Here is a 72,089-nt window from a genome sequence, read left to right as displayed (position 1 = left end):
AACAGTCTTGGTTATAGTCTGAAGAAACAGCGGATTTCAAAACATATGCAACGTTCAGAGATTATTTCACAGGAGTTATGGTTTAATCACTAACTCAGCATTTTTAACCATAAGTACTAAAGCAAATACCCAATCATTATCATCATTTTTGCACAAAAAACCAACAAGCAGCCCAAATGGGAGAAACAATGTTGTAAACGGTGGAGCAATTTTTAAAATGTTGCTCTTCTGTTAAAAAACTGTATTGCGTTGGAGGGTCTTTAACTTCTAATGTAAAGTGCCTTGAGGTGACTGTTGTGATCTTGGTGGCATATAAATAAAATTAAACATGAAATTGAACTGCAAATATTTAACAGAAAACATGGCATCTTTGTCACATAAACCAAAATGGAAGCTATACAGTTTGAAATAAGTTGGGTTTAAACCTCAGTGGAAAAGTTACCTGCTACCTACTAGCTACAGGTTTTTTCAGCACAAAAGCAAAAGAGTCTTAAAAGTAGCCACAATGTTGAAACCTGTACTAAGGTGCCAAATAATTGAGGCAAAAGTCACAATGTTATTTGTGATTGGAGAACCCATAACACGCAGTGTTGCAAAGTGAAATCGTGTATTCACAAAGGTTCTTTTTCATTCCTGAAAAAAGATCGTGTGAGTACCGCCATCATCTGGCCCAGCAGCTGGCTTGCTGTGTGGGCTGCAGGTCAGCTTTCCAGATGTTACATCTGCTCCTTGACACACACAGCTCCAGATTTCAGCTTCCCTGATGTACAGAGGGCTCAGCCATCCTTCCAGCTTCCTGTCACTGCCCTCTGAACTCACCACACTATCCCTTCTCTTCAGCCGACATTATTCTGTGTGTGGTGTCGAAGCCTCACAGAGCAACAGTCCTCATTACTTGTTCATTGTCCAAAACAGACAGTTTAACAGCCATGTGTCAACTATTTATACTGTGACCTTTGTGTCTGAAATCAGCAAAGAAAAAGAAAACAGAACAACAAGGATTTAAAACAACTTTTGTTAGGAGCACAAATGCACAAGAGCCTTCAATTGCTTCACTTGGATCACTGCTGGTGTCTTTCCTCCTTGCACTGTGTTAGACTTTATTAAGACTTTATTAATCCCACACTGGAAAAATTCATGTGTTAGAGAACAAGGGTCAAGAAGAAAAAGTGAAGGAGACGTATATTAGAAATAGTATAGTAAAAGTAGTATAAACCTGTACTAAGGTCCCTTAACAGCTCTGACTTTTGTCAGTCTGACTACAGTGGTGAAGGAAAACCTGTAGGGTTGTTCTTATGTTCTTTCTGTTCAGTGATGAATACCAACATGTTCTAGCTTTATGGAGCACTTTTTTAAAACTATTTTTTCAGGCTAAATGATTATGATCTAAATTAGTGAGATGACATTTCCTCCAGCATAACTCCAGCGAGTTATCTGCTTTAAATTGCATGTGTGAGAGGGAGTCAAGTAATTCTGATTTGAGGCTTGCTTTTCAGAGGAGCTACAGTATCCAGAGTCATACAGTGTGAACTTCACACCTTCTGCATGGAACTGTGGAGACTCGGGCAGTTTCTTCAGTGGTAGATTGTGTCAATTGTCAGGGACCACAACCCCTTTACAACATCGGCGGGAGCGGGGGTGGCTTACTGGGCTTAAGCCCGGTCATTTTTCAGAAGCCTTTTGGTCTTTTGGAGTGTAGTTTGTTTCATAGTTAGATGCCTGACTGACAACTGTGTAAAACAAAACTACACACAATATTCGAAGCACATAAGCGCACAGTCGTAAATTCCCCTAATTTTGGTATGATCCGAGCTCAGGCACGAGGCGACTGAGCACAGCACTTACACGTGTGTGAGGGGGAAGCTGCTGCCTGCGAGTTTGCTGTGGGAGAAGTGCAGCCAGGCAGACAGAGGAGAGCTTAAGTTTGACCAGGTACCAAAGCAAATCATTCGTACTGTACAAATAATATAAATATGACGGTGTATCACAAAAGACTGATATCAAACTGATCACTTGACCCACATTACGTTACTTGCTCTTGAGTGAATCAACAAATGGTGAAATGAAAAGCCGAACAACAACAATGCTGATTTTTAGAGTCTTAGCTTACATGTGTGTTTATTTCATATATTCAGTTGTACTTAGTTATACTTGGAGTACCTCCAAGGCTAAACAAAGCACTCTAAATCAGTTTCAGTTATGTACTGATGAACACAGCAATGGACATATGAGGCTTCTTTCAAAGAAAAAACTCTGGTAGATGTTATTTTATATATTATGCTTTGTATGTTTTTCAGTATATTTCTATGCAAAACAAGAGGAATTTCAATACACAGCAGTATATTCACAGTTTAAACCAGATATTTACATACACTTTATTTTTTTACTGTTAAACATCAATTTAGAGTAATTTTTTTAGTTTTAGATAAATAAATATTTAAATATCTTTTGAATTAGTTAAATGTCAGAATAAAAAGAGAGAGCTGTGTATTTTTTTTTAATCACATTCATCAAATTTAGGAGTACATACACACTAAGTTTATTGTGTCTTTAATTAATAAGAAAACTCCAGACGATTCCATTCTGAGCTGAAGAAGCTTCTGATAGGTTAGTAGAGACCATGTGAGTAAATTGGTGGCACACCTGTGGTGCATATAAGGCAAAACACAGAGCCTGTTTCTTTGACATGGGAAAATCAAGAGATATCAACCAAAACACCAGGAAAAGAACTGTGGAGCTCCATAAGTGTGGCTGAATTTTGAATACAACTTTCAGTACCATTGATATTCATTTAGACTCTTTTTCTCCAATTGATCTTTCTGAGTTAACTTCAATAATTACTTCCTCCAAACCATCAACGTGTCTTTTAGACCCCATTCCTACAAAACTGCTCAAAGAAGTCCTGCCATCAATTAATGCTTCAATCTTAAATATGATCAACCTGTCTCTGATAATCTGCTATGTACCACAGGCCTTCAAACTGGCTGTAGTTAAACCTTTACTTACCCAGCAGTCTTTGCTAATTATAGGCCAATCTCCAACCTTCCTTTCATATCAAAAATCCTTGAAAGAGTAGTTGTCAAACAGCTAACAGGTCATCTGCAGAGGAATGGCTTATCTGAAGAGTTTCAGTCAGGTTTCAGAGCTCATCACAGCACAGAAACAGCTTTAGTGAAGGTTACAAATGATCTTCTTATGGCCTCTGTTCCCAGAGTATTTAAAAAGTACCACATAGGTTTAACATTTTGTTAAACCGAGGTCACAGAACACCGAAATTAATATTTAGACTTAAGCAATGTTGTCATTTGTAGCTGTTGAGATTGATTGGTCTGCAAATGTCTATCCCTATACTTATTCCCGGATTCTCCGGTAAAGATTTTTCAGTAGCTCATGTCAATATTTGTAGCCTTAAATATAAGATTCAGGAAATTCAGTCACTGTTGTCAACAAACAGGATAAATGTGCTGGCTATTTCGAGACTCATTTAGATGCTGCCTTTGAGAATAATGAATTGAAATAAAGGTTATAAATTGTATAGGAAAGACAGAAACAGATTTGGAGGGGGCGTAGCCCTATACATTAATGATAATATGGCAAGCAAACTACTTATAATAATAATAATAATAATAATAATAATAATAACAATAATAATAATAATAATAATAATAATAATAATGGATTGCATTTATATAGCGCTTTTCGAAGCCCTCAAAGCGCTTTACAATTCCACTATTCATTCACTCTCACATTCACACACTGGTGGAGGCAAGCTACAGTTGTAGCCACAGCAGGACTTAATGCTTGATGATCTGGAAATTGTGTGGGTTCAGTTACACCCGCTCTATGGCAGGCCTGTATTAGTAGGTTGCTGCTATAGACCCCCAAGTAGTAATATGTTGTATGTAGAACAAATCTGTGAAATGCTGGAAAGAGTAACTGAGGAAAACAAAGACATGTTCTTATTAGGAGACTTTAATATCAATTGGTCAGCTCCTTCTTGTCCTTTAAGGAAAAAGATAAGTTCATCAGCGTCGGCTTGTTGCCTGTCTCAGATGATCACCATTCCCACCCGGGTCAAGGTCAACGCAGGAGGTCATAGGTCATCATCACGTATTGATCACATATATACAAATGTTCCTGAGCATTGCTCTAATATTGTTTCTGTTCCAGTTGGTTATAGTGACCATAATCTTGTAGGCTTAACCAAGAAAATGAAACCACTGAGAACTGCACAAAGATTATTTTTCATAGATCATACAAAATTTCAATGCAGACAAGTATATTAATGACGTAAAGGAAATTCATTGGATTGACGTCTGCCTCGAGCGTGACCCTGATATGGCATTATCTATGTTTATTGAAAACTTTTGCTACCTGGCTGACAAACATGCCCCCTTAAAAAGATTTACCGTTAAAAAGAACCACGCACCTTGGCTAGATAACGAACTTAAGGCTGCTATGTCAGAAAGGGATATAGCAAAAGTAAAAGCACATAAGTCTGTCAGTCCACAAGAGTGGGCAAGATATCGCGAATTAAGAAATCAAGTAACTAAATGGATGGAAAGTTATTTGTCTGGAAGAAGGCAAAAGCTTTATTATAATGGTTACTTCTCTGAGGGCTGTGAAATGAACTGTGGTCTACCCCAAGGCAGCTGCCTCAGTCCACTTCTCTATTCAGTCTTCACGAATGATTTGCCGTACGTCCTGGATAAATCTCATCTTGTAATGTATGCTGATGACTCCACCATGTTTTATTCATTATTACTCTGAATTGACAAGTGCATTACAACAAGATTTGCTGAACGTGTTTTGATAGGTTTGTAGCTTAAACCTATTCGCTGGAACGTTCAAGACAATTCAACTACACAGCAAAAAGCATTGAACACCAAGCAGAGCTCTTTATGATTCTCGTATACGAGGGAGACCAACTGGACAAACGCCGTTCCTTCGCTTGACCCCAGTTGCTCTCGTCCGCTCCCCCGTAACACTGATCTTTTATTGAGGTTACATGAATATACATAGGTTCATTGCTTGTGCGTTGTGTGTGTGTGTGATCTCTTTGCGCCTGAGATCTGTGGACTCAGTGGTTTCATTGGAAAAAAAAAAAAAAAAAAAAAAAAAACAGCTAAAAACCCATCTTTTTAAACTTGCTTTGGTTGATTTCTGTTTTTATGTTTTAGCTTTTCTGTGAAGCACTTTGTTATTTTTGTCTTGAAAGGTGCTATACAAATAAAATTTTACTTACTTTCTTAAACTCATTACTGGATGTGCAAATAGATGACATCACTGGTGAAATTCTGAAGAAGTTGGCACAACACACATTAAAACTGAAAGTAAAGTTTCACAAGAATTGTTGCTAAATCTCTGACACAACTTTCTTTGGTAAATGAGGAAAACTACTATGGAACCGTCTTATATGTCCAAGCATCTCACTGAGGTCACAGAAGTCAAAGGCCAAGTCAGCACACTCAACTGATGATGGAAAAGGTTACTCTGAAAGCCATGGGGAAGGAACCTGACAGGCAATTTTCAAAATGAGACAGTATCAGATGGAGGGTGGTGACTATAAACATTTATAGAAAAGCAATGTTTAAAACCAGTAGGATCTTCCTAAAGCACAAATCATGAAAACCCTAAACAATAAAGAAAGGCAATTGAAACACTGTTTACTTAGCATGGTTAACTATGCTGATCTGGAGCCCAAACGGCACTCTCTACCTGCCAGTGACTGGAGCTGATGTCCCACCTCCCTTGACTGATCTACAGAATATTTATTTAGTTTGGGATATTTTAATTAAATCTAATATTTATTTCAATGGTGGCTGTAGCTCGGGTGGCAGAGCAGGTCAGCCACTAATCAGAAGGTCGGTGGGCAGCTGTGGCTACGATGTAGCTTGCCATTGCCAGTGTGTGAATGTGTGTGTGAATGGGTGAATGACTGAATGTAGTGTAAAGCGCTTTGGGGTCCTTAGGGACTGAGTAAAGCGCTATACAAATGCAGGCCATTTACCATTCAATTCAGATATTTTCTTTTTACAGTGCCAACTTCTAAAAAGTAATCTCAACTTCCTTTGTATTAGATGATCCTACATTATTGGAGAGAAACCACAATCAAACAATAATGTAATGTTGTTTCATAACAGCATTTAGTCTTGGACTAAAAACAATGTAGATAAACTGCAAGAAGGATTCAATTCAGTGTATTTGTAGGATTAAACTATTTATAACTGCAGATAATTGGGAACACCATTCATTCATTCTCTTCTGCTTATCCAATTGAGGGTCGTGGGGAAGAACCTATCACAGATCATATAGGGTGGGAGGCAGGTCATCCATCTATAGCAGAGAGACGGACAGTGGCTGTGTCCCAATTCAATTCGATTTTATTTTATATAGCGACAAATCACAACAACAGTCGCCTCAAGGCGCGTGCGGTCAATCCAGCGACAGCATGCTTCATACTGTGCATTTGTAGACCGATTATGTCACTGCGACGCAACGAGGGGTGTCCCAAATCGAAGTGTACTTCAAATGCGGTCAACAAATGCGCCCTTCATTTCCCCAAATTTGAAGTGTGGTCCGTGTAGACTTTGTGGTCCCATATATCCCACAATTCATAGCGCGCGGTGGTGGGTGTCGATAATTTTGCTGGGAAAAAAAGCGTATGCCTGAAGCGGAGCGGCGAAGAGTGAACTTTCAAAAGTAAGTACTGAATATGATGTCACTTATTTATGTGCGAATGTTTAATAACGAAGAACATTAAAACATTACTGTTGGCCACATGTCGGCAAAGTTATGTGACATTAGCGATGTTTGTACTTTCAGCTGTAACTTGGTTTTAAAGCCTTTACTTCTAAATATATATATAGTTGACCTTAATCTCACAGAGAATGTGATGATTTTATGGATAATTAAAGTCAGTCATATATCCACAAACACAACAAGCTGAAAGTCAGTGATGCTGCTCGGTTTGCAGTCCTGAATATCACGGCACAAGCAGGATTCACTGCACTGTTAATGTTAGCTATGTTATATTGCTGCCTCTGTTCGATGGTGTCGAGCCAAACGGACTTTAACGTGTGTTTGAACGAGCTGACGGTTCACTCGTTAAGCTGAAAGAAAGATGCTTTAATCACAGGAGTCACAGATGTGTCCACTGTACCATCTGGAACTCTTCTTGTTTAGCACTCGTAATAACACAAACACTAAATCCTCCTTCTCTTGTGCTGTTTTGTAGCAGTGTATACACCTGAGACTGTCACCTGTCTGTCTGTCCTGCACTCTCTCTCTTTTTCTTTCTCTCTGATTGTGGAATAAAAGTATGAACATGTATTTATAAGTTACACTTGTGTTTGAATCCTGCAGCTTATCACACATTTGATTTCCATGTGTGACAACTGCAAGTGTCCAGAGTGAGGACAGACTGAGGGACCCACTGCTGCACATCATCTGTGAGGCTTTGCACCCTGATGATCCACCAGGACAAACTCAGCAGTGTGTGAGGAAGAGGAGGAGGAAGAGCCAGCAGCAGCTGACAGATGGAGAGAATAGACAGACTGTTCCCTGTTTGTGAAGGACTGCTAGGAAAGTTTAACATAACTAATTGTCTGTCCTGAATCAGTCTTATTAGGTAATGTTCAGATAATTTGATAATTCCAGTGTTTTCAGTGTGGGAGAAAGTACTCAGGGCCTTCAAGTTACACACTATGAAAGGCAGCAACAAGTTTAATATTCAGAAACCTAAAGTATGTATCAGCAGCAGAATGGAGCTAAAAAATAAATGTTTGTTTCAGTTCTATGAAGCTTTGAGTATTTTGGATTAGTAGCACTGCTGTGTTTGTTGCATCATATTGCTGTAATTGTTTATATGCTTTATATATTCTGAGGTAAGTTGATCTATAGTGTTACATCATATTCTATAAGGATGTTATGTGTTTGTAGACTTTCTGCCCAGTTTGACCCATTTAGCAGAAGTCAGCCTGTTTAAGGCTCTGATATATGTTCTGTATGACTTACAGCAGTTATGACATGCTCTGATTTTCTCACCCAATAAAGGAATATTTCATATATCAGTCTACTCTTCATTCTATCAGAAACAGTTATCACAGCTCGTACATTTTTTTTTTTACACATATATTTAAGCATTGAGCCAAATTTAGTAATGCCAACATATTAAACGAACAATATTTGTCTCTTATATATGATACATCTGTATCAAGGGCGTAGATTTGGTTTTGGCATTGGTGGGGACGGATGATTCAACCACTGAACTCTGCCCTGTTTCTGTTTTTTTCCTTTTGTCTTTGCTTCTTGAAAAAAAAAAAAAAAGGAGAAATATACTTGCCTACATATGCTATTCTGCATGCTTTTAAACCATTTAAAATTACAATTCATAGTTTTATATGTGAATTATATAATGTTAAATTACTATTAAACAAATGATTAAGTATTTTAGGCTTTAGTTTACTTCAGCCATATTCCATATAAATCAGGTATCATACAAAAATAAAAATAGTTTGAAATACAGTCATGACAATAAAAGAATATGACTTTAACAACATTACTTCAGTTATAGTGCACCAACATCTCTGATACATTAGCACTAAGGGAACACTGAATGACCTGCTGGTTTATGTCCATAAAACTACTCATCTAAGATTACCACAAAGTAAAAGATCTCTCAGCAAAATGATGCAACATTTTAGGCACTGTTGCCCCGATCAAATCAGTGAGCTGAGATTTTTTATTCTAAACATGAACTACTGTTACAGCAACACACACTACTGGTGCCCCACACAACAACTCAATGTCCACTATGTGAAGGAGCCAAACACATGCCTGCTCCTCTCGTTAACTGAGATAAACTGCTGGCATATTTGTTTTACATCCATACTGTCCAGTCTCTCCTGGTGGACATACAGCAGCATTGTTTAATCTCAGAGTCATTGTTAACCTTAGCCATCTTTTTAGTCTTCTGAGAGCACTGAAGCTTCTTTCAGCCTCAGTACATGCGTTTTATCCTCAGATTAAAATTATTATCATGTGCTTGATGTGCCTCACCTTTGGCCCTGGCTCTTCCCCTCTGACTGCACTAGGACATATTGCCACCTGATAAAATAACACATTGATTTGTGCCATATAAAAGTGAGACATGTCAATTCAGATACTTTGTCAAATATACACTAATGAATCAATTTATATCAGCAGCCTGACAATTGTCATAATAAATACTAGTTAATCTATAGCACCAAATCATCAGTCAGTCACCTGTGACCTCGCCTTTTCACATCTGTCTGAGCTACAACATGGCAGAGCTGCCTCTGTCACCTGATAAATAACAGTGAGACATTCCAAATACATGCAGTCACACATGTGCTTCAAATACAGTAATGAACCAACAAGTCATCATCCAATTTCACCTGTGATCTTGTGTCACCATTGCTCTCTGAGCTTTGTGTTGGTTCTTCTGTCACCTGACAAATAGGACATACATGACAATAAGAATAAAATGTGTAGCTGCTTCAGTGCTTCTGTCAATTTGTGCAGATCTTGACTCATCAGTAATGTTTGTAGGGTGAGTGCATTTTAAAACAATTTGTGCAAACTGCACTACAAGGTGGAATATTTGCAAAATCATGACTACCTCATGATATTTTGTCTCAAAAATTAACCCTATGAATATGTCAGTACCATTAGGATGAAATTATTGTGTCGCCAACATTTTAACGTTAGACATTTAATTTTAACAGCCTCTGTAAACTAATATCCTGGCTTACTCGAGGCTCCGCTTCTCTGACAGTTTCAATCAAAATTAGAAATGCTACTCTGAGACTGAGATAAGTAATAGTGCTGCCTGCTGTGCAGATAGTTTCCAAAACACGTTATTCATGGTTACATACAATTTTAGACTGATGTGGGCCAAAGCCTAGCATAGCCTGTAACGTTATTATGACGGACGCATTTTATGAGTTAACTTGTCTTTAAGTGACTTACAGGTTTCTTTGAAAATACTTTCTTATATCCAGGTTCTTCCTTTTTTGCTGCCATCCTCCTCTCCTCCTTGCAGGTCCTCGCAGCGCAGGCTTGCCGCTGCTAAAACTAAACAGAGCTCCCTGAAAAGCACAGCCAATCACATTGGCCATATTTGTCACATGACGTAGGACTTCAGTAGAGAGCGTAATTTAACTCTTTCTGCACCGCTGGGTGAATGAGACGCTGACAGATCGTTTTTTTGTTTCTATCGGGTTTGTTTTTCTATACTCGAAGAGATCAAATTATTGGTGGGGACAATTCAATAATCGCTGGATATTGGTGGGGACATGTCCTTCCGTCCATGCCAAATCTATGCCCTTGATCTACATATACACTGTCAAAGATACTTGTCTTTGAGTGAAGATTTAAGGTGATAGGAAATTTAAATAACTGCAACTTGAATCTTTACTGAAGCTCAGTATTTGACACAGAGTTCAAGCTCACTGCTGTAATAAATCATAATCGAATAATAACTTTAATATTGCCCATATTATGTTTACATTACCACAGTGAGATGACTTTAGTCTCATGAACAAAATTACCTAATTGTTATTTACTAGCTAATCTTAAAATGACTGTTCAGTACAGTACTTCTCGTACTTCATAGTACCCGATGTACATAGTCCGCAAACTGCGCGTACTATGAAGCGTGCAGTCGATGGATTGGGACACAGCCAGTCATTCACACTCCAATTCACACCAATGGGCAAAGAATCATCAGTTTTCATGGCCATGGTATTTTGTTTTTTCCTTCTATTGTCACAAAACAGCTGTGCAGGCAGGAAAAGGACCCAAACACAAAACTTACCGAGACAAACGTGAACTCAAAAACATTGCTTTACTGCAGGCGCGGAGGTGAAACAAAGAACAAAACTAAACTGGAAAACTAATAATAACAAACTCATGGAAGACACAGGGAGAATGCAACACTGACAAAGAGAAACACAAGGCTTAAATACACTGAGGGACAACGAGGGAAATGAGAAACAGCTGGTAGAAATCAGACTTAACGAGACCGGGAAGCGAAACTAGACACACTGGCCCTTTCTCAATTCTCAAGTGCGAGAGTCCGTACTCGCGTTCTCGGCGAGTCCGGACATGCCGATAACGCGAGCACGGACTCTCGATTTGTACAATTGGAACACCAGCGTATTTGATGATGTCACAGGTCCGGAGTTTTACTGCCGTCCCTCTTAATTTAACTGTGTTATGAAGCTTAACTTTAATCTCATCCAAACCGGTTTACTCAGGAACAAATAAAACACTGAAATAAACCAAACATTAACATTTAGAAGTGATCTAAGTGACTTACATATCATGTTCAACCTCAGTAGTGAAATCTCTTTTAATAAAAATAGTGTACATGTGAGTACAGGTGAGATGTTAAAACGCTTTTATTTTTATTTTAGTGAACACTCAAAAATTACAATAGACAGCTGCTGGGGTTTGGAAGAGAACTGAACAAATATTTAAAATAGAATCTGATCATTTTGAAGCAGCCTTCAGAATCTCCACGTGTTAACATGCTGTTTTTGTTCCCGGTGAAAATGTTTCCCCTGAATTGAACCATATCTCAGCCAAACCGATTTACTCAGGAACAAATAAAACACTGAAATAAACCAAACATTAACATTTCGAAGTTAACTAAGAGACTTATATATCATGTTTAACCTGAGTAGCGAAAGACCGGGGTTGAAAACGATGTGACGGAGTCCGCTTTTTCTGGCCAGGCTCTCCTCGACCTCTCGGTCTGCTATCGAGCTGGTGGGTAACAGATGTTTCCAAAAGCGTCGGAGCACATTTGCGAATATGTGATGTCTTGATAAACCGAGCAGATATTTGAAGTTTACACAGCTACATTCTCGCTTGAAAATAACTTAAAGGTGTATTTTGTGACCCAGGAAGATTAGTATTTAAAGGTTTTTATCCGCGCTCCTCCGCCATTGCCGTGATTGGGTTTTGGACGTGATATATATCACGAGTACACGACAACGCAAGTACGAACAAGCACGCATATTGAGGCTACGTCCACACGCACCTGGGTATTTTTGAAAACACAGATTTTTCTATGCGTTTGCACCTTTCGTCCACATGTAAACGGTGTTTTCTGTCACTGAAAACGGAGATTTTAAAAACGCCTGCCAGGGTGGATATTTTCGAAAACTCAGTTTTGCATTTACGTGTGGATGAGGAAAACGCAGCGTCAAAGGTGTGCGCAATTTTGACGTCACATTGTGCGCCACGTTATTGTTTCGGTGAAATGAATTCCTACAATACTGTTACTGTTAATTTTACTCTCTGAAGTTTATTAAATGCTTACATATATACACACGGTTACTGTCCCTCCACACAGGACTCCTTTCTGCTTCTATGCGCCATTTTTGTTTACTCTTTCCCACCCTTGCTTCTAGACTTCTGATTGGCCAACATTTCTACACGGTTAGGAATATATCGCCACCTGTTGCTTTGGCATGTTCCTAGCAGCGTTTTCCTTCATTTTTATAAGCATGTGTGGGCCGGATTTTTTAAAAACAAAACGGAAAATCTCTGTTTTCAAAAATACCCGTGTACGTGTGGACGTAGCCTGAGACCCACTGACCAGAGACACAGACCTTAAAAGTAAAACAGGAAACACACCAAGTGAACTCTAGACATGTAAACTTAACAGACACTGGGGAGACAGAACATAGAGGCCTGAAACACAGGACAGAAAGGCACAAAGAAAGCACAACATGGAACACAGGAAGCCATATAACACAACCTAAGAACTAAAACCATAACAGCCATAACCGAACCTAGGGTAATAATAACTATAATGATCAAAACAGCACAACAAAGTATTCAGAACATAAGCGATAATATAAAATACAAAAGACTCAGAAATGCTGGGTCACAAGGACCCAGAACCGTGGCATCTATGGTTCTTTTTATGGAGGACCACAAGAGCCACCTGCATCAAAATAAATAATTCTGTGCTTAAATAATGAATTGTAGAATAAATTCTGCATTTGTAAATTCATTTTCGAATTCCACATTTAAAAAAACTCTTTTTAAAATGTTCTTTAAAAACCTCATTTCAAAAACTATTTTTGAATTTTTTCGAAAAAACCATTTTCTAATTCCAATTTAAAAACTCTTTTTCAACAGGCCTCTTGACCTGTGAAGTCCTCTCAGGCAAACAGGTCAGGTCCTCTTCCTGAAAACACAATTTAAATGTATACATTTGTATTAAAATATTTGGGTGAAGCTAATAGGTTTTAATCAGAATTCTGTTATCTCTGAAAAGAGGTTAGTTTAAGTTATAACTCCAAATTATTAACAACTGTTTCTGTAAATCTCATGAAGCAAATAAAACAAGTCTATCCCAGTTCAGGTAACACTTGAATAGATAAATCTGCCTAAATTCAAATGTGTAACGAACACTAACTAGTGTAGCAGCTAAAAGACAAAGCCGCTAAAATGACCTGAGTCTTTAGCAACGCTAGTAAACCTCTTCTGTAAATATCATGGGAGGAAAGAATTGGTGAATTGTTGTCTGATACTTCTATTAACTATATGCAATATAATTGGTCATAGCCTAGGGAGCTTAGAAAGAAAAAGCGCCTGGGCGTTTCACCTCTCATCCAAGAAGCTTCTTCAGTTCTCAGGTCAAATGGTGGAGAGTCCCAGATTTAAGCTCTATGGGAGTTTCCATAGGGGACATGGACCCCTATTGATCCGCTACCTAATCACACGAGCTGAGATGTAAAAACGGGTGTGGGTCACAATCAGCCACAGTTTTGGGTGAACTCACTGTGGGCATGTGGGCATCCTAGCCTCTTGACCTCAGGAAATCACATGATACGCCCACTAACATCCAGGAAACCACAGAAGAAGTTGTGCTTTTTGCTGATTTTGCAACCATGTACATGCAGTGTACATGAGTATATAAACACTGGTGTCAGAGCTGTTCATAACCTGCACACTGGAAGACTGAAGCTACTGGCTGACACTGAAAAGAGAGAAAGACCTTCTATAAAAAGGTTTGGTACAGACTCTTTAATTATCTTCTCTCCTTTCTTTAAAGAATTGACAGTACTTAGGAAGTTTTGTTTTACACAGAGACACCATGAAGCTGCTGGTTGTGTCTGCACTTCTTTGTGGATTGATGGTTCTGACCACTGCTGCTCGTGAGTATAACATTATATATTTTATACTTGTCATGGGATGGGTCTGTGACCCAGCGTTTTGAGTTCATGATATATTGTTTATTTCTTTTATTAGTATAGGGAAATGTTAAGTTCTTGTTTTGTATTATTAGTTAGAACTTGAGGCTTCATGTTTTGTCATTTATCGTTTGGGTTTAGCTCATCTAGCTCCCGTAAAACCCCTAAGTGGTTCAGCCTTAGTTCTGTTATTGGATCCCCTCATTTCTCCTTTCCCTGGGGTTTGGTCCCACCTGCCCTTTGTGTTTCATGTCTCATGTGTCAAGCCCATGTTGTTTGGTCTGCCTCATCATGTTTCCTGTGTTATTTTGTAAGAGTCCAGTCCAGTCCAGTTCTTTATTCATTGTATTTAGTTTCCCTTCCCCTGCACTGTTATTAGGTTCATGTGTGTCAGTGGTGTTCCCATGTGTTAATGTTCTCATTGTTGTTTATTGTGTCTTATGTGTCATGTTTCTGGTTAATGCTGTCATGCCTGTGTCTTGTCATGTTTTCCTGTTTATTTTGAAAGTCCAGTTTTCATGTCATTGTGTTTGAGATTACATTTCCTGTGCATCGTTATGTTCATCCTTGTCAGCTGTTTCCTCATGTGTCTCGACTTCCCCTGATCACCTCATGTGTGTATTTAAGTCCTCTGTTTTTCTATGTTTCGTTGTCAGGTCATCTGTTTGCATCCCCATAGTGTTTCGTCATAGTTTACTCAGTGTTCATAGGTTTGTCATAGTATTTTCCCTGAGTTTCTTAGTCCTTTAGTTTTCTGAGTGTTCACAGTTTTCTTAGTTTTCATAGCTTCATGTTTTTTCATGTGCCAACATCCAAATAAAGGATCGTCTTCGGTTCAGCCAGCAACTAAGCCTTTCAGTGTCTGCTTCTGGGTCCTGTAAACTAAACTTATCGATATATATATATTTTACACATTCCTGCACCTGAACACTGTGAGTCACTTAACAAATGTTTTACTGTCTACTTGCATGACTTGTCAGTGATTGTTTATATCATGATTATAAAATACAAAAGGTGTCAACCAGAGACACATGTACAACTATTCATTTGCACCCAGCCAACAGTCACCTGGTCAAGAGGTCCACTGATTGTCCTCCTGGTTGGACTCGCATCAGTGATCGCTGCTTTTACTACGTTCCAACAGTCATGAGTTGGGCTAGAGCTGAGGTGAGTTTCTTTTTCTTTTCTGATTAAACCACATCGTTTTAGCTGTTACTAATTACTTTGAAAACTTCTGCTCTCTGTCACTCTCCACTGAAGAGAAATTGCTTGTCCATGGGGGCAAACCTTGCATCAGTGCACAGCTTAAGTGAGTACCAGACAATTCAGAGTCTGACTGCCCATTATGGCTACCCCCGAACTTGGATTGGAGGGACTGATGCACCCCAGGTATTTTGTTTATTATTACACAGTATTTGTTAGGTGTCTAAACTACTAGTAGGCTAAAGTAGCTTAAATAGCATGCCCAATGTGAGAATTTCCAGTTTGTTACATAGAAGGTTGTGTCCTTAAAGTCAGATGATCTGCTAGGACTGTGGCTATGCTTAACCTATTGGCCGCCCTGAACTAATGTGTTCAATTTCTCTCTTCTAGGAAGGTATTTGGTTGTGGAGTGATGGGACAAGTTTTCACTATTCACACTGGTGCCCAGGAGAGCCCAATAATGTTTCTCACAATCAGCATTGTATTCAGATAAATCATGGAGGTAATTTAGAACACAATAATTAACATGATTGCTTAATGTGTTTGAAAGGTTTAAGTGATCTAAGATACAAGCCATAAAGGCTGGTTAACTAGAGTTTAGGTTTTTGACTTGTTTAACATTTTACTGATTTCCACTTGTGAACCTTTCAGATTCCAAGTGCTGGGATGATTTGGGGTGTGATCGTCATCTGCCATCTGTCTGCGCCAAGAAAGTCTAATGTTTCTTGGACTTGCACTGATGTATGAAATTCCCATAAAACACACGCTGATGTACGATGGTGTTTGTGTTTCGCTAGCTCTTACTTTATTTTGCAGCATTATATTTTTTCTCTCTATAGCACCCAAAGAAAATGAACAATCAACACAAGTTGGGCTGTCTTTAAGGCCTTGTGACTTTAGTGGGAGCAGACTTGTTACCAAAGGATTGATTTTATATTTTTCTTCTGCAGAGAAAACTGTTCTCTTCTTTCTTTAACATTAAAGCATCAAAACAACATTAACGCATTAAACAAGCATATCTCTGTGTTGTTTTTTTGATTTGAGGTGTATATACATTAGAGATGGCACGATACCACTTTTTATGTCCGATACCGATATCATAAATTTGGATATCCGCCGATATGAATCCGATATTTTTCCACAATAACGAAATAGATTCAACATCTTTCTTCAACAGAATTGCAGACTGCACAGTTGGTACCTTCCCAAAGGAAAAAGTACTATTGATTACTAGGGTATATATTAGACTTAATAGTTACTATATACAGTAATGGACTTCTATACATTTTACTTCAGATTAAAAGTCTGGATGTAAGATTCAGATAATTATTTATTATTAGACATTTTAAATGAGAATAAGAAAGAAAAGTATTTCTTTGTGCCCCCTTTTCCCTGTTCATGCCCTATCGGCCCCCCTGGCTAAACTTTGCTAGATCCGCCCCTGCACAGTTACCAGCCTCAGCTACATAGAAAAGGATCCTGGTGTAGAAAGTAATATTAAATAAATTCTAACAACAGCTTATCAAGCTTAAACGTGCTGCTGTTGTTCAGCCGCTGGTTTCCTCTTTCTGGTGCAAAGTGGGCCAAAAACAAACAAGAGAGACGGACTCGCGACAGAAAAGCCGATCAGCTGATCATTGATCAGTTGATGATTGAAGTAGCAGCAGGAGAGGGAGGGAGGGAGAAGAGGCAGTCGCTCCATATATCGGTTGCTAAGCTTAACGTGGGAATGCTTTACAAACATTCAGAGATGAACTTACACACTTGCTTTACTTCTCTCTGGGATAACTACGGTGGCCCTGAAGTGCAAACCACAAAACAAATCACAAAACGCACAACAAATTGAAAAGCGCAAAAACAAATTCACTAAACGCAAAAAAACAAATTGAAAAGCGCAAAACAAATTCACTAAACGCAAAAACAAATTGAAAAGCGCAAAAACAAATCACAAAACGCACAACAAATTGAAAAGCGCAACAACAAATTGAAAAGCGCAAAAACAAATTGAAAAGCGCAAAAACAAATTCACTAAACGCAAAAACAAATTGAAAAGCGCAAAAACAAATTCACTAAGCGCAAAAACAAATTGAAAAACGCAAAACAAATTGAAAAGCGCAAAACAAATTGAAAAGCGCAACAACAAATTGAAAAGCGCAAAAACAAATTGAAAAGCGCAAAAACAAATTGAAAAGCGCAAAAACAATTCACTAAACGCAAAAACAAATTGAAAAGCGCAAAAACAAATTCACTAAACGCAAAAACAAATTGAAAAGCGCAAAACAAATTGAAAAGCGCAAAAACAAATTCACTAAACGCAACAACAAATTGAAAAGCGCAAAAACAAAAGAAGAATCACAAAAACAAATTGAGAAGCACAATTACATTAAGAAAACCGGAAAGGGTAGGTACCAGTCGGCAACAGGAGACATCACTGATTGGATGTCCGCGCTGTTCGTCTTTGGAACCGGAAGTTACTCTGCCTGTAGCGCATTTCGTTTGAAAAACGGCGGAATGTTTTGTCCTAGCTATGGGAAAAAAGCTGGTTGAGGAGTCACCAAACTTTTGCAGCGGCTGTGGCGAGAGGCTTTATCACGCATCTTGCATCGGAGACACTTCACTCCCATTGAGTAAGTTAATAAGCATAATAAAATGTTTGTTATTTATTGATTTATTAGCCTAGCGTTAGCTGTTTCCAGACCATAGCAGACCAGAGGGCTGTTCCACTAAGTGAGCTCAGAAAATCGAGGCTCATTTGAAAATGCACGCAGCTGTCAAAATGACTGCTCAAGACCTTTCTAGTAGTGAAGGTTTGAGGGCTGTTCTAGTGTTAACAAACCTCGCAGCTAGGGTGCCACGGACCAGACTTGTCCACAAGCATATTGCATAATGAATGAGCAGAAAGACTGCAGGTTAGCCTCGTTCCTGGAACCGAATTTGGGGCAATCGAGCCTGGATTTTCAGAGTGAGCCTGGCTTTTGGGATTAGCTTGCTTCGTGGAACAGTCCTCTGAGCATTTCCACAACTGAAACGATAATAAATTAGTTCATTTATTATGTTTGGTTAACTTTAGGAACTAACACTATTATGTGTCTATACATTAAAACTTACTGGTGTAGAATTGTATTGGTCAATAGTATCAGTTACATTGTCATTCCTTGGTAGAAATTTTCTAGTGAGATTATTCAGTGTTGTCCTTATTTGCGTGTTGTGTGGACAATGGAATGTCACATGAATGAATGTCTTTAATGTGTGACATTGTAGTACATTTTTCCTTTGTTTCCCTTTAGCATCACAGACTACCTCAAACTGCCCAACTCCAACCTTCAGCACCTTCTTAGAATACAGAAAAAAAAAAAAATGAAGAGAGGCAAAAGTTTTCTGAAGGGAGGAAGGGCTTAAAGAAAAAGGAAAAAAAAAGAAAGGTTCAGGTAGTTTGGCTAGCTCTGTCTGAAAACAAGTTGAGGTTAATTTTCTAATGACATTCTTTTGTTATTCCTTAGGGAGTTGTGTAAAAATGTTCAGTGTAGTAAAGCTATCCAGAATAAGAACAATTGTTTATGAGTAATTGTACATTTAGGTTGTCAGGAAGATCCCTCTTTTGCAGTTAATAAATATTCAAGTTTGAATAGATCTGCTTAGAGTCATATTAGTATCTACTTGGCCCATTGTTCATGTCTTTTTCCTTACAGATAAATGTCGGCTTGATGACCATTAAAAGGGTGGTTTGAAGCCATACCGTGGAAAAACTATTTTCCTAACAACAGACCCTGACGCTACTGCCACAAAGTCTGCTCAATCAAGCTGTTAAAAAAATGAAGGACTTTAACAAAGATCTAAAAGATGGACCTTTCCTTCTTCTGTATCCGGATGGCACTGAGGTCATTACTGTCCCTGGAACACAAAGACCATTTACACTTGAGGCTTATAAGGCTGAAGTTGGCAAGCCTTATCAAAGAATCAATGTTTTCATCTGCTTGAAGAGTGACTTTGAAGATGGTAAGCTGCTAATGTTTGTTTGGATTTTGACACACATTCCCTTAGTTTCAACAAATGCTAATTTTGAAATTGTGAAATGATAACATTACGCATAAAGCACCCAAGTCAATAGCATACCTACATTAAAATGGTGAATGGCCTGTATTTGATATAGCACCTTCTAGGGTTCTAACCCCCAAGACACTTCACAACAAAACCAGTCATTCACCCACACACATTCACACACTGCTGGTGATTAGCTACAATGTGGACACAACTGTCCTGGGACTCACTGATTGAAGCAAGGCTGCTGTACACAGATGCCACCTATCCTCCCACTACCACCACCTGGCATGGAGGGTGAAGTGTCTTGCCCAAGACACAACGACTGTGACAGACTGAGCAGGGCTCAAACCTTCAACCTTTTGATTACAGGGCGGGCTTTTAACTCCTCTGCCACCATTGCTCCCTAAATTAGCTTGTATATGTTATGTTTCTTCCTGGAAACATGAAATTCAGCCATTTTTGGATCTACTGAGTCATGAGTTTTAAATGCTAACTTTATGCCTTTCGTATTAATCTATTATTGATGATCAAATAAAGTTTCATACATTAGTACGAATTTAGTTAGCTTAGCTTAATTTGTTTTCATGTTTTGTAGTTGGAGAAAACTCAGACTTGTCTGACTCTGACCCAGAGATTGTTATTAAAAGGCCCTCTGAGTTTGATCTTGCTGATACATTGGTAAGTACAATTTAAAATTTTTAATAGAGTTTTCTTGTTGTTTAGCCACCACCATTTGCCTCAGTTCAGTAAAACAGTTAATAGTTATATGTGAAATACATTTTGTGTGTGTGTCTGCGTCCTCGAGTGCGTGTGTTTGTTTGTTTGTTTCAGCCATGGGAACTTCAACATGAAAGCAGTCCTTTACAGAAAGCAGCAGAATATGAGTAAGTGATATTTGAAGAACATGTAATCTTTTACTGTTTTTTGCCTACACTTTGTATTAATGAGATATACACTTTTGTCATTCATTCTGTATATGGTTTTGGAACATGGACTACATAATACTTGTATTGCTTGTTTGTTAATCAAGATGCTTAAATATTTTCAAAGTGTCAATTAATATTTTCACAGTACACAACAAAAATGCTTTTCTTTGTTCTCTAAGGAAGGGTGCTGGGGATCTTGTGCTTGCTAATGAAGTACAACAGGTAGAAAACTATTTTATTAGTAAAACAGTGCAGCAGACAATCTCCACCGCCTTTACTTTGCAATTAGATAACGATTCACTGTTTGCTGAGCCCCAGAAGAACCTGTGTTAGTAATTTAAACATTTGAATCCAATTAACCGCCATCTTGTTTTATACAAGACATCATGCAATCATGAGAGAAGTATATATACCTTTAAAAAAAAAAAAAAAAAAAAAAGTTTCCCTTTTTTTAGAGACACCAATTTGCAGGCACATGGAATTATTGCAAATTTGGCACTGGAACTTGACCACAAGAAGGTCAGCAGGTTCAATATATCAAGGTCAGCTGTATGGGATGGAGCTGTTAGAGGATTTCGACGCAGCACATACTCTGACAACTACGACATGTTCATCAAGTTTAATGATGATGCTGGCAGCTTTGAAGAAGGTTTGGATACAGGTGGCCCGGCGCGTGAATTCCTCACACTTCTTATGGGCAGTCTCATGAAATCGCCCCATCTTTGATGGACCTCCAGAGAGCCGTTATCTTGTATATAATTCAAGAGGTGGATGTTTTCTCCGTAATTATTACAATGGAAATTTTAATAAAAATTGGCGTATTTTTTTTCATTAGCATATTTAATAGCAATTAACCATGATAATTATGTGCCCTGTATAACAGCTGCCAGGCAAGATGAGTACTTTTTAGCAGGAAAGATGATCGCTGTATCCATTGTGCATGGGGACCAGCACCACATTTCCTCTCAAGAACCTGGTCAACCACATCACAGGGAATCAGAGTTTCAGCGCCACTGTAGAAGATGTGCAAGATGAGGAGATCACAAAAATTTTACATCAGGTAGAAAATTACCTAGGCTCAGGGAATGGGTTTACTTAGAAGACACTTGGGGCCAGTTTAAAAGATTTAATCGGGATAAAAGTTATCCGGGTTGGATCATATCTTGAAAGTAGGTTCAAGGTAGATTCTGTAATCTGAAAGGACGGATTTCCAACTCCCAACAACACAAGTGAAATAACAAATTGATTATTTTTTTAATCCAATGTTTGAATGAATCGTAAAAGTAGTGAAAATTATATTTTTGTTTTTCTTACAGTAAACCTTTTTTTTTTTTTTTTATAGGTCCTGAAAGCTGAATCAGAGGAGTCTTTGCATAATCTTATTTTGCAAAACAGCACAATCTTCCAAACTGCTGGATGCCTCAGAAACGTCAAGCCTTTTGAGAAACAAGCATTTGTGGAGGAGTACCTCAGATGGTACATCCTTGAAAGAAACCAAAGTGTCATTCAACGGTAAACTCATCACTCCTTTTAAATTCAGGATGGCCAGTTGCTCATCACAGCAGCCACTGACATTTTCAGACCTTCAGATGTATATGAAAAAACTGATTCAGTAGCATCGGTGATCTGATGAACAACTAGTTAATTCCTGAGCCACTGTCGCACGCTATTAACCTTTTGACACTAGAACTCTAATTTAGTATACATTTATTGTTCACAATGACCCATAATAATCATAGTCATGCAACATGATTAATTTTTCAGTTATTTATAAAAAGAGGTGATCCCTTGTTTGACACACTTGTTTATTCCAGTGTGAAAGCACTATTTTTTTTTAAATGCTAAAATCCCAATGAGCTCTTCTTTTTTTGCTGTCACAGTTAATTTCTGAGTGCTATGAATTGTTTTTGTGTATGAGTGATTCTATGCATTTGAAATCTGTCCAAATTTATAATGAAAGATCTAGTAGGTAAAGACATTTAAACACAATTTAGAAGACTGCAATAGTTATAGCTATAAACCAATTATTAGTTATTTGTCTATCCTTTGCAGATTTAAAGATGGACTGGAAAGTCTGAATTTTTTAAGTGCACTGCAACAAAATTCCAGTGTGCTGGCCCCACTCCTATGCTTCTCTGCCAAGGCCCTGACTGCTTCAGAACTGGAGAGCATGTTCAGACCAGATCTCAGCCCAGCAGGAAGCAACAAGCGGCATAAGGAGGTCCTAACACTTGGCTTTTGGGCAGATTATCTCCTTGATTGTGAAGGTTTGAATGACCATTTTTATTTTGTTTATAGTTTTATGAAAGGAGAGGTGAGGAAATAAATTTTCTGTAATGTACTACAGTGTTTACTTTCTTCTTTCAGAGAAGGCAACAGCAGTGTGTCTGGAAGATTCGATGATGTTTGCCACAGGGCTGACGGCAGTTCCACCGGCAGGAATGACACCACCACCACGCATCCAGTTTTTAAGTGTTTCGCCTTTTCCAGTTTCAAACACCTGTGCAAATACTCTGAAGCTACCCATCTGTGACTCATACAGCATCTTTAAGGCCAACATGGACTTTGGAATTCAAAATGCTCCAGGATTTGGATGTTCTTAAATCAGCAAGGTCATCAAGTTACAGTTACTGAGTTACCCTGTTAGGTTCAGCTGCCGTTGGCATACTACTTAACACATTTATGTGACAAGCAACTTCCATATTGTTAAACATTTAGTTGTTTTTCTGAATATTGTGTATGTTGGAAAAGTGACAGAAATGCTGGACACTATTTGTAAATGGTTTTATTAAAGAACATTTTAAATGTTTCCTTGTGGTTAAATGTTAATATTTAAATCCATGCCAGTTGCTGTATATTATGAACAATATTATATTCAATTTAGCAAGAGGAAAGGAAACACTACTAACATTAAAAATGAAGGAAAAACAGAAGGGCTGGAGCACTCAAGTAAGTCCAAAGGTTTTATTAGGTGCAAAAAGGAAAGAAACTAACGTTTCGACACCGTGTGTGTCTTCGTCAGAGTAACTCTGACAAATGTCATTACAAACTGAAGTTCAGTTGGTATCTAAAACCCAGCTATGTCCTTCAGGGCCAAATACAGTTCTGTGGCCGATTCCCAGTCTTGTGGCTGCTGCAGTGTGTTTTGTTGTACAGCCTGTTGTAAATATTCCCCAATGTTTGGATCACCACACAATCCAACCGGTAGCCCCTCCTCGGAAACACATCCAGTTCCCTCTCCTCAACAGCAAATCCACAGTCTCTTGAACCATATCTGCAAAATGAAAATAGAACAGTGAAGGATTTTTGCTGACAATATGGAACTATATAAATCAACGCATGCAGTGACATGTTATAAACTGCTCTATCATACTTATGTGTAAAATTATGAATATATATTAACCAACTTAAGCAATAACAACACCTTGCATTTAGTTTGATGCAAAGGTTAATTTTGTTAAGAACTCAAATACCTGTGAGGCAAGAGAGAGTTTGTTTGGAATCCCCCTGGACACGATGCAAGTCTGCTTGGCCGGATCCTGTGTTTGTTCCAGAGGTCTTTGCATTCATCCAGGTCTTTCTGTAGAAACCCTGTGAAGCAGAATCTCAGCAAGCATTGGCGTTCGTGGCTTCCATTGAAGTTTCCAGAGTCTCTTAGGCCTCCAAAAAGTCCATCCAAAACTGAGACCTGGGTATATAATTAATATTTAAGAATCAATTTAGCTTTGTTCTTGGTCATTTTATAGGGTTTGTTACATTTTGGTCCCATTTAAAACATGCCACAAATGGATGTCAAACAAAGTAATGCATATTAGTTTTCCATAAATATTGTAGCGACCCTGCAGTAATGTTCTTGTTAAAATGCTGTATTCTTTTCACTCTGTTCTGTGTGTTGATTGTGAGGAGTGGAGAGTTTGGTCTGAGTTTTTCATTTTGTATTGGCGTCGTTAAATCTAGGCAAGCATGCTCATTTCGGCACAACAGCTGACAATGACCATTTTGAGTTCCTGCAATAAAGTGACGGCTGTTAACGTCTATCTCATCCAACTTTTCAACACGTCCAGCAGGACGCTACTCTATTTTCTTAAATGCATGTAAAAACAATCTGATCAGCTTTCACTGTAGCTTACACCTACCAGACACAAATGTACCCACCTTCCTCTTCTGAAATAAGACCACCATGACTCGATGCGCTGATTCCCAGTAGATGATCCGTAACTGTGGCTTGACGATCCAGCATAATAGTCCGTGTGCGCGTGGCCGGAGGGTACACTGTATTGCTGCCATAGTCCCATTCTCAGTCCCGAAGTCTGTTCGTAATCTCATTGGTATCACACCAAGACTCTTTACACAGTTTATATAATTGTGAGCTATAACAGCCGGGTTGTTGTTTGTTGCTCCACACACAAGCCACATCAGTCTTCTTGAAAAGCCATCTATACATCCTGACAGGGTTTCAGTTTATCATAGCCATCTACATGCCACATGTAATTGGGCCCCATGGAGTGATACGTGCGTCTTGTGAACCTCCTTCGAGTTCTCAAAGCGATTCCTTGAGGATTTAGTTGTCTCAACAGCCTCATAACTACATCACGCTTGACACGCAGCTTGTGTTTTTGTTTGAGAACTTGCCACATGGTCCGATATCCAAACAATTGTCCTGGTCCTCGAAGCTCGGACAAAATGGCACGCCTCACCTCAGGAAGTGGAGAATAGTTGCCTCGCCTGTACAGTCCAGATTCTTTTAAATGTAGTTTCAGTGTACGATACTAATTGAAATCTCATGATTACACTTGAGCATATCCAGTATCACCTCGTATGTATGTCCTGAATCAAAAATATTCTCGAATAGTGACAGCTATGTTTGGGTCACCGCTAATGTTCATGTTTGAAAATAATGCGCTACAGGCAGAGTAACTTCCGGTTCCAAAGATGAACAGCGCGGACATCCAATCAGTGATGTCTCCTGTTGCCGACTGGTACCTACCCTTTCCGGTTTTCTTAATGTAATTGTGCTTCTCAATTTGTTTTTGTGATTCTTCTTTTGTTTTTGCGCTTTTCAATTTGTTGTTGCGCTTTTCAATTTGTTGTTGCGTTTAGTGAATTTGTTTTTGCGCTTTTCAATTTGTTTTGCGCTTTTCAATTTGTTTTTGCGTTTAGTGAATTTGTTGTTGCGCTTTTCAATTTGTTTTTGCGCTTTTCAATTTGTTTTTGCGCTTTTCAATTTGTTTTTGCGCTTTTCAATTTGTTTTGCGTTTTTCAATTTGTTGTGCGGTTTGTGATTTGTTTTTGCGCTTTTCAATTTGTTTTTGCGTTTAGTGAATTTGTTTTTGCGCTTTTCAATTTGTTTTTGCGTTTAGTGAATTTGTTTTTGCGCTTTTCAATTTGTTGTTGCGCTTTTCAATTTGTTTTTGCGCTTTTCAATTTGTTTTGCGCTTTTCAATTTGTTTTATGTTTTCAATTTGTTTTTATGCGTTTAGTGAATTTGTTTTTGCGCTTTTCAATTTGTTTTTGCGTTTAGTGAATTTGTTTTTGCGCTTTTCAATTTGTTGTGCGTTTTGTGATTTGTTTTTGTGGTTTGCACTTCAGGGCCACCGTACTTCTCCAAACTAAGATCACAACTAGAAATACTGAATGAACTCATGAGCATAAGTGAACTAACCAAGGAAATACAAAATACACAGAGAACATAATGAAAAACAAAACTCAAAGAACCAAAAGACAAAAAACACTGAGTCAGTGACCCAGGTACCCTAACATAAGTATCCAGTCATGCCTCTGTGTATCTGTCTGCGTCTCAGTGTGTATGTTGCCATTTCTTCCTGCTTTACTTTGGTAGTCTCCTGTCGGTGTGCCTCATGTTCTGTTTTGCTTCTCCCTTTCTCGTCTGTCGAGGACAAGCTGTGTTTCCTTCTGGTCCTCATTCCATTTTATTTATTGTTTGTGTCCTCCCTCATCTCTCATTGTGTGTTCTGCCTAATTACCTGCCTACCAAACCATTTAGTTTATTGTGTATTCCCATTTTAGTTAGTTTCAGTATATCTGTTATTCAGCAATAAAGCTGCTTCCTGAGTTTATGTTTGCCTCTGTAAGTCTGCATTTTGGGTCATCTCCTTATTTCTATTACTGTTACTTTTATCTCTTCTTCTTATTAGCTGTTCTTCAAATATGAGCAATGTTAGGCTTGGTACCCTTAACAAGCCTCTCTTTTTAGCCTGGTGGATCTTGAGAAACTAATCTAACACACATGATAATGCCACTGACTGGAAGAGGGAGTTTCCTGGAGATATTTCCCTAGCATCATTGCTGGAATCTGTATTTTATTTTCCAGTGCCTTCTTTCTTCTTTCTGTTGACATCAGTGAAATAATTCCGGGTCACATTTAAAAAATCTGGGTTTGAAAAACTTTCTGTTGTTTTTATAAATGCAGATGCTCAAATCTTAAACAGACACTGGCAACTTTAATAGTGATTGATTTTACATGGTGCAGCGGCTGTACATGCTTGTAGCTAAATGGTTTTCAGCATAAATAAAAAGAAATAGAGCATTTATTGCAGTCTGTTAAAAAAATGTTGATCAGGACAATCAGAACTCTCATATACATGATTATCAATATTCCTGTATAATGAATCTTGAAAAATCTTGAAAAATGTAATAATATACAGTATTCATTTTCATTTATCTGCTGTTTTAGTGTTTTAGCTATTAAGGATAGAAACTCCCTTAGCAGTATTGTTAATACCTGCTCCAAAATCACAGGGGTCAAGCAGAAATATTTGTCTTTCTGGGAAAGTCAGGTGCTAAAGAAGACAAAAAACATTATTATCCATCCTGAATATGTTTTGTCATCTAAGTTCAGGAAGATGCTCTCATGTTGCCTTTAACTTGTACCTCAGAACATTGTAGAACAAACAGATACTTGAAATCCTTCATTCTCTCAGCTATTAGATCACTTAACGTCAACATGGGTCATATAGATGAATCTTTCAGAGGTTCATTTTTAGACATTTCTCCTGTTATTCTATTTTTTTTTATTTTACTTTCAATGTATTTATTTATTTCCTTATTTCTTGTTTGTAGATCTCTGCCTTGACATCTAACAGTGTTTGTGATTAGTGGTTGTGTGAGTTTGACTGTGGGAGTTGCTGCAAACAACATGCCCCTTTTTTGGGAATTATAAAGTTAATCTGAAATCTAATCATGTGTGTCATTGCATATCTCAGTGTCACCATGCAATTCATACAATATGCTCTAGTGATGTCCAAGAATAATATCATGACACTTAATCTAAGCCTAAGTACATACACTTCTATTTGGTTAGAAATGTGTAAACAGAGTTAGGTTACATCAAATGTAGATGAAAAGAATTTGAAGTTAAGCTGATGACGCTTAGATTCATTCACTGAATTCCACTTTCATAGTGTTTATTATGAAGACATCATAAATAGTATAATGTCAGGGTAGAGGATTGAACAGGATAACCCATGAAACATCTGCTTACATCTTGTTGAATTCAGTTGTGTAACATAGAGCAGTAAATCTCATGGCTGCAGGAGTCCAGATAAGATGATCATAGCCTGTACACACAAAAGAAAATGTACTGCAGCTCTTAATAGAAATTGTGATTCTTTTTCCCAAGCTGAGCCACCACGAACAATTTTAGGATAGCTGATTTCTACTTTAACCTCTGAAGGTACTCTTTTTCTGTTTAGAAGAAAAGTCACTGTGAAATGAATGGACCCACACAGGGTGAGATGTGGTTGACACTTTATTTGATTGCAAGCATTTTTTTCTGGTTTTGCACCATCTCTGTAGCCAGGAGTCAGCTCTCTGCATGGCTTCCTCCACTACACGCTGCCCTCCACGACTGTCTTCAACTTCGTCACTCTAGTTCCTCCCCCTCCACTGCAGCAGGCCAGAGACCACACCCCTGCCACAGTCACCCTCTACAATATTGGAAAATAGAGCTTTTTTTTTTTTTTTTAATTTTCCTTCTTTTTTTCTCTGCTCATTTTCTACTTCAAAAAAAGTACTGTTCTCCTGGCAACTGCCAAACCCGGATTCGTCTATCCAATTGGCAGACAGAGAAGCATGATTTGTCATTCTAGAGAACACATCTCCACTGCTCTAGAGTCCGTAGGCGGTGTGCTTTACATCAGTGCATCTCACTCTTTGCTTTGCATTTGGGGATGCAAGGCTTGGATGCAGCTTTTTCCTTTGTATGTTTTTTTTTCTAGTTTCTCTGAGCAATGTATGTTCTGACCTTGGGAAGAGATGCACGCCTAGGAAGATTGGCATGTTAAGTGTATTCCATTCATGAGCACTCCTTCTCACTGTATAATAATGGACTTCAGGTTGTTTGACCATTTCAAAAATCTATGTCTGCTGCTTAGTAGGTCTATTTTTATTTTTTATTTTTTTTATCATCAATTAGCCAACATACTTGGTTATAGTCTGAAGAAGCAGCAGCTTTCAAAGCATATTTCAAAACTGAGGTTCAGACATTATTTCTCAAGAGTTATGGTTTGATCTCTACCTCAGCATTTGTAATCGTAAATGCTTCAGCAAATGACTAATCATTATTATCAGATTTTTTCACGAAAAAAAAAAGCGACAAGCAGCTAAAATAGCATGTTGTATATGTTGATGCGACTTTTAAAACGTTGAGCTACTGTTATGAAATTGTATTGCAGGGTCTTTACCTTATAATGTAAAGTGCCTTGAAGTGACTGTTGTTGTGATTTGGTACTTTATATAGTTTATTAAAATTGAATTGAAAATCTTTCACTTAACATATGGCATCTTTATCACATGAAGCAAGATGGAAGCTCTAGAGTGTCAAGATTTTATCTGATTATTTTTACTGGTGTAAAATTTGGATAAAGTTGGGTTTATACCTCAGTTGCAGAATTACTGGCTACCTAGCTGCAGGTTTTTTCAACATAAAAGCAAAAGAGTTCTGTGCTAGGACCAATTCTGTTAACATGCAGTAATACATGCTTCTCTTCAGCAGTATCATCAGAAGGCATATCATACATTTTCACTGCTATGCAGATGACACCCAACTTCTATCTATCCACGAAGCAGAAAAATAGCATTAAGTGTTTTCATTGTTAAACACAGAAGCATAAATTATGTGTGCTTTTACTGAGGATTAATGCAGGTGCACACCTGAAACATTCACACAATCACTAAAGATTAATATGTTCAAATTATCATTACATATAGGTGGTTTCACTAAGGGTTAATTATGGTCAGTTGCTCAATACCACAACACCTGTGGTCATGAGTTTTTGTCATTTTCTACGTACCTCCTTGACTGTCTCAATGTCAGGCCAGATGTTTTTGTTATTATTGTGCCTCTCTCTCTCTCTCTCTCTCCTTTCCTCTGTCCTCTGTCCATGAGCTCATCTTGGGTTCCCGCCTTTGGCCCATGCACCTGGCCTCATTACTCACCTGCTGTTGATTTACCTGATTACCTGGCCAATTGTCGTTGCTGGATTGTTGAGTAACCTGTGTTAGTGCAGCCCTGGCAAACCCGTTTATCCTATGCGAATCTCTAGCTTGTTTCTGACCGTCTTCTCTTGTATATAGATTCCCTGGACCTGTTCCTGTTTTCTGTCCCTGGATTATCTGAGACTGGGTGAGTGGCGAGGTGTGTGTGGAGCGAGAGCGAGATTGACTAAAGAGGATCGTTGTATCTGTTTGTGGACCTTTTCCTTCCTCTCCACAGATTCCCGGAACCCCTGACCTCTGCACGTTGTATATATTGCACTTGGTGTTTCTGTAAATAAACTGTTGACTTTCTTTTTGAAAGAACCTTGGTCTTTGCTTGAGTCTGTTTGGTCCCGTGACACTTTGGGTAGTTACCAAAAGGTTATTTATGGAAATTGGTTTTCTTCGAAGGGTGGCTGGGCTCTACCTTAGGGAAAGGGTAAAGAGTGCAGTCATTCAAGAGGGGATAAGAGTCGAGCCACTATTCCTCTACATCAAAAGGAACTAGTTCATGTAGTTTGTGCATCTGACCAGGATGCCTTCTGGGCAGTGAGGTGTTCTGGGCATGCCCTACTCATAGGAAGCCCCTGGGCAGACCCAGGAAATGTTGGAAGATTACATCTCTCAGTTCACCTGGTAACACCTCAGTCTTCCTAAACTGGTGGCTAGGGATGATGACGTCTAGTCTTCTGTGCTTAGGCTGCTGCCTTCATCACCCAGCCCTGGATAAGTGGAAAAGAATGAATGAAACTTTTCAAACAAATAAAAGTAAGACTTTTAAAAGGACAGGTTATGGGCGACCAGTTTTACCCCAGAAAGTAATGCATCAGACAACCAAAGTTGATGCCTGTTGGTTGGTAGGTCTATTTTTATTTTTTATTTTTCTTTAACATACAAAGCATACAAATTAACAAAGAGACCATATCTTAATCTGACTGGTGGAAATATGTATTATCATGTTATGAACGATTTGCCAACAGTCTTGGTTATAGTCTGAAGAAACAGCGGATTTCAAAACATATGCAACGTTCAGAGATTATTTCACAGGAGTTATGGTTTAATCACTAACTCAGCATTTTTAACCATAAGTACTAAAGCAAATACCCAATCATTATCATCATTTTGCACAAAAACCAACAAGCAGCCCAAATGGGAGAAACAATGTTGTAAACGGTGGAGCAATTTTTAAAATGTTGCTCTTCTGTTAAAAAACTGTATTATGTTGGAGGGTCTTTAACTTCTAATGTAAAGTGCCTTGAGGTGACTGTTGTGATCTTGGTGGCATATAAATAAAATTAAACATGAAATTGAACTGCAAATATTTAACAGAAAACATGGCATCTTTGTCACATAAACCAAAATGGAAGCTATACAGTTTGAAATAAGTTGGGTTTAAACCTCAGTGGAAAAGTTACCTGCTACCTACTAGCTACAGGTTTTTCAGCACAAAAGCAAAAGAGTCTTAAAAGTAGCCACAATGTTGAAACCTGTACTAAGGTGCCAAATAATTGAGGCAAAAGTCACAATGTTATTTGTGATTGGAGAACCCATAACACGCAGTGTTGCAAAGTGAAATCGTGTATTCACAAAGGTTCTTTTCATTCCTGAAAAAGATCGTGTGAGTACCGCCATCATCTGGCCCAGCAGCTGGCTTGCTGTGTGGGCTGCAGGTCAGCTTTCCAGATGTTACATCTGCTCCTTGACACACACAGCTCCAGATTTCAGCTTCCCTGATGTACAGAGGGCTCAGCCATCCTTCCAGCTTCCTGTCACTGCCCTCTGAACTCACCACACTATCCCTTCTCTTCAGCCGACATTATTCTGTGTGTGGTGTCGAAGCCTCACAGAGCAACAGTCCTCATTACTTGTTCATTGTCCAAAACAGACAGTTTAACAGCCATGTGTCAACTATTTATACTGTGACCTTTGTGTCTGAAATCAGCAAAGAAAAAGAAAACAGAACAACAAGGATTTAAAACAACTTTTGTTAGGAGCACAAATGCACAAGAGCCTTCAATTGCTTCACTTGGATCACTGCTGGTGTCTTTCCTCCCTTGCACTGTGTTAGACTTTATTAAGACTTTATTAATCCCACACTGGAAAAATTCATGTGTTAGAGAACAAGGGTCAAGAAGAAAAAGTGAAGGAGACGTATATTAGAAATAGTATAGTAAAAAGTATAGTAACCTGTACTAAGGTCCCTTAACAGCTCTGACTTTTGTCAGTCTGACTACAGTGGTGAAGGAAAACCTGTAGGGTTGTTCTTATGTTCTTTCTGTTCAGTGATGAATACCAACATGTTCTAGCTTTATGGAGCACTTTTTTTAAAACTATTTTTTCAGGCTAAATGATTATGATCTAAATTAGTGAGATGACATTTCCCCTCCAGCATAACTCCAGCGAGTTATCTGCTTTAAATTGCATGTGTGAGAGGGAGTCAAGTAATTCTGATTTGAGGCTTGCTTTTCAGAGGAGCTACAGTATCCAGAGTCATACACAGTGAACTTCACACCTTCTGCATGGAACTGTGGAGACTCGGAGCAGTTTCTTCAGTGGTAGATTGTGTCAATTGTCAGGGACCACAACCCCTTTACAACATCGGCGGAGCGGGGGGGTGGCTTACTGGGCTTAAGCCCGGGTCATTTTTTCAGAAGCCTTTTGGTCTTTTGGAGTGTCATTTGTTTCATAGTTAGATGCCTGACTGACAACTGTGTAAAACAAAAACTACACACAATATTCGAAGCACATAGCGCACAGTCGTAAATTCCCCCTAATTTTGGTATGATCCGAGCTCAGGCACGAGGCGACTGAGCACAGCACTTACACGTGTGTGAGGGGGGAGAAGCTGCTGCCTGCGAGTTTGCTGTAGGAGAAGTGCAGCCAGGCAGACAGAGGAGAGCTTAAGTTTGACCAGGTACCAAAGCAAATCATTCGTACTGTACAAATAATATAAATATGACGGTGTATCACAAAAGACTGATATCAAACTGATCACTTGACCCACATTACGTTACTTGCTCTTCGAGTGAATCAACAAATGGTGAAATGAAAAGCCGAACAACAACAATGCTGATTTTTTAGAGTCTTAGCTTACATGTGTGTTTATTTCATATATTCAGTTGTACTTAGTTATACTTGGAGTACCCTCCAAGGCTAAACAAAGCACTCTAAATCAGTTTCAGTTATGTACTGATGAACACAGCAATGGACATATGAGGCTTCTTTCAAAGAAAAAACTCTGGTAGATGTTATTTTATATATTATGCTTTGTATGTTTTTCAGTATATTTCTATGCAAAACAAGAGGAATTTCAATACACAGCAGTATATTCACAGTTTAAACCAGATATTTACATACACTTTATTTTTTTACTGTTAAACATCAATTTAGAGTAATTTTTTTAGTTTTAGATAAATAAATATTTAAATATCTTTTGAATTAGTTAAATGTCAGAATAAAAAGAGAGAGCTGTGTATTTTTTTTAATCACATTCATCAAATTTAGGAGTACATACACACTAAGTTTATTGTGTCTTTAATTAATAAGAAAACTCCAGACGATTCCATTCTGAGCTGAAGAAGCTTCTGATAGGTTAGTAGAGACCATGTGAGTAAATTGGTGGCACACCTGTGGTGCATATAAGGCAAAACACAGAGCCTGTTTCTTTGACATGGGAAAATCAAGAGATATCAACCAAAACACCAGGAAAAGAACTGTGGAGCTCCATAAGTGTGGCTGAATTTTTGAATACAACTTTCAGTACCATTGATATTCATTTAGACTCTTTTCTCCAATTGATCTTTCTGAGTTAACTTCAATAATTACTTCCTCCAAACCATCAACGTGTCTTTTAGACCCCATTCCTACAAAACTGCTCAAAGAAGTCCTGCCATCAATTAATGCTTCAATCTTAAATATGATCAACCTGTCTCTGATAATCTGCTATGTACCACAGGCCTTCAAACTGGCTGTAGTTAAACCTTTACTTACCCAGCAGTCTTTGCTAATTATAGGCCAATCTCCAACCTTCCTTTCATATCAAAAATCCTTGAAAGAGTAGTTGTCAAACAGCTAACAGGTCATCTGCAGAGGAATGGCTTATCTGAAGAGTTTCAGTCAGGTTTCAGAGCTCATCACAGCACAGAAACAGCTTTAGTGAAGGTTACAAATGATCTTCTTATGGCCTCTGTTCCCAGAGTATTTAAAAAGTACCACATAGGTTTAACATTTTGTTAAACCGAGGTCACAGAACACCGAAATTAATATTTAGACTTAAGCAATGTTGTCATTTGTAGCTGTTGAGATTGATTGGTCTGCAAATGTCTATCCCTATACTTATTCCCGGATTCTCCGGTAAAGATTTTTCAGTAGCTCATGTCAATATTTGTAGCCTTAAATATAAGATTCAGGAAATTCAGTCACTGTTGTCAACAAACAGGATAAATGTGCTGGCTATTTCGAGACTCATTTAGATGCTGCCTTTGAGAATAATGAATTCGAAATAAAAGGTTATAAATTGTATAGGAAAGACAGAAACAGATTTGGAGGGGCGTAGCCCTATACATTAATGATAATATGGCAAGCAAACTACTTATAATAATAATAATAATAATAATAATAATAATAATAATAATAATAATAATAATAATAATAATAATGATTGCATTTATATAGCGCTTTTGAAGCCCTCAAAGCGCTTTACAATTCCACTATTCATTCACTCTCACATTCACACACTGGTGGAGGCAAGCTACAGTTGTAGCCACAGCAGGACTTAATGCTTGATGATCTGGAAATTGTGTGGGTTCAGTTACACCCGCTCTATGGCAGGCCTGTATTAGTAGGTTGCTGCTATAGACCCCCAAGTAGTAATATGTTGTATGTAGAACAAATCTGTGAAAAATGCTGGAAAGAGTAACTGAGGAAAACAAAGACATGTTCTTATTAGGAGACTTTAATATCAATTGGTCAGCTCCTTCTTGTCCTTTAAGGAAAAGATAAGTTCATCAGCGTCGGCTTGTTGCCTGTCTCAGATGATCACCATTCCCACCGGGTCAAGGTCAACGCAGGAGGTCATAGGTCATCATCACGTATTGATCACATATATACAAATGTTCCTGAGCATTGCTCTAATATTGTTTCTGTTCCAGTTGGTTATAGTGACCATAATCTTGTAGGCTTAACCAAGAAAATGAAACCACTGAGAACTGCACAAAAGATTATTTTTCATAGATCATACAAAATTTCAATGCAGACAAGTATATTAATGACGTAAAGGAAATTCATTGGATTGACGTCTGCCTCGGCGTGACCCTGATATGGCATTATCTATGTTTATTGAAAACTTTTGCTACCTGGCTGACAAACATGCCCCCTTAAAAGATTTACCGTTAAAAGAACCACGCACCTTGGCTGAATAACGAACTTAAGGCTGCTATGTCAGAAAGGGATATAGCAAAAGTAAAAGCACATAAGTCTGTCAGTCCACAAGAGTGGGCAAGATATCGCTAATTAAGAAATCAAGTAACTAAATGGATGGAAAGTTATTTGTCTGGAAGAAGGCAAAAGCTTTATTATAATGGTTACTTCTCTGAGGGCTGTGAAATGAACTGTGGTCTACCCCAAGGCAGCTGCCTCAGTCCACTTCTCTATTCAGTCTTCACGAATGATTTGCCGTCGTCCTGGATAAATCTCATCTTGTAATGTATGCTGATGACTCCACCATGTTTTATTCATTATTACTCTGAATTGACAAGTGCATTACAACAAGATTTGCTGAACGTGTTTTGATAGGTTTGTAGCTTAAACCTATTCGCTGGAACGTTCAAGACAATTCAACTACACAGCAAAAAGCATTGAACACCAAGCAGAGCTCTTTATGATTCTCGTATACGAGGGAGACCAACTGGACAAACGCCGTTCCTTCGCTTGACCCCAGTTGCTCTCGTCCGCTCCCCCGTAACACTGATCTTTTATTGAGGTTACATGAATATACATAGGTTCATTAACATATGACGTATACATACAAACAAAGAGTACCTTGCCTGTGCGTTGTGTGTGTGTGTGTGTGTGTGTGTGTGTGTGTGTGTGTGTGTGTGTGTGTGTGTGATCTCTTTGCGCCTGAGATCTGTGGACTCAGTGGTTTCATTGGAAAAAAAAAAAAAAAAAAAAAAAGCTAAAAACCCATCTTTTTAAACTTGCTTTGGTTGATTTCTGTTTTTATGTTTTAGCTTTTCTGTGAAGCACTTTGTTATTTTTGTCTTGAAAGGTGCTATACAAATAAAATTTTACTTACTTTCTTAAACTCATTACTGGATGTGCAAATAGATGACATCACTGGTGAAATTCTGAAGAAGTTGGCACAACACACATTAAAACTGAAAGTAAAGTTTCACAAGAATTGTTGCTAAATCTCTGACACAACTTTCTTTGGTAAATGAGGAAAAACTACTATGGAACCGTCTTATATGTCCAAGCATCTCACTGAGGTCACAGAAGTCAAAGGCCAAGTCAGCACACTCAACTGATGATGGAAAAGGTTACTCTGAAAGCCATGGGGAAGGAACCTGACAGGCAATTTTCGAAATGAGACAGTATCAGATGGAGGGTGGTGACTATAAACATTTATAGAAAAGCAATGTTTAAAACCAGTAGGATCTTCCTAAAGCACAAATCATGAAAACCCTAAACAATAAAGAAAGGCAATTGAAACACTGTTTACTTAGCATGGTTAACTATGCTGATCTGGAGCCCAAACGGCACTCTCTACCTGCCAGTGACTGGAGCTGATGTCCCACCTCCCTTGACTGATCTACAGAATATTTATTTAGTTTGGGATATTTTAATTAAATCTAATATTTATTTCAATGGTGGCTGTAGCTCAGGTGGCAGAGCAGGTCAGCCACTAATCAGAAGGTCGGTGGGCAGCTGTGGCTACGATGTAGCTTGCCATTGCCAGTGTGTGAATGTGTGTGTGAATGGGTGAATGACTGAATGTAGTGTAAAGCGCTTTGGGGTCCTTAGGGACTGAGTAAAGCGCTATACAAATGCAGGCCATTTACCATTCAATTCAGATATTTTCTTTTACAGTGCCAACTTCTAAAAAGTAATCTCAACTTCCTTTGTATTAGATGATCCTACATTATTGGAGAGAAACCACAATCAAACAATAATGTAATGTTGTTTCGCAACAGCATTTAGTCTTGGACTAAAAAACAATGTAGATAAACTGCAAGAAGGATTCAATTCAGTGTATTTGTAGGATTAAACTATTTATAACTGCAGATAATTGGGAACACCATTCATTCATTCTCTTCTGCTTATCCAATTGAGGGTCGTGGGGAAGAACCTATCACAGATCATATAGGGTGGGAGGCAGGTCATCCATCTATAGCAGAGAGACGGACAGTGGCTGTGTCCCAATTCAATTCGATTTTATTTTATATAGCGACAAATCACAACAACAGTCGCCTCAAGGCGCGTGCGGTCAATCCAGCGACAGCATGCTTCATACTGTGCATTTGTAGACCAATTACGTCACTGCGACGCAACGAGGGGTGTCCCAAATCGAAGTGTACTTCAAATGCGGTCAACAAATGCGCCCTTCATTTCCCCAAATTTGAAGTGTGGTCCGGTGTAGACTTTGTGGTCCCATATATCCCACAATTCATAGCGGCGGTGGGTGTCGATAATTTTGCTGGGAAAAAAAGCGTATGCCTGAAGCGGAGCGGCGAAGAGTGAACTTTCAAAAGTAAGTACTGAATATGATGTCACTTATTTATGTGCGAATGTTTAATAACGAAGAACATTAAAACATTACTGTTGGCCACATGTCGGCAAAGTTATGTGACATTAGCGATGTTTGTACTTTCAGCTGTAACTTGGTTTTAAAGCCTTTACTTCTAAATATATATATAGTTGACCTTAATCTCACAGAGAATGTGATGATTTTATGGATAATTAAAGTCAGTCATATATCCACAAACACAAGCTGAAAGTCAGTGATGCTGCTCGGTTTGCAGTCCTGAATATCACGGCACAAGCAGGATTCACTGCACTGTTAATGTTAGCTATGTTATATTGCTGCCTCTGTTCGATGGTGTCGAGCCAAACGGACTTTAACGTGTGTTTGAACGAGCTGACGGTTCACTCGTTAAGCTGAAAGAAAGATGCTTTAATCACAGGAGTCACACATGTGTCCACTGGACCATCTGGAACTCTTCTTGTTTAGCACTCGTAATAACACAAACACTAAATCCTCCTTCTCTTGTGCTGTTTTGTAGCAGTGTGTACACCTGAGACTGTCACCTGTCTGTCTGTCCTGCACTCTCTCTCTGTTTCTTTCTCTCTGATTGTGGAATAAAAGTATGAACATGTATTTATAAGTTACACTTGTGTTTGAATCCTGCAGCTTATCACACATTTGATTTCCATGTGTGACAACTGCAAGTGTCCAGAGTGAGGACAGACTGAGGGACCCACTGCTGCACTTCATCTGTGAGGCTTTGCACCCCTGATGATCCACCAGGACAAACTCAGCAGTGTGTGAGGAAGAGGAGGAGGAAGAGCCAGCAGCAGCTGACAGATGGAGAGAATAGACAGACTGTTCCCTGTTTGTGAAGGACTGCTAGGAAAGTTTAACATAACTAATTGTCTGTCCTGAATCAGTCTTATTAGGTAATGTTCAGATAATTTGATAATTCCAGTGTTTTCAGTGTGGGAGAAAGTACTCAGGGCCTTCAAGTTACACACTATGAAAGGCAGCAACAAGTTTAATATTCAGAAACCTAAAGTATGTATCAGCAGCAGAATGGAGCTAAAAATAAATGTTTGTTTCAGTTCTATGAAGCTTTGAGTATTTTGGATTAGTAGCACTGCTGTGTTTGTTGCATCATATTGCTGTAATTGTTTATATGCTTTATATATTCTGAGGTAAGTTGATCTATAGTGTTACATCATATTCTATAAGGATGTTATGTGTTTGTAGACTTTCTGCCCAGTTTGACCCATTTAGCAGAAGTCAGCCTGTTTAAGGCTCTGATATATGTTCTGTATGACTTACAGCAGTTATGACATGCTCTGATTTTCTCACCCAATAAAGGAATATTTCATATATCAGTCTGATCTTCATTCTATCAGAAACAGTTATCACAGCTCGTACATTTTTTTTTTTTACACATATATTTAAGCATTGAGCCAAATTTAGTAATGCAACATATTAAACGAACAATATTTGTCTCTTATATATGATACATCTATATCAAGGGCGTAGATTTGGTTTTGGCATTGGTGGGGACGGATGATTCAACCACTGAACTCTGCCCTGTTTCTGTTTTTTTTTCCTTTGTCTTTGCTTCTTGATAAAAAAAAAAAAAAAAGGAGAAATATACTTGCCTACATATGCTATTCTGCATGCTTTTAAACCATTTAAAATTACAATTCATAGTTTTATATGTGAATTATATAATGTTAAATTACTATTAAACAAATGATTAAGTATTTTAGGCTTTAGTTTACTTCAGCCATATTCCATATAAATCAGGTATCATACAAAAATAAAAATAGTTTGAAATACAGTCATGACAATAAAAGAATATGACTTTAACAACATTACTTCAGTTATAGTACACCAACATCTCTGATACATTAGCACTAAGGGAACACTGAATGACCTGCTGGTTTATGTCCATAAAACTACTCATCTAAGATTACCACAAAGTAAAAGATCTCTCAGCAAAATGATGCAACATTTTAGGCACTATTGCCCCGATCAAATCAGTGAGCTGAGATTTTTTATTCTAAACATGAACTACTGTTACAGCAACACACACTACTGGTGCCCCACACAACAACTCAATGTCCACTATGTGAAGGAGCCAAACACATGCCTGCTCCTCTCGTTAACTGAGATAAACTGCTGGCATATTTGTTTTACATCCATACTGTCCAGTCTCTCCTGGTGGACATACAGCAGCATTGTTTAATCTCAGAGTCATTGTTAACCTTAGCCATCTTTTTTAGTCTTCTGAGAGCACTGAAGCTTCTTTCAGCCTCAGTACATGCGTTTTATCCTCAGATTAAAATTATTATCATGTGCTTGATGTGCCTCACCTTTGGCCCTGGCTCTTCCCCTCTGACTGCACTAGGACATATTGCCACCTGATAAAATAACACATTGATTTGTGCCATATAAAAAGTGAGACATGTCAATTCAGATACTTTGTCAAATATACACTAATGAATCAATTTATATCAGCAGCCTGACAATTGTCATAATAAATACTAGTTAATCTATAGCACCAAATCATCAGTCAGTCACCTGTGACCTCGCCTCTTCACCTCTGTCCGAGCTACAACATGGCAGAGCTGCCTCTGTCACCTGATAAATAACAGTGAGACATTCCAAATACATGCAGTCACACATGTGCTTCAAATACAGTAATGAACCAACAAGTCATCATCCAATTTCACCTGTGATCTTGTGTCACCATTGCTCTCTGAGCTTTGTGTTGGTTCTTCTGTCACCTGACAAATAGGACATACATGACAATAAGAATAAAATGTGTAGCTGCTTCAGTGCTTCTGTCAATTTGTGCAGATCTTGACTCATCAGTAATGTTTGTAGGGTGAGTGCATTTTAAAACAATTTGTGCAAACTGCACTACAAGGTGGAATATTTGCAAAATCATGACTACCTCATGATATTTTGTCTCAAAAATTAACCCTATGAATATGTCAGTACCATTAGGATGAAATTATTGTGTCGCCAACATTTTAACGTTAGACATTTAATTTTAACAGCCTCTGTAAACTAATATCCTGGCTTACTCGAGGCTCCGTTTTCTCTGACAGTTTCAATCAAAATTAGAAATGCTACTCTGAGACTGAGATAAGTAATAGTGCTGCCTGTTGTGCAGATAGTTTCCAAAACACGTTATTCATGGTTACATACAATTTTAGACTGATGTGGGCCAAAGCCTAGCATAGCCTGTAACGTTATTATGACGGACGCATTTTATGAGTTAACTTGGCTTTAAGTGACTTACAGGTTTCTTTGAAAAATACTTTCTTATATCCAGGTTCTTCCTTTTTGCTGCCATCCTCCTCTCCTCCTTGCAGGTCCTCGCAGCGCAGGCTTGCCGCTGCTAAAACTAAACAGAGCTCCCTGAAAGGCACAGCCAATCACATTGGCCATATTTGTCACATGACGTAGGACTTCAGTAGAGAGCGTAATTTAACTCTTTCTGCACCGCTGGGTGAATGAGACGCTGACAGATCGTTTTTTGTTTCTATCGGGTTTGTTTTCTATACTCGAAGAGATCAAATTATTGGTGGGGACAATTCAATAATCGCTGGATATTGGTGGGGACATGTCCCTTCCGTCCATGCCAAATCTATGCCCTTGATCTACATATACACTGTCAAAGATACTTGTCTTTGAGTGAAGATTTAAGGTGATAGGAAATTTAAATAACTGCAACTTTAATCTTTACTGAAGCTCAGTATTTGACACAGAGTTCAAGCTCACTGCTGTAATAAATCATAATCGAATAATAACTTTAATATTGCCCATATTATGTTTACATTACCACAGTGAGATGACTTTAGTCTCATGAACAAAATTACCTAATTGTTATTTACTAGCTAATCTTAAAATGACTGTTCAGTACAGTACTTCTCGTACTTCATAGTACCCGATGTACATAGTCCGCAAACTGCGCGCGTGCAGTCGCTGGATTGGGACACAGCCAGTCATTCACACTCCAATTCACACCAATGGGCAAAGAATCATCAGTTTTCATGGCCATGGTATTTTGTTTTTTCCTTCTATTGTCACAAAACAGCTGTGCAGGCAGGAAAAGGACCCAAACACAAAACTTACCGAGACAAACGTGAACTCAAAAACATTGCTTTACTGCAGGCGCGGAGGTGAAACAAAGAACAAAACTAAACTGGAAAACTAATAATAACAAACTCATGGAAGACACAGGGAGAATGCAACACTGACAAAGAGAAACACAAGGCTTAAATACACTGAGGGATAACGAGGGAAATGAGAAACAGCTGGTAGAAATCAGACTTAACGAGACCGGGGAAGCGAAACTAGACACACTGGCCCTTTCTCAATTCTCAAGTGCGAGAGTCCGTACTCGCGTTCTCGGCGAGTCCGGACATGCCGATAACGCGAGCACGGACTCTCGATTTGTACAATTGGAACACCAGCGTACTTGATGATGTCACAGGTCCGGAGTTTTTACTGCCGTCCCCTCTTAATTTAACTGTGTTATGAAGCTTAACTTTAATCTCATCCAAACCGGTTTACTCAGGAACAAATAAAACACTGAAATAAACCAAACATTAACATTTAGAAGTGATCTAAGTGACTTACATATCATGTTCAACCTCAGTAGTGAAATCTCTTTTAATAAAAATAGTGTACATGTGAGTACAGGTGAGATGTTAAAACGCTTTTATTTTTATTTTAGTGAACACTCAAAAATTACAATAGACAGCTGCTGGGGTTTGGAAGAGAACTGAACAAATATTTAAAATAGAATCTGATCATTTTGAAGCAGCCTTCAGAATCTCCACGTGTTAACATGCTGTTTTTTCCCCGGTGAAAATGTTTCCCCTGAATTGAACCATATCTCAGCCAAACCAATTTACTCAGGAACAAATAAAACACTGAAATAAACCAAACATTAACATTTCGAAGTTAACTAAGAGACTTATATATCATGTTTAACCTGAGTAGCGAAAGACCGGGGGGGTTGAAAACGATGTGACGGGAGTCCGCTTTTCTGGCCAGGCTCTCCTCGACCTCTCGGTCTGCTATCGAGCTGGTGGGTAACAGATGTTTCCAAAAGCGTCGGAGCACATTTGCGAATATGTGATGTCTTGATAAACCGAGCAGATATTTGAAGTTTACACAGCTACATTCTCGCTTGAAAATAACTTAAAGGTGTATTTTGTGACCCAGGAAGATTAGTATTTAAAGGTTTTTATCCGCGCTCCTCCGCCATTGCCGTGATTGGGTTTTGGACGTGATATATATCACGAGTACACGACAACGCAAGTACGAACAAGCACGCATATTGAGGCTACGTCCACACGTACCTGGGTATTTTTGAAAACGCAGATTTTTCTATGCGTTTGCACCTTTCGTCCACATGTAAACGGTGTTTTCTGTCACTGAAAACGGAGATTTTTAAAAACGCCTGCCAGGGTGGATATTTTCGAAAACTCAGTTTTTGCATTTACGTGTGGATGAGGAAAACGCAGCGTCAAAGGTGTGCGCAATTTTTGACGTCACATTGTGCGCCACGTTATTGTTTCGGTGAAATGAATTCCTACAATACTGTTACTGTTAATTTTACTCTCTGAAGTTTATTAAATGCTTACATATATACACACGGTTACTGTCCCTCCACACAGGACTCCTTTCTGCTTCTATGCGCCATTTTTGTTTACTCTTTCCCACCCTTGCTTCTAGACTTCTGATTGGCCAACATTTCTACACGGTTAGGAATATATCGCCACCTGTTGCTTTGGCATGTTCCTAGCAGCGTTTTCCTTCATTTTTGCGTTTACGTGTGGACGGGATTTTTTTAAAAACAAAAACGGAAAATCTCTGTTTTCAAAAATACCCGTGTACGTGTGGACGTAGCCTGAGACCCACTGACCAGAGACACAGACCTTAAAAGTAAAACAGGAAACACACCAACTGAACTCTAGACATGTAAACTTAACAGACACTGGGGAGACAGAACATAGAGTCCTGAAACACAGGACAGAAAGGCACAAAGAAAGCACAACATGGAACACAGGAAGCCATATAACAAAACCTAAGAACTAAAACCATAACAGCCATAACCGAACCTAGGGTAATAATAACTATAATGATCAAAACAGCACAACAAAGTATTCAGAACATAAGCGATAATATAAAATACAAAAGACTCAGAAATGCTGGGTCACAAGGACCCAGAACCGTGGCATCTATGGTTCTTTTTATGGAGGACCACAAGAGCCACCTGCATCAAAATAAATAATTCTGTGCTTAAATAATGAATTGTAGAATAAATTCTGCATTTGTAAATTCATTTTCGAATTCCACATAAAAAAAAACTCTTTTTCAAAATGTTCTTTAAAAACCTCATTTCAAAAACTATTTTTGAATTTTTTCGAAAAAACCATTTTCTAATTCCAATTTAAAAACTCTTTTTCAACAGGCCTCTTGACCTGTGAAGTCCTCTCAGGGAAACAGGTCAGGTCCTCTTCCTGAAAACACAATTTAAATGTATACATTTGTATTAAAATATTTGGGTGAAGCTAATAGGTTTTAATCAGAATTCTGTTATCTCTGAAAAGAGGTTAGTTTAAGTTATAACTCCAAATTATTAACAACTGTTTCTGTAAATCTCATAAGGCAAATAAAACAAGTCTATCCCAGTTCAGGTAACACTTGAATAGATAAATCTGCCTAAATTCAAATGTGTAACGAACACTAACTAGTGTAGCAGCTAAAAGACAAAGCCGCTAAAATGACCTGAGTCTTTAGCAACGCTAGTAAACCTCTTCTGTAAATATCATGGGAGGAAAGAATTGGTGAATTGTTGTCTGATACTTCTATTAACTATATGCAATATAATTGGTCATAGCCTAGGGAGCTTAGAAAGAAAAGCGTCTGGGCGTTTCACCTCTCATCCAAGAAGCTTCTTCAGTTCTCAGGTCAAATGGTGGAGAGTCCCAGATTTAAGCTCTATGGGAGTTTCCCGCAAGGGGGACATGGACCCCCTATTGATCCGCTACCTAATCACACGAGCTGAGATGTAAAAACGGGTGTGGGTCACAATCAGCCACAGTTTTGGGTGAACTCACTGTGGGCATGTGGGCATCCTGGGCCTCTTGTCCTCAGGAAATCACATGATACGCCCACTAACATCCAGGAAACCACAGAAGAAGTTGTGCTTTTTGCTGATTTTGCAACCATGTACATGCAGTGTACATGAGTATATAAACACAGGTGTCAGAGCTGTTCATAACCTGCACACTGGAAGACTGAAGCTACTGGCTGACACTGAAAAGAGAGAAAGACCTTCTATAAAAAGGTTTGGTACAGACTCTTTAATTATCTTCTCTCCTTTCTTTAAAGAATTGACAGTACTTAGGAAGTTTTGTTTTACACAGAGACACCATGAAGCTGCTGGTTGTGTCTGCACTTCTTTGTGGATTGATGGTTCTGACCACTGCTGCTCGTGAGTATAACATTATATATTTTATACTTGTCATGGGATGGGTCTGTGACCCAGCGTTTTGAGTTCATGATATATTGTTTATTTCTTTTATTAGTATAGGAAATGTTAAGTTCTTGTTTTGTATTATTAGTTAGAACTTGAGGCTTCATGTTTTGTCATTTATCGTTTGGGTTTAGCTCATCTAGCTCCCGTAAAACCCCTAAGTGGTTCAGCCTTAGTTCTGTTATTGGATCCCCTCATTTCTCCTTTCCTGGGGTTTGGTCCCACCTGCCCTTTGTGTTTCATGTCTCATGTGTCAAGCCCATGTTGTTTGGTCTGCCTCATCATGTTTCCTGTGTTATTTTGTAAGAGTCCAGTCCAGTCCAGTTCTTTATTCATTGTATTTAGTTTCCTTCCCCTGCACTGTTATTAGGTTCATGTGTGTCAGTGGTGTTCCCATGTGTTAATGTTCTCATTGTTGTTTATTGTGTCTTATGTGTCATGTTTCTGGTTAATGCTGTCATGCCTGTGTCTTGTCATGTTTTCCTGTTTATTTTGAAAGTCCAGTTTTCATGTCATTGTGTTTGAGATTACATTTCCTGTGCATCGTTATGTTCATCCTTGTCAGCTGTTTCCTCATGTGTCTCGACTTCCCTGATCACCTCATGTGTGTATTTAAGTCCTCTGTTTTTCTATGTTTCGTTGTCAGGTCATCTGTTTGCATCCCCATAGTGTTTCGTCATAGTTTACTCAGTGTTCATAGGTTTGTCATAGTATTTTCCCTGAGTTTCTTAGTCCTTTAGTTTTCTGAGTGTTCACAGTTTTCTTAGTTTTCATAGCTTCATGTTTTTCATGTGCCAACATCCAAATAAAGGATCGTCTTCGGTTCAGCCAGCAACTAAGCCTTTCAGTGTCTGCTTCTGGGTCCTGTAAACTAAACTTATCGATATATATATATTTTACACATTCCTGCACCTGAACACTGTGAGTCACTTAACAAATGTTTTACTGTCTACTTGCATGACTTGTCAGTGATTGTTTATATCATGATTATAAAATACAAAAGGTGTCAACCAGAGACACATGTACAACTATTCATTTGCACCCAGCCAACAGTCACCTGGTCAAGAGGTCCACTGATTGTCCTCCTGGTTGGACTCGCATCAGTGATCGCTGCTTTTACTACGTTCCAACAGTCATGAGTTGGGCTAGAGCTGAGGTGAGTTTCTTTTTCTTTTCTGATTAAACCACATCGTTTTAGCTGTTACTAATTACTTTGAAAACTTCTGCTCTCTGTCACTCTCCACTGAAGAGAAATTGCTTGTCCATGGGGGCAAACCTTGCATCAGTGCACAGCTTAAGTGAGTACCAGACAATTCAGAGTCTGACTGCCCATTATGGCTACCCCGAACTTGGATTGGAGGGACTGATGCACCCCAGGTATTTTGTTTATTATTACACAGTATTTGTTAGGTGTCTAAACTACTAGTAGGCTAAAGTAGCTTAAATAGCATGCCCAATGTGAGAATTTCCAGTTTGTTACATAGAAGGTTGTGTCCTTAAAGTCAGATGATCTGCTAGGACTGTGGCTATGCTTAACCTATTGGCCGCCCTGAACTAATGTGTTCAATTTCTCTCTTCTAGGAAGGTATTTGGTTGTGGAGTGATGGGACAAGTTTTCACTATTCACACTGGTGCCCAGGAGAGCCCAATAATGTTTCTCACAATCAGCATTGTATTCAGATAAATCATGGAGGTAATTTAGAACACAATAATTAACATGATTGCTTAATGTGTTTGAAAGGTTTAAGTGATCTAAGATACAAGCCATAAAGGCTGGTTAACTAGAGTTTAGGTTTTTGACTTGTTTAACATTTTACTGATTTCCACTTGTGAACCTTTCAGATTCCAAGTGCTGGGATGATTTGGGGTGTGATCGTCATCTGCCATCTGTCTGCGCCAAGAAAGTCTAATGTTTCTTGGACTTGCACTGATGTATGAAATTCCCATAAAACACACGCTGATGTACGATGGTGTTTGTGTTTCGCTAGCTCTTACTTTATTTTGCAGCATTATATTTTTCTCTCTATAGCACCCAAAGAAAATGAACAATCAACACAAGTTGGGCTGTCTTTAAGGCCTTGTGACTTTAGTGGGAGCAGACTTGTTACCAAAGGATTGATTTTATATTTTTTTCTTCAGAGAAAAAACTGTTCTCTTCTTTCTTTAACATTAAAGCATCAAAACAACATTAACGCATTAAACAAGCATATCTCTGTGTTGTTTTTGATTTGAGGTGTATATACATTAGAGATGGCACGATACCACTTTTTTATGTCCGATACCGATATCATAAATTTGGATATCCGCCGATATGAATCCGATATTTTTCCACAATAACGAAATAGATTCAACATCTTTCTTCAACAGAATTGCAGACTGCACAGTTGGTACCTTCCCAAAGGAAAAAGTACTATTGATTACTAGGGTATATATTAGACTTAATAGTTACTATATACAGTAATGGACTTCTATACATTTTACTTCAGATTAAAAGTCTGGATGTAAGATTCAGATAATTATTTATTATTAGACATTTTAAATGAGAATAAGAAAGAAAAGTATTTCTTTGTGCCCCTTTTCCCTGTTCATGCCCTATCGGCCCCCTGGCTAAACTTTGCTAGATCCGCCCTGCACAGTTACCAGCCTCAGCTACGTGAAAAGGATCCTGGTGTAGAAAGTAATATTAAATAAATTCTAACAACAGCTTATCAAGCTTAAACGTGCTGCTGTTGTTCAGCCGCTGGTTTCCTCTTTCTGGTGCAAAGTGGGCCAAAACAAACAAGAGAGACGGACTCGCGACAGAAAAGCCGATCAGCTGATCATTGATCAGTTGATGATTGAAGTAGCAGCAGGAGAGGAGGGAGGAGAAGAGGCAGTCGCTCCATATATCGGTTGCTAAGCTTAACGTGGGAATGCTTTACAAACATTCAGAGATGAACTTACACACTTGCTTTACTTCTCTCTGGGATAACTACGGTGGCCCTGAAGTGCAAACCACAAAACAAATCACAAAACGCACAACAAATTGAAAAGCGCAAAAAACAAATTCACTAAACGCAAAAACAAATTGAAAAGCGCAAAAACAAATTCACTAAACGCAAAAACAAATTGAAAAGCGCAAAAACAAATCACAAAACGCACAACAAATTGAAAAGCGCAACAACAAATTGAAAAGCGCAAAAACAAATTGAAAAGCGCAAAAACAAATTCACTAAACGCAAAAACAAATTGAAAAGCGCAAAAACAAATTGAAAACGCAAAAACAAATTGAAAAGCGCCAAAACAAATTGAAAAGCGCAACAACAAATTGAAAAGCGCAAAAACAAATTGAAAAGCGCAAAAACAAATTGAAAAGCGCAAAAACAATTCACTAAACGCAAAAACAAATTGAAAAGCGCAAAAACAAATTGAAAAGCGCAACAACAAATTCACTAAACGCAAAAACAAATTGAAAAGCGCAAAACAAATTGAAAAGCGCAAAAACAAATTCACTAAACGCAACAACAAATTGAAAAGCGCAAAAACAAAAGAAGAATCACAAAAACAAATTGAGAAGCACAATTACATTAAGAAAACCGGAAAGGGTAGGTACCAGTCGGCAACAGGAGACATCACTGATTGGATGTCCGCGCTGTTCGTCTTTGGAACCGGAAGTTACTCTGCCTGTAGCGCATTTCGTTTGAAAAACGGCGGAATGTTTTGTCCTAGCTATGGGAAAAAGCTGGTTGAGGAGTCACCAAACTTTTGCAGCGGCTGTGGCGAGAGGCTTTATCACGCATCTTGCATCGGAGACACTTCACTCCCATTGAGTAAGTTAATAAGCATAATAAAATGTTTGTTATTTATTGATTTATTAGCCTAGCGTTAGCTGTTTCCAGACCATAGCAGACCAGAGGGCTGTTCCACTAAGTGAGCTCAGAAAATCGAGGCTCATTTGAAAATGCACGCAGCTGTCAAAATGACTGCTCAAGACCTTTCTAGTAGTGAAGGTTTGAGGGCTGTTCTAGTGTTAACAAACCTCGCAGCTAGGGTGCCACGGACCAGACTTGTCCACAAGCATATTGCATAATGAATGAGCAGAAAGACTGCAGGTTAGCCTCGTTCCTGGAACCGAATTTGGGGCAATCGAGCCTGGATTTTCAGAGTGAGCCTGGCTTTTGGGATTAGCTTGCTTCGTGGAACAGTCCTCTGAGCATTTCCACAACTGAAACGATAATAAATTAGTTCATTTATTATGTTTGGTTAACTTTAGGAACTAACACTATTATGTGTCTATACATTAAAACTTACTGGTGTAGAATTGTATTGGTCAATAGTATCAGTTACATTGTCATTCCTTGGTAGAAATTTTCTAGTGAGATTATTCAGTGTTGTCCTTATTTGCGTGTTGTGTGGACAATGGAATGTCACATGAATGAATGTCTTTAATGTGTGACATTGTAGTACATTTTTCCTTTGTTTCCCTTTAGCATCACAGACTACCTCAAACTGCCCAACTCCAACCTTCAGCACCTTCTTAGAATACAGAAAAAAGAAAAAATGAAGAGAGGCAAAAGTTTTCTGAAGGGAGGAAGGGCTTAAAGAAAAAGGAAAAAGAAAGGTTCAGGTAGTTTGGCTAGCTCTGTCTGAAAACAAGTTGAGGTTAATTTTCTAATGACATTCTTTTGTTATTCCTTAGGGAGTTGTGTAAAAATGTTCAGTGTAGTAAAGCTATCCAGAATAAGAACAATTGTTTATGAGTAATTGTACATTTAGGTTGTCAGGAAGATCCCTCTTTTGCAGTTAATAAATATTCAAGTTTGAATAGATCTGCTTAGAGTCATATTAGTATCTACTTGGCCCATTGTTCATGTCTTTTTCCTTACAGATAAATGTCGGCTTGATGACCATTAAAAGGGTGGTTTGAAGCCATACCGTGGAAAAACTATTTTCCTAACAACAGACCCTGACGCTACTGCCACAAAGTCTGCTCAATCAAGCTGTTAAAAAATGAAGGACTTTAACAAAGATCTAAAAGATGGACCTTTCCTTCTTCTGTATCCGGATGGCACTGAGGTCATTACTGTCCCTGGAACACAAAGACCATTTACACTTGAGGCTTATAAGGCTGAAGTTGGCAAGCCTTATCAAAGAATCAATGTTTTCATCTGCTTGAAGAGTGACTTTGAAGATGGTAAGCTGCTAATGTTTGTTTGGATTTTGACACACATTCCCTAGTTTCAACAAATGCTAATTTTGAAATTGTGAAATGATAACATTACGCATAAAGCACCCAAGTCAATAGCATACCTACATTAAAATGGTGAATGGCCTGTATTTGATATAGCACCTTCTAGGGTTCTAACCCCCAAGACACTTCACAACAAAACCAGTCATTCACCCACACACATTCACACACTGCTGGTGATTAGCTACAATGTGGACACAACTGTCCTGGGACTCACTGATTGAAGCAAGGCTGCTGTACACAGATGCCACCTATCCTCCCACTACCACCACCTGGCATGGAGGGTGAAGTGTCTTGCCCAAGGACACAACGACTGTGACAGACTGAGCAGGGCTCAAACCTTCAACCTTTTGATTACAGGGCGGGCTTTTAACTCCTCTGCCACCATTGCTCCCTAAATTAGCTTGTATATGTTATGTTTCTTCCTGGAAACATGAAATTCAGCCATTTTGGATCTACTGAGTCATGAGTTTTAAATGCTAACTTTATGCCTTTCGTATTAATCTATTATTGATGATCAAATAAAGTTTCATACATTAGTACGAATTTAGTTAGCTTAGCTTAATTTGTTTTCATGTTTTGTAGTTGGAGAAAACTCAGACTTGTCTGACTCTGACCCAGAGATTGTTATTAAAAGGCCCTCTGAGTTTGATCTTGCTGATACATTGGTAAGTACAATTTAAAATTTTTAATAGAGTTTTCTTGTTGTTTAGCCACCACCATTTGCCTCAGTTCAGTAAAACAGTTAATAGTTATATGTGAAATACATTTTGTGTGTGTGTCTGCGTCCTCGAGTGCGTGTGTTTGTTTGTTTGTTTCAGCCATGGGAACTTCAACATGAAAGCAGTCCTTTACAGAAAGCAGCAGAATATGAGTAAGTGATATTTGAAGAACATGTAATCTTTTACTGTTTTTTGCCTACACTTTGTATTAATGAGATATACACTTTTGTCATTCATTCTGTATATGGTTTTGGAACATGGACTACATAATACTTGTATTGCTTGTTTGTTAATCAAGATGCTTAAATATTTTCAAAGTGTCAATTAATATTTTCACAGTACACAACAAAATGCTTTTCTTTGTTCTCTAAGGAAGGGTGCTGGGGATCTTGTGCTTGCTAATGAAGTACAACAGGTAAAAACTATTTTATTAGTAAAACAGTGCAGCAGACAATCTCCACCGCCTTTACTTTGCAATTAGATAACGATTCACTGTTTGCTGAGCCCCAGAAGAACCTGTGTTAGTAATTTAAACATTTGAATCCAATTAACCGCCATCTTGTTTTATACAAGACATCATGCAATCATGAGAGAAGTATATATACCTTTAAAAAAAAAAAAAAAAAGTTTTTTTTAGAGACACCAATTTGCAGGCACATGGAATTATTGCAAATTTGGCACTGGAACTTGACCACAAGAAGGTCAGCAGGTTCAATATATCAAGGTCAGCTGTATGGGATGGAGCTGTTAGAGGATTTCGACGCAGCACATACTCTGACAACTACGACATGTTCATCAAGTTTAATGATGATGCTGGCAGCTTTGAAGAAGGTTTGGATACAGGTGGCCCGAGGCGTGAATTCCTCACACTTCTTATGGGCAGTTCTGCGAAATCGCCCCATCTTTGATGGACCTCCAGAGAGCCGTTATCTTGTATATAATTCAAGAGGTGGATGTTTTCTCCGTAATTATTACAATGGAAATTTTAATAAAAATTGGCGTATTTTTTCATTAGCATATTTAATAGCAATTAACCATGATAATTATGTGCCCTGTATAACAGCTGCCAGGCAAGATGAGTACTTTTAGCAGGAAAGATGATCGCTGTATCCATTGTGCATGGGGACCAGCACCACATTTCCTCTCCAAGAACCTGGTCAACCACATCACAGGGAATCAGAGTTTCAGCGCCACTGTAGAAGATGTGCAAGATGAGGAGATCACAAAATTTTACATCAGGTAGAAAATTACCTAGGCTCAGGGAATGGGTTTACTTAGAAGACACTTGGGGCCAGTTTAAAAGATTTAATCGGGATAAAAGTTATCCGGGTTGGATCATATCTTGAAAGTAGGTTCAAGGTAGATTCTGTAATCTGAAAGGACGGATTTCCAACTCCCAACAACACAAGTGAAATAACAAATTGATTATTTTTTAATCCAATGTTTGAATGAATCGTAAAAGTAGTGAAAATTATATTTTGTTTTTCTTACAGTAAACCTTTTTTTTTTATTTTTTTATAGGTCCTGAAAGCTGAATCAGAGGAGTCTTTGCATAATCTTATTTTGCAAAACAGCACAATCTTCCAAACTGCTGGATGCCTCAGAAACGTCAAGCCTTTTGAGAAACAAGCATTTGTGGAGGAGTACCTCAGATGGTACATCCTTGAAAGAAACCAAAGTGTCATTCAACGGTAAACTCATCACTCCTTTTAAATTCAGGATGGCCAGTTGCTCATCACAGCAGCCACTGACATTTTCAGACCTTCAGATGTATATGAAAAAACTGATTCAGTAGCATCGGTGATCTGATGAACAACTAGTTAATTCCTGAGCCACTGTCGCACGCTATTAACCTTTTGACACTAGAACTCTAATTTAGTATACATTTATTGTTCACAATGACCCATAATAATCATAGTCATGCAACATGATTAATTTTTCAGTTATTTATAAAAGAGGTGATCCCTTGTTTGACACACTTGTTTATTCCAGTGTGAAAGCACTATTTTTTTTAAATGCTAAAATCCCAATGAGCTCTTCTTTTTTTGCTGTCACAGTTAATTTCTGAGTGCTATGAATTGTTTTTTGTGTATGAGTGATTCTATGCATTTGAAATCTGTCCAAATTTATAATGAAAGATCTAGTAGGTAAAGACATTTAAACACAATTTAGAAGACTGCAATAGTTATAGCTATAAACCAATTATTAGTTATTTGTCTATCCTTTGCAGATTTAAAGATGGACTGGAAAGTCTGAATTTTTTAAGTGCACTGCAACAAAATTCCAGTGTGCTTTACATCAGTGCATCTGACTCTTTGCTTTGCATTTGGGGATGCAAGGCTTGGATGCAGCTTTTTCCTTTGTATGTTTTTTTTTCTAGTTTCTCTGAGCAATGTATGTTCTGACCTTGGGAAGAGATGCACGCCTAGGAAGATTGGCATGTTAAGTGTATTCCATTCATGAGCACTCCTTCTCACTGTATAATAATGGACTTCATGTTGTTTGACCATTTCAAAATCTATGTCTGCTGCTTAGTAGGTCTATTTTTATTTTTATTTTTTTATCATCAATTAGCCAACATACTTGGTTATAGTCTGAAGAAGCAGCAGCTTTCAAAGCATATTTCAAAACTGAGGTTCAGACATTATTTCTCAAGAGTTATGGTTTGATCTCTACCTCAGCATTTGTAATCGTAAATGCTTCAGCAAATGACTAATCATTGTTATCAGATTTTTTTCACGAAAAAAAAACGACAAGCAGCTAAAATAGCATGTTGTATATGTTGATGCGACTTTTAAAACGTTGAGCTACTGTTATGAAATTGTATTGCAGGGTCTTTACCTTATAATGTAAAGTGCCTTGAAGTGACTGTTGTTGTGATTTGGTACTTTATATAGTTTATTAAAATTGAATTGAAAATCTTTCACTTAACATATGGCATCTTTATCACATGAAGCAAGATGGAAGCTCTAGAGTGTCAAGATTTTATCTGATTATTTTTACTGGTGTAAAATTTGGATAAAGTTGGGTTTATACCTCAGTTGCAGAATTACTGGCTACCTAGCTGCAGGTTTTTTCAACATAAAAGCAAAAGAGTTCTGTGCTAGGACCAATTCTGTTAACATGCAGTAATACATGCTTCTCTTCAGCAGTATCATCAGAAGGCATATCATACATTTTCACTGCTATGCAGATGACACCCAACTTCTATCTATCCACGAAGCAGAAAAATAGCATTAAGTGTTTTCATTGTTAAACACAGAAGCATAAATTATGTGTGCTTTTACTGAGGATTAATGCAGGTGCACACCTGAAACATTCACACAATCACTAAAGATTAATATGTTCAAGTTATCATTACATATAGGTGGTTTCACTAAGGGTTAATTATGGTCAGTTGCTCAATACCACAACACCTGTGGTCATGAGTTTTTTGTCATTTTCTACGTACCTCCTTGACTGTCTCAATGTCAGGCCAGATGTTTTTGTTATTATTGTGCCTTCTCTCTCTCTCTCTCTCTCCTTTCCTCTGTCCTCTGTCCGCAGAGCTCATCTTGGGTTCCCGCCTTTGGCCCATGCACCTGGCCTCATTACTCACCTGCTGTTGATTTACCTGATTACCTGGCCAATTGTCGTTGCTGGATTGTTGAGTAACCTGTGTTAGTGCAGCCCTGGCAAACCCGTTTATCCTATGCGAATCTCTAGCTTGTTTCTGACCGTCTTCTCTTGTATATAGATTCCCCTGGACCTGTTCCTGTTTTCTGTCCCTGGATTATCTGAGACTCGGTGAGTGGCGAGGTGTGTGTGGAGCGAGAGCGAGATTGACTAAAGAGGATCGTTGTATCTGTTTGTGGACCTTTTCCCTTCCTCTCCACAGATTCCCGGAACCCCTGACCTCTGCACGTTGTATATATTGCACTTGGTGTTTCTGTAAATAAACTGTTGACTTTCTTTTTGAAAGAACCTTGGTCTTTGCTTGAGTCTGTTTGGTCCCGTGACACTTTGGGTAGTTACCAAAAGGTTATTTATGGAAATTGGTTTTCTTCAAGGGTGGCTGGGCTCTACCTTAGGGAAAGGGTAAAGAGTGCAGTCATTCAAGAGGGGATAAGAGTCGAGCCACTATTCCTCTACATCAAAAGGAACTAGTTCATGTAGTTTGTGCATCTGACCAGGATGCCTTCTGGGCAGTGAGGTGTTCTGGGCATGCCCTACTCATAGGAAGCCCCTGGGCAGACCCAGGAAATGTTGGAAGATTACATCTCTCAGTTCACCTGGTAACACCTCAGTCTTCCTAAACTGGTGGCTAGGGATGATGACGTCTAGTCTTCTGTGCTTAGGCTGCTGCCTTCATCACCCAGCCCTGGATAAGTGGAAAAGAATGAATGAAACTTTTCAAACAAATAAAAGTAAGACTTTTAAAAGGACAGGTTATGGGCGACCAGTTTTACCCCAGAAAGTAATGCATCAGACAACCAAAGTTGATGCCTGTTGGTTGGTAGGTCTATTTTTATTTTTTATTTTTCTTTAACATACAAAGCATACAAATTAACAAAGAGACCATATCTTAATCTGACTGGTGGAAATATGTATTATCATGTTATGAACGATTTGCCAACAGTCTTGGTTATAGTCTGAAGAAACAGCGGATTTCAAAACATATGCAACGTTCAGAGATTATTTCACAGGAGTTATGGTTTAATCACTAACTCAGCATTTTTAACCATAAGTACTAAAGCAAATACCCAATCATTATCATCATTTTGCACAAAAACCAACAAGCAGCCCAAATGGGAGAAACAATGTTGTAAACGGTGGAGCAATTTTTAAAATGTTGCTCTTCTGTTAAAAAACTGTATTATGTTGGAGGGTCTTTAACTTCTAATGTAAAGTGCCTTGAGGTGACTGTTGTGATCTTGGTGGCATATAAATAAAATTAAACATGAAATTGAACTGCAAATATTTAACAGAAAACATGGCATCTTTGTCACATAAACCAAAATGGAAGCTATACAGTTTGAAATAAGTTGGGTTTAAACCTCAGTGGAAAAGTTACCTGCTACCTACTAGCTACAGGTTTTTCAGCACAAAAGCAAAAGAGTCTTAAAAGTAGCCACAATGTTGAAACCTGTACTAAGGTGCCAAATAATTGAGGCAAAAGTCACAATGTTATTTGTGATTGGAGAACCCATAACACGCAGTGTTGCAAAGTGAAATCGTGTATTCACAAAGGTTCTTTTCATTCCTGAAAAAGATCGTGTGAGTACCGCCATCATCTGGCCCAGCAGCTGGCTTGCTGTGTGGGCTGCAGGTCAGCTTTCCAGATGTTACATCTGCTCCTTGACACACACAGCTCCAGATTTCAGCTTCCCTGATGTACAGAGGGCTCAGCCATCCTTCCAGCTTCCTGTCACTGCCCTCTGAACTCACCACACTATCCCTTCTCTTCAGCCGACATTATTCTGTGTGTGGTGTCGAAGCCTCACAGAGCAACAGTCCTCATTACTTGTTCATTGTCCAAAACAGACAGTTTAACAGCCATGTGTCAACTATTTATACTGTGACCTTTGTGTCTGAAATCAGCAAAGAAAAAAGAAAACAGAACAACAAGGATTTAAAAACAACTTTTTGTTAGGAGCACAAATGCACAAGAGCCTTCAATTGCTTCACTTGGATCACTGCTGGTGTCTTTCCTCCCTTGCACTGTGTTAGACTTTATTAAGACTTTATTAATCCCACACTGGAAAAATTCATGTGTTAGAGAACAAGGGTCAAGAAGAAAAAGTGAAGGAGACGTATATTAGAAATAGTATAGTAAAAAGTATAGTAACCTGTACTAAGGTCCCTTAACAGCTCTGACTTTTGTCAGTCTGACTACAGTGGTGAAGGAAAACCTGTAGGGTTGTTCTTATGTTCTTTCTGTTCAGTGATGAATACCAACATGTTCTAGCTTTATGGAGCACTTTTTTAAAACTATTTTTCAGGCTAAATGATTATGATCTAAATTAGTGAGATGACATTTCCCCCAGCATAACTCCAGCGAGTTATCTGCTTTAAATTGCATGTGTGAGAGGGAGTCAAGTAATTCTGATTTGAGGCTTGCTTTTCAGAGGAGCTACAGTATCCAGAGTCATACACAGTGAACTTCACACCTTCTGCATGGAACTGTGGAGACTCGGAGCAGTTTCTTCAGTGGTAGATTGTGTCAATTGTCAGGGACCACAACCCCTTTACAACATCGGCGGAGCGGGGGGTGGCTTACTGGGCTTAAGCCGGGTCATTTTTTCAGAAGCCTTTTGGTCTTTTGGAGTGTCATTTGTTTCATAGTTAGATGCCTGACTGACAACTGTGTAAAACAAAAACTACACACAATATTCGAAGCACATAGCGCACAGTCGTAAATTCCCCCTAATTTTGGTATGATCCGAGCTCAGGCACGAGGCGACTGAGCACAGCACTTACACGTGTGTGAGGGGAGAAGCTGCTGCCTGCGAGTTTGCTGTAGGAGAAGTGCAGCCAGGCAGACAGAGGAGAGCTTAAGTTTGACCAGGTACCAAAGCAAATCATTCGTACTGTACAAATAATATAAATATGACGGTGTATCACAAAAGACTGATATCAAACTGATCACTTGACCCACATTACGTTACTTGCTCTTCGAGTGAATCAACAAATGGTGAAATGAAAAGCGAACAACAACAATGCTGATTTTTAGAGTCTTAGCTTACATGTGTGTTTATTTCATATATTCAGTTGTACTTTTAGTTATACTTGGAGTACCCTCCAAGGCTAAACAAAGCACTCTAAATCAGTTTCAGTTATGTACTGATGAACACAGCAATGGACATATGAGGCTTCTTTCAAAGAAAAACTCTGGTAGATGTTATTTTATATATTATGCTTTGTATGTTTTTCAGTATATTTCTATGCAAAACAAGAGGAATTTCAATACACAGCAGTATATTCACAGTTTAAACCAGATATTTACATACACTTTATTTTTTACTGTTAAACATCAATTTAGAGTAATTTTTTAGTTTTAGATAAATAAATATTTAAATATCTTTTGAATTAGTTAAATGTCAGAATAAAAAGAGAGAGCTGTGTATTTTTTTTTTTAATCACATTCATCAAATTTAGGAGTACATACACACTAAGTTTATTGTGTCTTTAATTAATAAGAAAACTCCAGACGATTCCATTCTGAGCTGAAGAAGCTTCTGATAGGTTAGTAGAGACCATGTGAGTAAATTGGTGGCACACCTGTGGTGCATATAAGGCAAAACACAGAGCCTGTTTCTTTGACATGGGAAAATCAAGAGATATCAACCAAAACACCAGGAAAAGAACTGTGGAGCTCCATAAGTGTGGCTGAATTTTTGAATACAACTTTCAGTACCATTGATATTCATTTAGACTCTTTTTCTCCAATTGATCTTTCTGAGTTAACTTCAATAATTACTTCCTCCAAACCATCAACGTGTCTTTTAGACCCCATTCCTACAAAACTGCTCAAAGAAGTCCTGCCATCAATTAATGCTTCAATCTTAAATATGATCAACCTGTCTCTGATAATCTGCTATGTACCACAGGCCTTCAAACTGGCTGTAGTTAAACCTTTACTTACCCAGCAGTCTTTGCTAATTATAGGCCAATCTCCAACCTTCCTTTCATATCAAAAATCCTTGAAAGAGTAGTTGTCAAACAGCTAACAGGTCATCTGCAGAGGAATGGCTTATCTGAAGAGTTTCAGTCAGGTTTCAGAGCTCATCACAGCACAGAAACAGCTTTAGTGAAGGTTACAAATGATCTTCTTATGGCCTCTGTTCCCAGAGTATTTAAAAAGTACCACATAGGTTTAACATTTTGTTAAACCGAGGTCACAGAACACCGAAATTAATATTTAGACTTAAGCAATGTTGTCATTTGTAGCTGTTGAGATTGATTGGTCTGCAAATGTCTATCCCTATACTTATTCCCGGATTCTCCGGTAAAGATTTTTCAGTAGCTCATGTCAATATTTGTAGCCTTAAATATAAGATTCAGGAAATTCAGTCACTGTTGTCAACAAACAGGATAAATGTGCTGGCTATTTCCGAGACTCATTTAGATGCTGCCTTTGAGAATAATGAATTCGAAATAAAAGGTTATAAATTGTATAGGAAAGACAGAAACAGATTTGGAGGGGGCGTAGCCCTATACATTAATGATAATATGGCAAGCAAACTACTTATAATAATAATAATAATAATAATAATAATAATAATAATAATAATAATAATAATAATAATAATAATAATAATAATAATAATAATGGATTGCATTTATATAGCGCTTTTGAAGCCCTCAAAGCGCTTTTACAATTCCACTATTCATTCACTCTCACATTCACACACTGGTGGAGGCAAGCTACAGTTGTAGCCACAGCAGGACTTAATGCTTGATGATCTGGAAATTGTGTGGGTTCAGTTACACCCGCTCTATGGCAGGCCTGTATTAGTAGGTTGCTGCTATAGACCCCCAAGTAGTAATATGTTGTATGTAGAACAAATCTGTGAAATGCTGGAAAGAGTAACTGAGGAAAACAAAGACATGTTCTTATTAGGAGACTTTAATATCAATTGGTCAGCTCCTTCTTGTCCTTTAAGGAAAAAGATAAGTTCATCAGCGTCGGCTTGTTGCCTGTCTCAGATGATCACCATTCCCACCCGGGTCAAGGTCAACGCAGGAGGTCATAGGTCATCATCACGTATTGATCACATATATACAAATGTTCCTGAGCATTGCTCTAATATTGTTTCTGTTCCAGTTGGTTATAGTGACCATAATCTTGTAGGCTTAACCAAGAAAATGAAACCACTGAGAACTGCACAAAAGATTATTTTTCATAGATCATACAAAAATTTCAATGCAGACAAGTATATTAATGACGTAAAGGAAATTCATTGGATTGACGTCTGCCTCGAGCGTGACCCTGATATGGCATTATCTATGTTTATTGAAAACTTTTGCTACCTGGCTGACAAACATGCCCCCTTAAAAAGATTTACCGTTAAAAAGAACCACGCACCTTGGCTAGATAACGAACTTAAGGCTGCTATGTCAGAAAGGGATATAGCAAAAGTAAAAGCACATAAGTCTGTCAGTCCACAAGAGTGGGCAAGATATCGCGAATTAAGAAATCAAGTAACTAAATGGATGGAAAGTTATTTGTCTGGAAGAAGGCAAAAGCTTTATTATAATGGTTACTTCTCTGAGGGCTGTGAAATGAACTGTGGTCTACCCCAAGGCAGCTGCCTCAGTCCACTTCTCTATTCAGTCTTCACGAATGATTTGCCGTACGTCCTGGATAAATCTCATCTTGTAATGTATGCTGATGACTCCACCATGTTTTATTCATTATTACTCTGAATTGACAAGTGCATTACAACAAGATTTGCTGAACGTGTTTTGATAGGTTTGTAGCTTAAACCTATTCGCTGGAACGTTCAAGACAATTCAACTACACAGCAAAAAGCATTGAACACCAAGCAGAGCTCTTTATGATTCTCGTATCTGAGGGAGACCAACTGGACAAACGCCGCCCTTCGCTTGACCCCAGTTGCTCTCGTCCGCCTCCCCGTAACACTGATCTTCTTTATTGAGGTTACATGAATATACATAGGTTCATTGCTTGTGCGTTGTGTGTGTGTGTGATCTCTTTGCGCCTGAGATCTGTGGACTCAGTGGTTTCATTGGAAAAAAAAAAAAAAAAAAAAAAAAGCTAAAAAACCCATCTTTTAAACTTGCTTTGGTTGATTTCTGTTTTTATGTTTTAGCTTTTCTGTGAAGCACTTTGTTATTTTTGTCTTGAAAGGTGCTATACAAATAAAATTTTACTTACTTTCTTAAACTCATTACTGGATGTGCAAATAGATGACATCACTGGTGAAATTCTGAAGAAGTTGGCACAACACACATAAAACTGAAAGTAAAGTTTCACAAGAATTGTTGCTAAATCTCTGACACAACTTTCTTTGGTAAATGAGGAAAACTACTATGGAACCGTCTTATATGTCCAAGCATCTCACTGAGGTCACAGAAGTCAAAGGCCAAGTCAGCACACTCAACTGATGATGGAAAAGGTTACTCTGAAAGCCATGGGGAAGGAACCTGACAGGCAATTTTCGAAATGAGACAGTATCAGATGGAGGGTGGTGACTATAAACATTTATAGAAAAGCAATGTTTAAAACCAGTAGGATCTTCCTAAAGCACAAATCATGAAAACCCTAAACAATAAAGAAAGGCAATTGAAACACTGTTTACTTAGCATGGTTAACTATGCTGATCTGGAGCCCAAACGGCACTCTCTACCTGCCAGTGACTGGAGCTGATGTCCCACCTCCCTTGACTGATCTACAGAATATTTATTTAGTTTGGGATATTTTAATTAAATCTAATATTTATTTCAATGGTGGCTGTAGCTCGGGTGGCAGAGCAGGTCAGCCACTAATCAGAAGGTCGGTGGGCAGCTGTGGCTACGATGTAGCTTGCCATTGCCAGTGTGTGAATGTGTGTGTGAATGGGTGAATGACTGAATGTAGTGTAAAGCGCTTTGGGGTCCTTAGGGACTGAGTAAAGCGCTATACAAATGCAGGCCATTTACCATTCAATTCAGATATTTTCTTTTTACAGTGCCAACTTCTAAAAAGTAATCTCAACTTCCTTTGTATTAGATGATCCTACATTATTGGAGAGAAACCACAATCAAACAATAATGTAATGTTGTTTCGCAACAGCATTTAGTCTTGGACTAAAAAACAATGTAGATAAACTGCAAGAAGGATTCAATTCAGTGTATTTGTAGGATTAAACTATTTATAACTGCAGATAATTGGGAACACCATTCATTCATTCTCTTCTGCTTATCCAATTGAGGGTCGTGGGGGAAGAACCTATCACAGATCATATAGGGTGGGAGGCAGGTCATCCATCTATAGCAGAGAGACGGACAGTGGCTGTGTCCCAATTCAATTCGATTTTATTTTATATAGCGACAAATCACAACAACAGTCGCCTCAAGGCGCGTGCGGTCAATCCAGCGACAGCATGCTTCATACTGTGCATTTGTAGACCGATTATGTCACTGCGACGCAACGAGGGGTGTCCCAAATCGAAGTGTACTTCAAATGCGGTCAACAAATGCGCCCTTCATTTCCCCAAATTTGAAGTGTGGTCCGGTGTAGACTTTGTGGTCCCATATATCCCACAATTCATAGCGCGGCGGTGGGTGTCGATAATTTTGCTGGGAAAAAAAAGCGTATGCCTGAAGCGGAGCGGCCGAAGAGTGAACTTTCAAAAGTAAGTACTGAATATGATGTCACTTATTTATGTGCGAATGTTTAATAACGAAGAACATTAAAACATTACTGTTGGCCACATGTCGGCAAAGTTATGTGACATTAGCGATGTTTGTACTTTCAGCTGTAACTTGGTTTTAAAGCCTTTACTTCTAAATATATATATAGTTGACCTTAATCTCACAGAGAATGTGATGATTTTATGGATAATTAAAGTCAGTCATATATCCACAAACACAACAAGCTGAAAGTCAGTGATGCTGCTCGGTTTGCAGTCCTGAATATCACGGCACAAGCAGGATTCACTGCACTGTTAATGTTAGCTATGTTATATTGCTGCCTCTGTTCGATGGTGTCGAGCCAAACGGACTTTAACGTGTGTTTGAACGAGCTGACGGTTCACTCGTTAAGCTGAAAGAAAGATGCTTTAATCACAGGAGTCACACATGTGTCCACTGGACCATCTGGAACTCTTCTTGTTTAGCACTCGTAATAACACAAACACTAAATCCTCCTTCTCTTGTGCTGTTTTGTAGCAGTGTGTACACCTGAGACTGTCACCTGTCTGTCTGTCCTGCACTCTCTCTCTGTTTCTTTCTCTCTGATTGTGGAATAAAAGTATGAACATGTATTTATAAGTTACACTTGTGTTTGAATCCTGCAGCTTATCACACATTTGATTTCCATGTGTGACAACTGCAAGTGTCCAGAGTGAGGACAGACTGAGGGACCCACTGCTGCACTTCATCTGTGAGGCTTTGCACCCTGATGATCCACCAGGACAAACTCAGCAGTGTGTGAGGAAGAGGAGGAGGAAGAGCCAGCAGCAGCTGACAGATGGAGAGAATAGACAGACTGTTCCCTGTTTGTGAAGGACTGCTAGGAAAGTTTAACATAACTAATTGTCTGTCCTGAATCAGTCTTATTAGGTAATGTTCAGATAATTTGATAATTCCAGTGTTTTCAGTGTGGGAGAAAGTACTCAGGGCCTTCAAGTTACACACTATGAAAGGCAGCAACAAGTTTAATATTCAGAAACCTAAAGTATGTATCAGCAGCAGAATGGAGCTAAAAATAAATGTTTGTTTCAGTTCTATGAAGCTTTGAGTATTTTGGATTAGTAGCACTGCTGTGTTTGTTGCATCATATTGCTGTAATTGTTTATATGCTTTATATATTCTGAGGTAAGTTGATCTATAGTGTTACATCATATTCTATAAGGATGTTATGTGTTTGTAGACTTTCTGCCCAGTTTGACCCATTTAGCAGAAGTCAGCCTGTTTAAGGCTCTGATATATGTTCTGTATGACTTACAGCAGTTATGACATGCTCTGATTTTCTCACCCAATAAAGGAATATTTCATATATCAGTCTACTCTTCATTCTATCAGAAACAGTTATCACAGCTCGTACATTTTTTTTTTTTTTACATATATTTAAGCATTGAGCCAAATTTAGTAATGCCAACATATTAAACGAACAATATTTGTCTCTTATATATGATACATCTGTATCAAGGGCGTAGATTTGGTTTTGGCATTGGTGGGGACGGATGATTCAACCACTGAACCCTGCCCTGTTTCTGTTTTTTTTCCTTTTTGTCTTTGCTTCTTGATAAAAAAAAAAAAAAAAGGAGAAATATACTTGCCTACATATGCTATTCTGCATGCTTTTAAACCATTTAAAATTACAATTCATAGTTTTATATGTGAATTATATAATGTTAAATTACTATTAAACAAATGATTAAGTATTTTAGGCTTTAGTTTACTTCAGCCATATTCCATATAAATCAGGTATCATACAAAAATAAAAATAGTTTGAAATACAGTCATGACAATAAAAGAATATGACTTTAACAACATTACTTCAGTTATAGTACACCAACATCTCTGATACATTAGCACTAAGGGAACACTGAATGACCTGCTGGTTTATGTCCATAAAACTACTCATCTAAGATTACCACAAAGTAAAAGATCTCTCAGCAAAATGATGCAACATTTTAGGCACTGTTGCCCGATCAAATCAGTGAGCTGAGATTTTTATTCTAAACATGAACTACTGTTACAGCAACACACACTACTGGTGCCCCACACAACAACTCAATGTCCACTATGTGAAGGAGCCAAACACATGCCTGCTCCTCTCGTTAACTGAGATAAACTGCTGGCATATTTGTTTTACATCCATACTGTCCAGTCTCTCCTGGTGGACATACAGCAGCATTGTTTAATCTCAGAGTCATTGTTAACCTTAGCCATCTTTTTAGTCTTCTGAGAGCACTGAAGCTTCTTTCAGCCTCAGTACATGCGTTTTATCCTCAGATTAAAATTATTATCATGTGCTTGATGTGCCTCACCTTTGGCCCTGGCTCTTCCCTCTGACTGCACTAGGACATATTGCCACCTGATAAAATAACACATTGATTTGTGCCATATAAAAAGTGAGACATGTCAATTCAGATACTTTGTCAAATATACACTAATGAATCAATTTATATCAGCAGCCTGACAATTGTCATAATAAATACTAGTTAATCTATAGCACCAAATCATCAGTCAGTCACCTGTGACCTCGCCTTTTCACATCTGTCTGAGCTACAACATGGCAGAGCTGCCTCTGTCACCTGATAAATAACAGTGAGACATTCCAAATACATGCAGTCACACATGTGCTTCAAATACAGTAATGAACCAACAAGTCATCATCCAATTTCACCTGTGATCTTGTGTCACCATTGCTCTCTGAGCTTTGTGTTGGTTCTTCTGTCACCTGACAAATAGGACATACATGACAATAAGAATAAAATGTGTAGCTGCTTCAGTGCTTCTGTCAATTTGTGCAGATCTTGACTCATCAGTAATGTTTGTAGGGTGAGTGCATTTTTAAAACAATTTGTGCAAACTGCACTACAAGGTGGAATATTTGCAAAATCATGACTACCTCATGATATTTTGTCTCAAAAATTAACCCTATGAATATGTCAGTACCATTAGGATGAAATTATTGTGTCGCCAACATTTTAACGTTAGACATTTAATTTTAACAGCCTCTGTAAACTAATATCCTGGCTTACTCGAGGCTCCGTTTTCTCTGACAGTTTCAATCAAAATTAGAAATGCTACTCTGAGACTGAGATAAGTAATAGTGCTGCCTGCTGTGCAGATAGTTTCCAAAACACGTTATTCATGGTTACATACAATTTTAGACTGATGTGGGCCAAAGCCTAGCATAGCCTGTAACGTTATTATGACGGACGCATTTTATGAGTTAACTTGTCTTTAAGTGACTTACAGGTTTCTTTGAAAAATACTTTCTTATATCCAGGTTCTTCCTTTTTGCTGCCATCCTCCTCTCCTCCTTGCAGGTCCTCGCAGCGCAGGCTTGCCGCTGCTAAAACTAAACAGAGCTCCCTGAAAAGCACAGCCAATCACATTGGCCATATTTGTCACATGACGTAGGACTTCAGTAGAGAGCGTAATTTAACTCTTTCTGCACCGCTGGGTGAATGAGACGCTGACAGATCGTTTTTTTGTTTCTATCGGGTTTGTTTTTCTATACTCGAAGAGATCAAATTATTGGTGGGGACAATTCAATAATCGCTGGATATTGGTGGGGACATGTCCCTTCCGTCCATGCCAAATCTATGCCCTTGATCTACATATACACTGTCAAAGATACTTGTCTTTGAGTGAAGATTTAAGGTGATAGGAAATTTAAATAACTGCAACTTGAATCTTTACTGAAGCTCAGTATTTGACACAGAGTTCAAGCTCACTGCTGTAATAAATCATAATCGAATAATAACTTTAATATTGCCCATATTATGTTTACATTACCACAGTGAGATGACTTTAGTCTCATGAACAAAATTACCTAATTGTTATTTACTAGCTAATCTTAAAATGACTGTTCAGTACAGTACTTCTCGTACTTCATAGTACCCGATGTACATAGTCCGCAAACTGCGCGTACTATGAAGCGTGCAGTCGATGGATTGGGACACAGCCAGTCATTCACACTCCAATTCACACCAATGGGCAAAGAATCATCAGTTTTCATGGCCATGGTATTTTGTTTTTTCCTTCTATTGTCACAAAACAGCTGTGCAGGCAGGAAAAGGACCCAAACACAAAACTTACCGAGACAAACGTGAACTCAAAACATTGCTTTACTGCAGGCGGGAGGTGAAACAAAGAACAAAACTAAACTGGAAAACTAATAATAACAAACTCATGGAAGACACAGGGAGAATGCAACACTGACAAAGAGAAACACAAGGCTTAAATACACTGAGGGACAACGAGGGAAATGAGAAACAGCTGGTAGAAATCAGACTTAACGAGACCGGGGAAGCGAAACTAGACACACTGGCCCTTTCTCAATTCTCAAGTGCGAGAGTCCGTACTCGCGTTCTCGGCGAGTCCGGACATGCCGATAACGCGAGCACGGACTCTCGATTTGTACAATTGGAACACCAGCGTACTTGATGATGTCACAGGTCCGGAGTTTTTACTGCCGTCCCCTCTTAATTTAACTGTGTTATGAAGCTTAACTTTAATCTCATCCAAACCGGTTTACTCAGGAACAAATAAAACACTGAAATAAACCAAACATTAACATTTAGAAGTGATCTAAGTGACTTACATATCATGTTCAACCTCAGTAGTGAAATCTCTTTTAATAAAAATAGTGTACATGTGAGTACAGGTGAGATGTTAAAACGCTTTTATTTTTATTTTAGTGAACACTCAAAATTACAATAGACAGCTGCTGGGGTTTGGAAGAGAACTGAACAAATATTTAAAATAGAATCTGATCATTTTGAAGCAGCCTTCAGAATCTCCACGTGTTAACATGCTGTTTTTGTTCCCGGTGAAAATGTTTCCCCCTGAATTGAACCATATCTCAGCCAAACCGATTTACTCAGGAACAAATAAAACACTGAAATAAACCAAACATTAACATTTCGAAGTTAACTAAGAGACTTATATATCATGTTTAACCTGAGTAGCGAAAGACCGGGGGTTGAAAACGATGTGACGGAGTCCGCTTTTCTGGCCAGGCTCTCTCGACCTCTCGGTCTGCTATCGAGCTGGTGGGTAACAGATGTTTCCAAAAGCGTCGGAGCACATTTGCGAATATGTGATGTCTTGATAAACCGAGCAGATATTTGAAGTTTACACAGCTACATTCTCGCTTGAAAATAACTTAAAGGTGTATTTTGTGACCCAGGAAGATTAGTATTTAAAGGTTTTTATCCGCGCTCCTCCGCCATTGCCGTGATTGGGTTTTGGACGTGATATATATCACGAGTACACGACAACGCAAGTACGAACAAGCACGCATATTGAGGCTACGTCCACACGTACCTGGGTATTTTTGAAAACACAGATTTTTCTATGCGTTTGCACCTTTCGTCCACATGTAAACGGTGTTTTCTGTCACTGAAAACGGAGATTTTTAAAAACGCCTGCCAGGGTGGATATTTTCGAAAACTCAGTTTTTGCATTTACGTGTGGATGAGGAAAACGCAGCGTCAAAGGTGTGCGCAATTTTTGACGTCACATTGTGCGCCACGTTATTGTTTCGGTGAAATGAATTCCTACAATACTGTTACTGTTAATTTTACTCTCTGAAGTTTATTAAATGCTTACATATATACACACGGTTACTGTCCCTCCACACAGGACTCCTTTCTGCTTCTATGCGCCATTTTTGTTTACTCTTTCCCACCCTTGCTTCTAGACTTCTGATTGGCCAACATTTCTACACGGTTAGGAATATATCGCCACCTGTTGCTTTGGCATGTTCCTAGCAGCGTTTTCCTTCATTTTTATAAGATTACGTGTGGGCGGGATTTTTTAAAACAAAAAGCGGAAAATCTCTGTTTTCAAAAATACCCGTGTGCGTGTGGGCGTAGCCTGAGACCCACTGACCAGAGACACAGGCCGTTTATCAATGCCCATGGCGAATGCGCGATGCGTACTCGCGTGCTTGCTCGGTGAGTACGCACCGCCGAGAACGCACGCGGAGATGCGTACCTGCCGGCTGCGCGAGCACGGACTCGTCGGCCGTTTCTCAATTCTCAAATGCACGCGAGCACGGACTCGTGATTTGTACCAGCGTGCGTGATGATGTCACAGGTCCGGAGTTTTTACTGCCGTCCCTCTTAATTTAACTGTGAGTAACATGTTATGAAGCTTAACTTTAATCACAGCCAAACCGGTTTACTCAGGAACAAATAAAACACTGAAATAAACCAAACATTAACATTTAGAAGTGATCTAAGTAACTTATATATCATTTTTAACCTCAGTAGTGAAACCTCTATTAATAAAATAGTGTACATGTACATATGTGTACATACCTTAATAAAACAAGCAGGTGAGATGTTAGAACGCTTTTATTTCTATTCTAGTGGACACTCAATACTATAGACAGCTGCTGGGGTTTCTTTAACCTGAGTAGTGAGAAGTCCGCGAGCGGGCGGGGAGGGAGGGGGGACGATGTGCCGGGAGTCCGCTGTTGAGTTTTGGACGAAATGCATTCTGGGATATATAGCTGTCCCAAGTCTACACCGATGCATGCTCGATAAAATGGGCGGATCGAGAACACATCCGGGACTTTTTCGCGTTCTCGGCGTGATGCGTACTTCAAATTGGAACAGTACTTGGTCTCCGACTGATGACGTATCACGAGTACACGAGAACGCAAGTACGCACAAGTACGCATATTGATAAACGCCCACAGACCTTAAAAGTAAAACAGGAAACACACCAAGTGAACTCTAGACATGTAAACTTAACAGACACTGGGGAGACAGAACATAGAGGCCTGAAACACAGGACAGAAAGGCACAAAGAAAGCACAACATGGAACACAGGAAGCCATATAACACAACCTAAGAACTAAAACCATAACAGCCATAACCGAACCTAGGGTAATAATAACTATAATGATCAAAACAGCACAACAAAGTATTCAGAACATAAGCGATAATATAAAATACAAAAGACTCAGAAATGCTGGGTCACAAGGACCCAGAACCGTGGCATCTATGGTTCTTTTTATGGAGGACCACAAGAGCCACCTGCATCAAAATAAATAATTCTGTGCTTAAATAATGAATTGTAGAATAAATTCTGCATTTGTAAATTCATTTTCGAATTCCACATTTAAAAAACTCTTTTTAAAATGTTCTTTAAAAACCTCATTTCAAAAACTATTTTTGAATTTTTTCGAAAAACCATTTTCTAATTCCAATTTAAAAACTCTTTTCAACAGGCCTTGACCTGTGAAGTCCTCTCAGGCAAACAGGTCAGGTCCTCTTCCTGAAAACACAATTTAAATGTATACATTTGTATTAAAATATTTGGGTGAAGCTAATAGGTTTTAATCAGAATTCTGTTATCTCTGAAAAGAGGTTAGTTTAAGTTATAACTCCAAATTATTAACAACTGTTTCTGTAAATCTCATGAAGCAAATAAAACAAGTCTATCCCAGTTCAGGTAACACTTGAATAGATAAATCTGCCTAAATTCAAATGTGTAACGAACACTAACTAGTGTAGCAGCTAAAAGACAAAGCCGCTAAAATGACCTGAGTCTTTAGCAACGCTAGTAAACCTCTTCTGTAAATATCATGGGAGGAAAGAATTGGTGAATTGTTGTCTGATACTTCTATTAACTATATGCAATATAATTGGTCATAGCCTAGGGAGCTTAGAAAGAAAAGCGTCTGGGCGTTTCACCTCTCATCCAAGAAGCTTCTTCAGTTCTCAGGTCAAATGGTGGAGAGTCCCAGATTTAAGCTCTATGGGAGTTTCCCTGCAAGGAGACATGGACCCCTATTGATCCGCTACCTAATCACACGAGCTGAGATGTAAAACGGGTGTGGGTCACAATCAGCCACAGTTTTGGGTGAACTCACTGTGGGCATGTGGGCATCCTAGCCTCTTGACCTCAGGAAATCACATGATACGCCCACTAACATCCAGGAAACCACAGAAGAAGTTGTGCTTTTTGCTGATTTTGCAACCATGTACATGCAGTGTACATGAGTATATAAACACTGGTGTCAGAGCTGTTCATAACCTGCACACTGGAAGACTGAAGCTACTGGCTGACACTGAAAAGAGAGAAAGACCTTCTATAAAAAGGTTTGGTACAGACTCTTTAATTATCTTCTCTCCTTTCTTTAAAGAATTGACAGTACTTAGGAAGTTTTGTTTTACACAGAGACACCATGAAGCTGCTGGTTGTGTCTGCACTTCTTTGTGGATTGATGGTTCTGACCACTGCTGCTCGTGAGTATAACATTATATATTTTATACTTGTCATGGGATGGGTCTGTGACCCAGCGTTTTGAGTTCATGATATATTGTTTATTTCTTTTATTAGTATAGGGAAATGTTAAGTTCTTGTTTTGTATTATTAGTTAGAACTTGAGGCTTCATGTTTTGTCATTTATCGTTTGGGTTTAGCTCATCTAGCTCCCGTAAAACCCCTAAGTGGTTCAGCCTTAGTTCTGTTATTGGATCCCCTCATTTCTCCTTTCCTGGGGTTTGGTCCCACCTGCCCTTTGTGTTTCATGTCTCATGTGTCAAGCCCATGTTGTTTGGTCTGCCTCATCATGTTTCCTGTGTTATTTTGTAAGAGTCCAGTCCAGTCCAGTTCTTTATTCATTGTATTTAGTTTCCCTCCCCTGCACTGTTATTAGGTTCATGTGTGTCAGTGGTGTTCCCATGTGTTAATGTTCTCATTGTTGTTTATTGTGTCTTATGTGTCATGTTTCTGGTTAATGCTGTCATGCCTGTGTCTTGTCATGTTTTCCTGTTTATTTTGAAAGTCCAGTTTTCATGTCATTGTGTTTGAGATTACATTTCCTGTGCATCGTTATGTTCATCCTTGTCAGCTGTTTCCTCATGTGTCTCGACTTCCCTGATCACCTCATGTGTGTATTTAAGTCCTCTGTTTTCTATGTTTCGTTGTCAGGTCATCTGTTTGCATCCCCATAGTGTTTCGTCATAGTTTACTCAGTGTTCATAGGTTTGTCATAGTATTTTCCTGAGTTTCTTAGTCCTTTAGTTTTCTGAGTGTTCACAGTTTTCTTAGTTTTCATAGCTTCATGTTTTTCATGTGCCAACATCCAAATAAAGGATCGTCTTCGGTTCAGCCAGCAACTAAGCCTTTCAGTGTCTGCTTCTGGGTCCTGTAAACTAAACTTATCGATATATATATATTTTACACATTCCTGCACCTGAACACTGTGAGTCACTTAACAAATGTTTTACTGTCTACTTGCATGACTTGTCAGTGATTGTTTATATCATGATTATAAAATACAAAAGGTGTCAACCAGAGACACATGTACAACTATTCATTTGCACCCAGCCAACAGTCACCTGGTCAAGAGGTCCACTGATTGTCCTCCTGGTTGGACTCGCATCAGTGATCGCTGCTTTTACTACGTTCCAACAGTCATGAGTTGGGCTAGAGCTGAGGTGAGTTTCTTTTTCTTTTCTGATTAAACCACATCGTTTTAGCTGTTACTAATTACTTTGAAAACTTCTGCTCTCTGTCACTCTCCACTGAAG

General features: G+C 38.5%; 3 protein-coding genes, 1 long non-coding RNA gene and 2 pseudogenes across 4 annotated transcripts; all 6 read left to right on the top strand.

The window, feature by feature from the left end:
• The first annotated feature begins 13,913 nt into the window (after positions 1-13,913).
• On the top strand, positions 13,914-16,463 carry LOC116336543 (ladderlectin-like). The gene is made up of 6 exons (XM_039607535.1): positions 13,914-14,054; positions 14,134-14,201; positions 15,295-15,404; positions 15,498-15,626; positions 15,831-15,942; positions 16,092-16,463. Exons 2-6 carry the CDS (start codon positions 14,141-14,143, stop codon positions 16,157-16,159), a joined length of 480 nt encoding a protein of 159 aa, XP_039463469.1. The 5' UTR covers positions 13,914-14,054; positions 14,134-14,140; the 3' UTR covers positions 16,160-16,463.
• A 1,516-nt stretch (positions 16,464-17,979) lies between these two features.
• LOC120433945 (G2/M phase-specific E3 ubiquitin-protein ligase-like) lies at positions 17,980-23,217 on the top strand. Its single transcript, XM_039601109.1, has 8 exons — positions 17,980-18,067; positions 19,130-19,436; positions 20,077-20,159; positions 20,313-20,365; positions 20,587-20,629; positions 21,750-21,919; positions 22,460-22,674; positions 22,775-23,217. The coding sequence occupies exons 2-8, from the start codon at positions 19,253-19,255 to the stop codon at positions 23,008-23,010; spliced, it is 984 nt and encodes a 327-aa protein (XP_039457043.1). The 5' UTR covers positions 17,980-18,067; positions 19,130-19,252; the 3' UTR covers positions 23,011-23,217.
• A 21,660-nt stretch (positions 23,218-44,877) lies between these two features.
• LOC120439026 lies at positions 44,878-47,244 on the top strand (annotated as a pseudogene).
• Positions 47,245-48,697: 1,453 nt separating this feature from the next.
• LOC120436084 lies at positions 48,698-49,727 on the top strand. The gene is made up of 2 exons (XR_005610121.1): positions 48,698-49,010; positions 49,671-49,727. It is a non-coding gene; the product is annotated as an uncharacterized LOC120436084 (long non-coding RNA).
• Positions 49,728-50,190: 463 nt separating this feature from the next.
• Positions 50,191-53,627, top strand: LOC120436083. The gene is made up of 6 exons (XM_039606441.1): positions 50,191-50,374; positions 51,014-51,096; positions 51,250-51,302; positions 51,523-51,565; positions 52,672-52,841; positions 53,381-53,627. The coding sequence occupies exons 1-6, from the start codon at positions 50,191-50,193 to the stop codon at positions 53,553-53,555; spliced, it is 708 nt and encodes a 235-aa protein (XP_039462375.1). The 3' UTR covers positions 53,556-53,627.
• A 16,880-nt stretch (positions 53,628-70,507) lies between these two features.
• The window catches only part of LOC120438943, a 2,547-nt pseudogene continuing 965 nt past the window's right edge, over positions 70,508-72,089 (top strand).

The sequence above is a fragment of the Oreochromis aureus genome, linkage group 3 (genome assembly GCF_013358895.1).
Source record: "Oreochromis aureus strain Israel breed Guangdong linkage group 3, ZZ_aureus, whole genome shotgun sequence".
NCBI lineage: Eukaryota > Metazoa > Chordata > Actinopteri > Cichliformes > Cichlidae > Oreochromis > Oreochromis aureus.
Note: the sequence above shows the minus strand (reverse complement) of the source record. Positions and strands in the feature narration are given on the sequence as shown.

Bases quoted from the DNA above. Each gene is read 5' to 3' on its own strand.
- LOC116336543 (XM_039607535.1), top strand. From the start codon at position 14,141: ATGAAGCTGCTGGTTGTGTCTGCACTTCTTTGTGGATTGATGGTTCTG. The intron at 15,405-15,497 runs GTGAGTTTCTTT...TCTCCACTGAAG, and splicing joins TGAGTTGGGCTAGAGCTGAG to AGAAATTGCTTGTCCATGGG. The intron at 15,943-16,091 runs GTAATTTAGAAC...TGAACCTTTCAG, and splicing joins TATTCAGATAAATCATGGAG to ATTCCAAGTGCTGGGATGAT.
- LOC120433945 (XM_039601109.1), top strand. From the start codon at position 19,253: ATGAAGGACTTTAACAAAGATCTAAAAGATGGACCTTTCCTTCTTCTG. The intron at 19,437-20,076 runs GTAAGCTGCTAA...CATGTTTTGTAG, and splicing joins GAAGAGTGACTTTGAAGATG to TTGGAGAAAACTCAGACTTG. The intron at 22,675-22,774 runs GTTTGAATGACC...TTCTTCTTTCAG, and splicing joins TTATCTCCTTGATTGTGAAG to AGAAGGCAACAGCAGTGTGT.
- LOC120436083 (XM_039606441.1), top strand. From the start codon at position 50,191: ATGAAGGACTTTAACAAAGATCTAAAAGATGGACCTTTCCTTCTTCTG. The intron at 50,375-51,013 runs GTAAGCTGCTAA...CATGTTTTGTAG, and splicing joins GAAGAGTGACTTTGAAGATG to TTGGAGAAAACTCAGACTTG. The intron at 51,097-51,249 runs GTAAGTACAATT...TGTTTGTTTCAG, and splicing joins TTGATCTTGCTGATACATTG to CCATGGGAACTTCAACATGA.